Genomic DNA, 72,089 nt, shown 5'->3' with positions numbered 1-72,089 from the left:
AAACTTTTCAGATTTTTAAACCTCCGATGTGTTAAATGTTTAAATTAGGAAGGATAGTCCATGTCTTCACTTATATCCAGTTTTGTATGTTAGTCATTTTTCCAAAAAAGTTGCAAACTTTTGCAAAGCAAATCTTTAATGTTAGAACATTTGGCTCTCGCAAAGGTTCTTATAGGCGTATTATACACCTGTGTATAAATTACTTTTGAAATTACTTTTGTTAAGAAAGCTAATACGTATACTTTAAACCGTAACCAGCGTAAAATTGGCTAATCTAATTTAAAGAAAACGAATATATTTTGTTCATTAAGTAATATGAGTAAAATAATTGAAACTTAAAAAGAAATTTTATGCACTTTGGTATAATTAAGACATTATTATTATTATTATTTTTTAATTATGAAATGTTTTGAGTTTAAATATTTGTCAATTTGCTGTAATCGTTTTAAATATATGTATACAGGTTTAATACAAACATTAATTCAAATTCGTAAAGCTTTTATTACAATTTCAAACAAATTTGAAGATTTTATATATTTTTACAGCGTAGCAATAACATTGTAAAACACCAAAAAGTTTGAATGTATATACATTATGCCTTTATAATTAGGAACATATGGGTTTTTTGTATGACCAAAAACATAGATTAAATCTTTAAATTGAAAAAAATCTTAAGATCCAACTGCGGTGAAACGATCTAGAGTTTTACCCCATAAATTCCAGGCCAATGATACGTTCACTTTTACTCTTTTATTGTTGGTCGTAGATTTAATAGATATCTCTCACTTTCAATTGAATCATAATTCAACTCTATAAGATATGATAATGCGCTTCTAACTACGTTTAAGTTTTTATTTTAAGTTCTATTCTTACTTCATGTTTAAGCGATGAAGTAAAAAGAAGGTTGTGATATTTTATTATTAATCAATAAACAATATAATTAAAGGAAAAGAAACATAACTTACTTTTGACTCTGCATAGCAATGTAGGTGATTTTTAAATTAATACAACAATAAAATATCTCTAGCTGAGTATCTAATTTTGGGCCATAGTTGGTAAATATTTAAAATGTTTTATATTCAAAGTTTTCCGTGCAGTGTTTTTCACATGGATAATACTATATGTTACCTTAAATGATTATAAATTGATCTCATTTCATAATCAAATTTGATTGGTAAGGCAATTGGTTGTTATTGGCCAGATTAGTACATTATATTGTTTCGATGTTTCATGGAAAGATTTTAATCAATATCAGAATCTTCAAAATCAATTCTATTATGATTGAATATATATATATATATATATATATATATATATATATATATATATGTATATATATAATATATATATAATATAATATATATATTATAATATATATTATATATAATAATATATAATATATATAATATATATTATATATATATATATATATATATATATATATATATATATATATATTCAATCATAATAGAATTGATTTTGAAGATTCTGATATTGATTAAAATCTTTCCATGAAACATATATATAAAATTCCAACCAATATATATATAAAATTGTATTGGACCCTTTCGACGCCGGACCGGGTCGCCAGTTTTCTTATAGACTGTTAGTAACACAACGGTAGTATTCAAAATCTACAAGTTCGATTCAGTTGTACTGTATAAATGACAAATACGAAGTTTTACACCAAGACCACCAACACTAACAGCTACCCATACAATGCGTAATCACGATAATAACAAACAATGTAATAGCAGTAAATCAGAACAACTATAAAAATGTGCACATTACCTTAATCTTATAGCAGATCTTTGGCTGATTGTTCAGACGCTAGTACGACGCTAGGCACGAGTACGATTTACGTTTAGTTAAATCAGTTATGGATTAGTATTTAGCTGTCCATTTATTTCTACGACAATATACAAGAGGCTACATCGTAAACGCGGTGGTACTTAATTTTGCTATTAATCCATTGTTTTTTAATGTTATTGTTCATATAAAAATAGAAAATTAAAGTATCATTATTGCCGTTGCTCTTGAACAATGCATGTAAGTTCTGATACATAATATTTAAAAATTTGAACTTCTACTTTCTGGTTTATAATTTTATTGCATGGAGTATTTTCTGTACAAATCCACTCCATTTTATACTTAGAAAATTATTTTCAAATTAATTAGCAAGTGCAATAAATTCAAATGTCTGATGGTTGGCGTATATTGAAACTCTTTGGGAATCTTTTTGATAAAAAGCATTATTTTTTTTAACAAATGAAAGTTTTTTTAATCCGTAATAATTAGGGAAATGTCAGTGTTTATATCTGTGTCTGTTTATTAATCTGTTTGTTTATTATATCAAATGTGTTTTTAATGTAGGCTATTTACTTCTAATGAAGCATTGACAATATATTTATCATTTATTTCAGTTAATTTTCTGCCCTTTAAACTTCTACTTTTTAAATATATTATTTAGGATATGCTGTGTACAATAATTTACATTTGCGTCAATTTATATTATACTTTGTGTTTCAAAATATTTTCTTCTAATCCAATATCATCAAGTTTTTATTATTTTTGTTATTAAAATATTATAATACTTAACGGGAAAGTATGAAATATGGTCTAAGATTCAGACCTTGGTCTGAGTTTTGACGAATCCTGTCTGTAACAGTAGCACTTTTAATTATCTTTAATATAAACTTTGTAGTGTATCAACTTTCCCTCTTATTCTGCCTGGTAAGATCCTCGCGCAGTCTATTGACTCATAAGGACGGACAGAATGGTATTAAATGGACGTCACTCTAAAAAGTTATAATATTATCATCAACGTTTTAAAGATTTCGTGGGGAAATGGTAGACGCCTCTCTGCAAAAGCGAGCATTGGATAAGTGATAGTGGAGGCATAAATGCATAGTATATGAATGCTGAGTTCTAACGGGTGACTCTTGCATTATTTATCTTCGTTTTCAATGTTTATCTATACTACAACAATTACGAGTCATTCATACTCATTTTAAAAACACAAGAAATAAATCTAACTATTTTGGCTCCAAATTACAGATTGGTGCTGTTTAAAACATAATTTCTACACAGGTCCAACAATGTTCAACTATTTTTTTCCAAATATTATGTTAGAAATTTGTCTATTCTGAAATGAAAATCAAATTTGCAACATTTTCTGATGAAAGTTACTTCTACCGTTTGAAAGTTGAACAATTTTCCATGTGTTCTACATAATCGTATGACATCATTTGTTATCAGTACATGTTATTTCATAAATATACGTGTACTTGGTCATATTATACTTTTATTTGTTCTTATGATTGTTTTATACTTATTATCCTAACCCTATGAAGTTAGCAGTATAGATATGATACACAAATTACAAGTTTAAACGGTACTTATACTCATTGTTAACGGCAGGAAGATGAATACTGCGATTGCATTTTAAAGCACGATAATCCTATAAAAATATATAACTCGAATAAAATATATAATACAATAAAAGTACTGTATCATAAAAATTAGTTGAGACACACCTATATTGTAATGTATTTTAAACGCTAAAGAAGGGATAGATTCCAATCATCAAAAAGTAAATACTCTATTTTTGTAAAACTTTAATAATGGAAAATGTCCGAAAACCTGTTATTCTTTTATAAACATAGTAATCCAGATTCTAGTATTACTACACCTAATGTATATAAAAATAAATATATAAACTGGTGGCCCTTTTAATCCAACAAGTGTGTTAACTAACATTATTTACATAAATAAATAAAACAGTAAGGAAACTTTTAAACCACATTGTTGCATTCAACTGAATACAAACAACCCTAGAAACCAGAGCATATCTCTTATTCTCGGAAAGAGAAAGCATTTTTCTGGCCTTAATTCAAAGGAGACCAGAGCCAGGTCAGAATGACTCGCCCGCGTCACGGCGGGTGACGACATGTATCTACCGGTCACTTCCTCATCTCGACTGCCGCGCAGTTTCGTCATTCGCAAATATTTGTGTTCTCGTTTTTTGCAGTCCGAATGAACTTTCTTCGCAAGCATTGAGAATATTCAGTCCCTAACATGTAGTGTATCATTGAAAGAGTGGAATGATGCAAAACAACATACATATAGAAGCGACGCTTTCTGGTGAAACCGTGTTTTGATGTTGCTCTCTTAGGTTTGCACTTGGGTTAGTTGGAAGAGTATCAATGTATTTTAGTTTTGAAAACTCATTTCAAAAGGTTACAAGGAACTGTTTAGAACATATGAGATGAACCTACATGGTGAATATTTTAGAAGATGACTTGGTGAGGAAGTGTTAAGAGAATTCAAAATAAACGTCAAATCACTATCCAGTAAAATATAGAAACTGTGAATCAAAAGACTTTGTACACCTACCTCTACAGACAAACCACACAGAAAAAAAAGAATCATTAATCGGTTTTTATGTAATGTATAGTACAAACTATCGCCAATATATACTAAAAGCGTCAGATAGATAAATAGATATGTTAACTTATTTTTATCCGTCAAGAGCTTCATATTTTAGCAAGAAAGTTGTATTTACACTACCTTGATCTCTCTAAACCCCTCTTTTCTAACCCCCCCCCCCCTTCATCCGACAAGTCAATCTCTATCCGGTCTTACGTGCTGTTGCAGGAGAGATGTCAAAAGTCATAATTTTGTCAGTGGCTTTTAGAACTGCCTCCGTGATGTACGGATAAGACCAACTCCCCTTCACTGTGCTACATTCCCCTCTGTAAGATAGTGTATATCCGTCTCCTGAAAGGTAATCTCTATACTCGTATTGTACGTGTTGCAGAAGAGATGTCACAAGGGCCAGCCATAGCCCTGGCGATGACTGTTGGCCTCTGTCACTGCGCTACATTCCTCTCTGTAAGATAGTGTATATCCGTCTCCTGAAAGGTAATCTCTATACTCGTATTGTACGTGTTGCAGAAGAGATGTCACGAGGGCCAGCCATAGTCCTGGCGATGACTGTTGGCCTCTGTCACTGCGCTACATTCCTCTCTGTAAGATAGTGTATATCCGTCTCCTGAAAGGTAATCTCTATACTCGTATTGTACGTGTAGCAGAAGAGATGTCACGAGGGCCAGCCATAGCCCTGGCGATGATTGTTGGCCTCTGTCACTGCGCTACATTCCTCTCTGTAAGATAGTGTATATCCGTCTCCTGAAAGGTAATCTCTATACTCGTATTGTACGTGTAGCAGAAGAGATGTCAGGAGGGCCAGCCATAGTCCTGGCGATGACTGTTGGCCTCTGTCACTGCGCTACATTCCTCTCTGTAAGATAGTGTATATCCGTCTCCTGAAAGGTAATCTCTATACTCGTATTGTACGTGTAGCAGAAGAGATGTCACGAGGGCCAGCCATAGCCCTGGCGATGACTGTTGGCCTCTGTCACTGCGCTACATTCCTCTCTGTAAGATAGTGTATATCCGTCTCCTGAAAGGTAATCTCTATACTCGTATTGTACGTGTTGCAGGAGAGATGTCACGAGGGCCAGCCATAGTCTTGGCGATGATTGTTGGCCTCTGTCACTGCGCTACATTCCTCTCTGTAAGATAGTGTATATCCGTCTCCTGAAAGGTAATCTCTATACTCGTATTGTACGTGTTGCAGGAGAGATGTCACGAGGGCCAGCCATAGTCTTGGCGATGACTGTTGGCCTCTGTCACTGCGTTGTACTGGACCTTGGCCGTAACAACCGATTGGAGGTCAACCTACCCTGGCTACCGTGTAAGTATCTAAGCATTCAATGTAACTTGCTAATCGAAGATAGTCAAGAAAGCCAACAAGAAAAGTGGAAGCGCTACATTCTAGTTTCCTTCTTAAATCTAGCTTTATCTCTTCCTGTTATCTAACTGCATTCAAGTTTCTTTTCCTTACCATTTTGTGCCCTTTTCTGAAGCAGAAATAGAATGCATTTTATCGCCATTCCGGAAGTACCGGAAGTTCCGGAAGTACCAGAATCACTTACGCTCGCAGCCAAAACACGCTGACCAGAAGTGGTAGGTTTTTCACTTACAAAATGTATCCTTTTTTTAATGAATTAAACTAAGAATTACCGGTACCATATTCAAACAACAATCACAGCCTACTCTCGTAAATGTATCTGTAAACGCTATACTCACGGATTGGCCAGTCATTGGAGTAGTTAGAATCACTGATCGTTACAGTGATTTATTTTACACAGTTCACAATCACAGTCTACTCTCATAAATTGATCTGTAAACGCTATACTCACGGATTGGCCAGTCATTGGAGTAGTTTAGAATCACTGATCGTTACAGTGATTTATTTTACACGGTTCACAATCACAGCCTACTCTCATAAATTGATCTGTAAACGCTATACTCACGGATTGGCCAGTCATTGGAGTAGTTAGAATCACTGATCGTTACAGTGATTTATTTTACACAGTTCACAATCACAGCCTGCTCTCATAAATTGATCTGTAAACGCTATACTCACGGATTGGCCAGTCATTGGAGTAGTTAGAATCATTGGTCGTTACAGTGATTTATTTTACACAGTTCACAATCACAGCCTGCTCTCATAAATTGATCTGTAAACGCTATACTCACGGATTGGCCAGTCATTGGAGTAGTTAGAATCACTGATCGTTACAGTGATTTATTTTACACAGTTCACAATCACAGCCTACTCTCATAAATTGATCTGTAAACGCTATACTCACGGATTGGCCAGTCATTGGAGTAGTTAGAATCACTGATCGTTACAGTGATTTATTTTACACAGTTCACAATCACAGCCTACTCTCATAAATTGATCTGTAAACGCTATACTCACGGATTGGCCAGTCATTGGAGTAGTTAGAATCACTGATCGTTACAGTGATTTATTTTACACAGTTCACAATCACAGCCTGCTCTCATAAATTGATCTGTAAACGCTATACTCACGGATTGGCCAGTCATTGGAGTAGTTAGAATCATTGGTCGTTACAGTGATTTATTTTACACAGTTCACAATCACAGCCTGCTCTCATAAATTGATCTGTAAACGCTATACTCACGGATTGGCCAGTCATTGGAGTAGTTAGAATCAGTGGTCGTTACAGTGATTTATTTTACACAGTTCACAATCTCAGAGACGTTCCGTCTCGACACTGGAATTAATGCTATTTTATGAATAGATACAAAATATTACGAATCGCAATGATCAAAAACGTATTATGGACGCAAAAGCCAGGTGCAACCACAAAATAAAAATCATTAACTAATCTAAGTTAAGTACATACACTGTTAAAATTAACGATATTTAATTTCTACTGAACTCTATGCATTTATACTGAACTCTTGTTTGAACCTTATACAATAACAAACACAATAGCAATACTCATTTATTCGCTTTTTCTGCTTTAAATAATATTTTTATATTATTTTATTGTTGTAACATAACAATTAGAAAATAAGTTATAACAATAAATAGTGCTGTAAATATTTAACATTTCTACAATTTCGCGTCATAACTTTATCAGCGCACAATTTCATTGTTGTATGTATTTCATAAAGTGGTCAAACATTTGTTCAGTGTTGAAACGCCACATGTGATTTTCAAACATTCAGAACATTATATTCGGAGTGTATTTATTTGTAATTTAAATTATTATGTTTATAAAACTAGTAAGTCCAGGATACGAACCCAAGTTTACATTTTGACCATGCAGCTCAATTTATTTTTTTGTAAATACGATACAGAAGTATCCCCTAAGAAAAAAATTGACAGTTAGTCAGACTAATTTTGGTGTGGTTGAAATGGTAGGATAACGAAGGGGATAACATACCAAATAATACATATTTTTACAGGTCTAGTATTTTTTGCTTGATCCACTTAAAAACCGTCCGCAAAACACGTAAAATAATACATATACATGTATAACCGTAAACCAACGAGAAAACCCACGATTAATCTCAACTTCCCACCAAAATAAATAATTGATTAAGTCAATATAATCAGTATAACGAGTTACATGGTAAGATTGCATAGTTATCTATCCTTGCTACTGGGTTAAACCTGTTGCCGATAAGATGGTAATAACACTGTCAGTAATTAAGGCAGCTAACTAGCGTTTATAAGAAAACAATCTTGTATCTGATGTGTTCCATAAATTAGTTCTGTACAGTTTAAAAGCAGTACCTCTCTTCTATCAGTACATTAATATTCTTGGTAGTAAAGTTGATGACTAATAAATTTTTATGGGGCCTTTCTCATATCCGCTCCTTTCTCCCTTCTCTCTCTATACTCTATGACTCGCAAGAGACACATGATGTGGCCTAATTCTTTCTTTGTTATCATTATGTATTCCCTCGCATTAATTTCAACATGTGTAAATGTAAATTAATTGCTCTGAGACAATAAAATTATATAACTCATTATACATAAATAGATTAGAACTGCACAATTACTGTTGACACACACACACACACACACACACACACACACACACACACACACACACACACACACACACACACACACACACAACACACACACACACACACACACACACACACACACACACACACACGCACGCACGCACGCACGCACGCACGCACGCACGCACGCACGCACACGCACGCACGCACACGCGCACACACACACACACACACACACACACACACACACACACACACGTATATATCGTGTCGGCTCCGTGTACGCTATATCTAAAACACACATGTACGAGTAATTACTAATAAGAATTATTACTATAAACTTTATTCACTGTATGGCTGCTTGCAACAATCTACCACAGAAAACAAACTTTAAACAGATAAAAGGGATACACGAAACGTCTGCTAAATATATTCAGTTTAGCTACTTAAAAGAAATTCAAACTAAAGCCAATATAGATTCTCCAAAATACTGTGATAGAGTGGAAACGATAAAAATACACTTTCTATACTGGATTCATCGAGTATTCGGAGTGAAGCCCCGCCCACAGCTGGGCGTACCTCTGCAGTTGTGACTATTGGGGAAGAAACCCGTGGGAAAATCCTGGACTATGCGAAGTCCCAAAGTTCGCCTTGCTCTTTCCATAAAAAAGAGTAACCTCTGAAATGGCGGAATGGGTTGACAGGTTTTCAGGGCTAATTACAAGCAATTCACCGGTCATGTCAGTGATGAAACGTTTACTAACAATATAAAGACTCGTCACAGCACTGGTGGGCGACGTACTCTCAACAGTAGGTGAATCAAGTGTACTGTAGTTTGTAAAGGGAATTCCTGTCATTTTTTTTTTACTACATATGTTACATTATAGTCACTGATCTATGGCGATTTACAATATGTACAGTCGAAGGAGAGACGAGGTGCTACGACGAACTGGGCTGTCTCAACATCACACGGGACTGGTACCATCTGATCTACCGACCGTTCAATGTGTTCCCTCTTCCAAGGGAGGTCATCGACACTAGGTTCGTCCTGTACACCCGCAAAAATCCTGTTGAGGTGAGTACTTCGCTCAATTTGAATAATCTTTAGTTCACTTCTAGGCACAAGCAGTTCTATATTTAAAATAGAAGTTTTTTTAGATATTGTTGTTAAGTTATAAGTTTATGCTCGTAATGCGAGAGTTGGGGGCGAAGTAGTCAAAAATACTAGGACACTCGTAATATTGCATGTTTGATTATACCATGGCAGTTTTTTTTTGTCATGCTAGGGTTGTAGCCATTTAAATAATGACAGTGCTATATGAACAGTATCTTTAACTCTGCTCGACTGTTTCATAAATTAAGGGGTCGCATAGGATTGACTTTTTTATTAAGTAGCCTGCCCTGTTGCCAAACAATGAAGGCATGCATTAGACAATAAATGGTCGAGTTTAAAAAATGCAATTTTACAAAAGTATTAATTTCTCAGGGACAGACGCTGAAAGCAGGTGTGGATAGGACTATCCAAAAGTCCAACTTTGATGCCAAGAAGCAGACAAAACTCATCGTACATGGTTTCATTGATACTCCACTCAGCAACTGGGTTAAGGTACGTTTTGCTGAATACGTTTTTTTCTGGTCACAAGCAGTTCTTTACTTTTGAGATGGCTTGAACATGACTTGATATCGTGTATCCTTTAAATACTACATGGGATTTCATGGTACTCCATGCAATCACAGTGAGTTTGCGTTCTTCGCTAGTCACAAGCAGTTCCTCAGTTTTTGAACTGGCTTGAACTTGATATTGTGTCTCCTTTACACCCCACCTATTTTATTAATCGTTCCTTGAATTGAAAAAAGAGTTTTATAATTACCGAATTTTTATTTGGTTCTAAATTTGGTATTCTGAAAATCATTTGGTTCTTTTTGAAGGTTTTGCTGATGTTTGTTCAGACCATACTATACTTTACGTTTAAGTCAAGGCAGATTGACTTCGTATACACGATAAGTCTTTATAAAAGCATTTTAATTCTGTAAATAGTTTAAAGAGGATTGAGCTAAGGAAAGACCTTATTATCAACATGTGTGTGCCTAATACTTTACATTTTCTAACTGAATGCAATCCACAACTCAGTCTTCTTTTCCTCAGTGTAGAATCTATTTCCCCTTCTATATTTTTATTCATACTTCTTAGGTGCTTTTTCAATGAACAGTGGACCAAGATATTTCAAGCAACTCAAACTCAGCTCTGTTCTAACCTACATTTCTTAAATAATAATTCAATTTCAATTGTTCTATTGGACAAATTATGTGAGCAATCTTTTTAATCTCGTTTTGTAAGTTTCCAAACATAAACTCAACTTTTGCAGAAAGTACTATAATTATCCAGAACGTTCTTTCATTATCACGTGGAATAGCAAAAAAACTGTTATATACTGAGCTTTCCATATCTAGATTTTTATTTTAAATGTTAGAACTAAGAGCGAGCTCTCTTCCTCTTGTAAACTCTACTAATTTTAAGCCGTGTCCACACTATGCCGCGGCTGGCTTTTGGCAATGCCGCGTTGGCAAAGCCAACGCGGCAAACCTAGATTTTGGCTTGTCGTCTACAACGTGAGTTGGCATTCAGTCGCAAAATGTCTGACGAGGAGGATGTACTAGTTGCTTTAGGCGCGTTTGTAATTATCAATCACGAAAAATTGCGTAAACGACGGTTTTGGGTGCGTCCAAGCCTTCAAAGTAGAAGAAAAATACGGAACTAGTGAGTTGATGAAGGATTTGGTATTGGATGATGAAGACGAATTAAATCTCGAGTACAGATGTGGATGTGGATGTGGTTTCAAAAAACTTTTTTCGAATGAAAAAGTAGTGACTTTGAAGATCTTCTAAATAAGATAGCTCGTATCATCCAGAAACGAGACACGTCCTTCAGAAGTGCTATTCCTCCACATGAACGCCTTGCAGTTACTCTGCGGTTTTTGGCAACGGGAGACTCTTACCACTCGTTAAGTTACACATTCAAGATTTCAAAGCAAATAATATCAAACCATCATCCGACTGTTTGTGAAAGCAATTGTCAGTGTATTACAGGATTACATTCAAGGTAAGAAAAAATTGTATATTAGAAAAAAACCTTTATTTGGTAGACATGCGTCTCAAGTTCCGAACAAAACACTCTCCATTACAAATGAAACCCTTATTTACTTAGTTAAAATGAGTATTAAGTTAATTACAATAACAAAAATGAACAAAAGTTCTTAACTCAAATTTGAATTTTGAAGAGATGAGGTGTAAAATTCTCTTTTATTTAAATTTGTAAAATTATTATTACAGGTGCATCAATATATTGTCGATAGAGTCATTGTCCGTATGGGTTGATAGCGAGGAGCTTATGACTGAATCTGGAGAGTTTGCCTGTGTGATTCCGTGAAAAGACAGCTGCTCACTACATGGGTTTGGATTGGGACAAGCTGGTGGCATCGGGACAGAAATCGGGTTGTTGTACGTAGTTCGGTGTTGGGTAGAATGGCTGTGAGTAACTTCCGCCGATTGGGTTGCCATAGTCGTACTTGCCCATTTCTGCTTCAAACAGAATATTACTAATAAGGTGTTTTGCAATTTTCTGAGCATTTGATGATGGGAGGTCTTTAATACGCAGTCATACTTGCTCTCCAAAAGATTTGAACTGATCCATACCTTTATGCCGACCTTGGATACTTCTCATAATTGACAGAGCTTCTTCTGTAGCTGTAGTCTTTTTTTTCTTTTGTGGGCCTCCGCCTGGCCGATCAGACTGTTCCTTTGGCAAACTTACACGTTTTCGAGGCGTTTCTCCACTTGGTCCAGCAACCTTGGTCCTGGTTGACAGTTTGCGATTGGTTTGCAGTATCTCCATCTTTATTTGTATGCTCGTCCTAAAAAAAAGGAAAAGATTAATGATTGGATAATGAATATTGCTATATTGTTGTCATTTTGTTTCAGATGCCAAAAACAGAAGCAGAGTGGAAAGTTATTTCAAAAGAGTTCAATGATAAGTGGAATTTCCCAAACTGTGTGGGGGCCTTTGATGGGAAGCATATTGAGTTGCAAGCACCATATCCATAGTGGCACAGAATATTTCAACTACAAGGGGTTTTTCAGTATAGTTCTATTTGCGGTGGTAGATGCGCACTACAACTTTATCTACGCAAGTGTTGGTTGTCAAGGAAGAATATCAGACGGAGGTGTGTTTAGTCACACAACATTCAGAGATTGTCTGAGGAACAACACAATGCATCTTCCTCCTCCTACTCCTCTTCCTGGAAAGAACAGATAAAACACCGTATGTTTTTGTGGCCGATGATGCTTTTCCTTTATCGAAGCACATCATGAAAACCATATCCAGGTATTCAAAAAAAAGGACTCTAAAGAAAGAGTGTTCAACTATCGGTTAAGTAGAGCACGTAGAGTTTCTGAGAATGCATTCGGCATAATATCCTCTGTGTACCGCATACTACAAAGACCTATGCTATTAAAACCAGAATGGGCTACGCTGGTGGTGTTGGCAGTACTTTATCTGCACAACTACTTGAGGAAAAGTAATTCCAAATCAGTGTACAACCCCGTGGGAACATTCGACTCTGAGTGCTCAACTACAGGTGAGATCAATCAGGACATTGGAGACAATCCCCTTCAAATCAAGCTTTGGTCAACATTCCTCGAACTTCAAGAAGAAGCACTGATGAGGGCACAAGCCACTAGAAAAGAATTTGCAGACTTCTTCGCTTCCCCGGCTGGAAAATTATCCTTTCAACAAGACAAATAATTAGCCTAACTATGTAATATGTGTTTGATATGAACGTAAAATATAATTACTAATACTTACTGTGTCAATATATATTTACCTGCGTGATTGTGTCCGTCGTTTCGTTAGGTGTATTTCGATCCTGGAGAAATAGCATGTTGTTATAGCAAAACCATTTACTCTTGTACACATCAGAATTTCCCGCACCAGACTTACTTGAGTCTCTCTCCTTTTTTATTTCACGTAAAAAATGGCACACACTAGGTTTTTAATTTTCTTTTCCACTACTGCTTTGTCAACACCAAAAACATCTGCTATTTTCTTGAAGAGCATCTTGTTTCTTGTTTCTGTCTTTGTACCCTTTCAAGCGACAGTCCCACAGAAACAGGTTTATCACGGTAGAGCTCAATAAGTTGACACACTTTATCGTTCGTCCACTCCATGGACTGTACTCGGCACTGTCTCAGCCACAACTGAACCACGTGCATGCCGCGTGAAGCCAACGGTTGGCTCGTCCCCACTACCGGGCTCTCACCGGCTTCCTTTGATGGAGACCGACACTAGAGCGATTTTCGTTGGCAAACATTGGCTCAGCGGCATATGCCAACGGCCACGTCTACATTGCATTGGCTTTGCCAACGCGGCATTGCCAAAAGCCAACCGCGGCATAGTGTGGACACGGCTTTATACTTTACTGCTAGTCCAAGTAAGATGGCCAAAGAAATAGCCATACTCTTTCTCACGTTAAATAAAATTTAGAAACTCACGACAGTTTTACACCGTGCCCAAAACTATCACATAACCCAATGGCTGGTTTATGGCTGTGTTTTTACTGTTATTCAGAAATCTTGTTACTCAGAGAAGCTAAAGAAAGGGCATTTTACTACACTGGAGTAACACATTTATGCAAAGCTTACTTTGATCTTAAATGTTAGCTATAGTGCCCCAGAGGTCATTACCCTCACTCGCGAACCTCTTCCTCTCAGTCTTAAGGAATATTAAAAAAATATTAGCCCAGATATGAAGTAGCATAGGAGTAATTTAATATTATCCTATATTAGGCCTACTCGATTATAAAAGTTTATTTGTGTGCTTTCACGTGATATAATGTTAGGCATAGTACAATATTTTCGGTAAAAGTTCTCAATTACTCAATTACAGGAGAACGTTTTGTACCATATTCAAACAGCACAGATCCTAAACAGAATACCATAAATCTGAAGAATGAGGTGTACTGTTTGTAATTATTAACCATGAAACTATAGTTTTAAGTAAATCGACAAAGTAAGTACTTTAAGTATAATTAAGTAAGTAAATTGACAAACTAAGTTTTACATAGATTACACCAAGTTTCCAACAATATTTCCATAAAAACATTCGTTCATGACCTCCCAGTCATCCACCCAACTGCCTCCAGTTATCCATCCAACTCTTTCAGTTTTCCCTCCAGCTGCTTCCAGATGTCCCAATGCTTGGTTCGTCATTTGTTCTGTTTCGTCAAAAATGGACTTGTCGCCTTTAATTCATGTCTTTAACCTAAATATCTGAAGTTATCATATCTAATGATTTTTTCCTTACTAAAAATGTGTGATGTGTACAGGAAATGAGACGGGAGCTGCTGAAGCACTCGGACTGGAATGTAGTGGTGGTGGACTGGGCGGGGGGCTCGCTGCCTCTCTACACTCAGGCCACCGCCAACACACGACTGGTGGGCCTCGAAATTGCCTACTTCATCAACTACCTCAGCGTAAGTATGAATACAAAGATATTACTATACTCTGTCCTGAGGAATGTGACCCCTTGTCTACTAAACGCTCTCGCACGCGCACACAAGTCGGACTGCCCTGTCAATCACCAAACTGTACAGTGATCGGTTTATTAATTCAGTTAGTTTAATTACAGAAGGAATTTTCACAACTAAACAAATAAAATGCGCCCAAATACGATGTACTTATGAAATATATAAGGATGACATTTAAATGTTTCGGGCTATATTATAGGCATTATATTGTGATAACTTATCACATTTGTATCGTGTTTAAAGTTACTTTCTTTATTTTTTTTTACAAAGACACACATTTTATAAAATTATTTCAATATGCTAAAACAGTTTTAAAATGTAATTTTTGTACACCATGATATAATTTGATGGATATAGTAAGGATTGCGGTGCCTATGACCAACTGTGAAAGTACATCATGGGCGACAGCTCACCGGACTGAGTATCTCTATATTCAAATCTCTATGTGAGTCCCTGGGTTAGTTTGACAAGGTATCGAACTCTTCCCTAGTACCTACTCTTGTTCCAGGCATTGAGTAATATAAATAATATATAATATGTTACTCTATGTTCCAGCCATAAGTGTAATTTGTCTTGGCTAAATCGTTCATTTGAAGCTGACAATAGGAGTGTGAGACAAAAACGGTGCCAATTAGCATTTTCCCTAATCAAATGCTGCAATTCACGATCAGTTGGAAAGAGGAGAAAAACTGTTGGAATATTAAATAAATCAAAGTAGGCCACGTTATCGCTTTTTGTAAGTAAAAGCCGTTTAAACTCCTTTTATACTTTTCGGACAATTTACAATTTGTTTCAATATTGCTCAGTGGAAAGTCTCATTATCAGTGAGCCTAAATTACCGTACCACATTTATTTTCAATTTTGGACATGCTATACATGTTTCTCCTTATTTCCATCAACTATCTCTTCCAAACTTCAACAGCTTATCATCAAGTTAAAGACCTCTAGTTATCTGTCCGATTAATTTGTCATCATATCTGAGTGATATCAGTGGACGATCTGTTTGCTATTCCTCTCCACAGTTCGTCAGTTTTCAATAGGTTGTTCACTGTTCAAGCTTGCCGATTATGTAACTCGCTCCCTGACAATATCAAAATTGTCGAGGACCGTTGCTCCCTTTGGAGCGATGGTCAAGGACTTGTTGCGGGCTGTGTAGGGATGGTGCGTCTGGGCGGGTGGATTGAAGGGTTGTCTGAATGAGGTTTTATTTACATAGTTATGTAGTGTAATAACTAGTTTTATTAATTTGATTGTTTAACTGATTTATTTAATTTTTTAATGTACTTTATTTTGCGTTAATGTTGTTTCAATACTTATAGTTTAATTGTAATATTTTCCTATTTGTTTATTACGTTCTGTACCTGTTTATTATATTCAGGTTGAGTTGTACTGTAGGGCTAAAACAGCCCTTCTCCTCGAATAAAAACTTTTTTCATTTCATTATGTGGCGAAACAAGGAATATGCCACACCATGTGACGAGTAAATGGCTTCGCTGAGGTTGCATGCAAAATTTCAAGTCTATAGCTCATTTTAATCTTGAGACGTCCTGCGGACTGATAGATACACAGACAATTATACAGAAAAGAATTTTGTATACCTCCCTGACAGAGAAATTTGAAATTGTGTCTTTTACAAACCTACTGAGTTTGTAACCAAGAAATGTGCTTCAATGATGCTCATACAAATTCCATGAATGGATATCCACTATTTTGCCTGTGTAGAAATGGAGTTTTGTGTACGATTTAATGCCTACAGCTGAAATCTTTCTCGAGATATTTATGTCACTCGTATCATAAATACATGATGCATTCTTTAGTTCGATAAATTGGGTTACATAACAGTGTTTAAATAATATAAATCTACACACCAAATCACCAAAAGATGATGTACAGGGGGTATATGTTGGGGGTAGTTAGGACTATGTATGTTAATATCACATATTACGGTCTCATATGGTTTTACTCAGTTTGTCTACAAATTTATTTATTCCATTCTATTGTTGTCATCGTGTGTACACATAAGACCAATGTAAAAATATTCATCAATACCTAGCTAATTCTCATGGATTGACATGCACCATTACAGAGCTCGGTGTTGCCTATGTAGAAACGAAGCTTCATGCTAAATTTTAAGTTAAGATCAGTTCATTTTTGAGACATCATGTAGACAGACAGACAAAGTGCATGTTTCGCTGACACTTAGCCCATTATAAAGATAATGGGTGGGGGGGGGGGGGGGTGGGGGGGGGGGGGGGTGGGGGGGGGGGGGGGTGGGGGGGGGGGGGGGTGGGGGGGGGGGGGGGTGGGGGGGGGGGGGGGTAAATTGTGTCAATTCAAAAATATATAGTCAGGTTTCAATACTAGAAATAATGATCAGTTCTGGTACAATAAGCGGCATGAGTGTGAAGGCACGTAGTGGTCAGAGGGAGCTGTGGAGGATAGCAAAAGACATTGACTGGATTCCCAGTTTCTGCGGTAGGCGCGAGAAGTTTCCGCCGCGCGTTGTCAGACGTCATTATGTCTGTAACGTTGAAAACCCTTTGCTGTTTGAAACTGGCATAATAGTATTTTAAGATTGAAATTTTAAAACTACTTTAGTATAATAATTTTTAAGACATTTGTTATCATCCAAATAAAATGATGGTCGTTTATAAGTAAAAAGTGGACAGGTGGTTCACATTGATATTATATCAGAATATAGTAGTAATTTTAAATTCACAAATGTTTTTTCAAGGAATTTAAAAATTACATGCTGCTTAGGCTGGTATGTCATATTGACATGGGGCATGCATTTTCTTAACCTGTCAATCCCAATCAAACCAAACACCCCAGCATAAAAAAAGTTCAAACCAGAAATTGTTCATCTATTTATCTCATAAGTTTCTATTATTAAATCTTGATAGCTTTATTTATTGTAAGATCGTTTGAAAATAACAAAAGTAACAAGATGAAAATATTAAAGTAGTTATGTGTACAGGTATATTGTATGAACTGTATACGCTCTGTTTGAACACTGTTGAAGCTTCTAACTGGTCAAACCTTTCCTCCACTGATATGCGGGTAGTGTCGATTAGTGGCAAAATATTTCAATCTGAATCGTTCTTGAGGATCAGTAGGAGATTAACTATTACCGTCTTAATCGAAGTTTGTCTTCTTCCTTCTAATTTTTGAGGTTTAGAATTTGGCTTCAACCGCCCATTCTTCAGCCACTACTTCTTTGTTTTTCTTACACGGGTTTTAATCCGTTTAGGAAAGTCCTAAACACTCGCCAATGAGAGCTTTAAGACGTTTACAGGCTACAGCCTGTGGGAAATGTATTCCCTTGGGACTGTAATATCTGAATTGCGATCTTAATATAGAAAGCCGTCGGACTAAGTGATTAGAGGAACCAGAAATTATAAACTGCATTAAAAATATACAGAGCTAAAACTATTGAGAATATTTAACAAACAAAATTTAAACTTGAAAAATACGCCGTTTTCATCATTAATACAATTTTTTTCTGCAAGCCATAATGCTTTCTCTAAATGTTGGATCGATTATTGTATCCTTAGCCTCTGAAGTTTCTAATGTCAAACATAGTCGTCATTCATACTCTACTTTACTCAGTCACTCTATTCTATTCTACACAGTGACCTTGCTCTTGCCTTCAATAGAGCCAGTGTGAATACAAGAGGAGGTATCAAGTGTGCGTTACTTGTGCTTCTTTAAATCCAATTAAAATGTCATTAAAAACTAAAATGTCTTTCAACATTTTACTGCTTTAGAAACCTCCGCTTTCAATTTATACTTTTTTGGAAAATTGACTGATTTATGCCTTTTTGTCTTAGAGCTTGCATATATAGTTGCACACTGCTTATCACCCCCGATGTGGAGAAGAGTCGGCACACTCAGAGGTTGTCAGTACTGATAGTCTAATGCCACATACAATATTTAATCCTACACATTTCTAACTCAGATTCTGCATTGCGTGGTTTAGATTATACTGAAAATCAGACAATTTATTTGAGATGTCTACATATTCGTGTAAGTTTCCTCGCCTTTTATATATTCTAATTGTCCTTAATTCGATTCATTATTGCATTGCTTGCCAATGGCATCCACAATTTGAGTTTGGAGATTCCTAAATCCATCGTTTCATAATTCATGTGGACGGGGACACATCCTCTATACGTACATCTTTTGAAAGTGGCAGTCCTTTCTGGAAATACCACCTTATGCCTCAAAATCAGCTTCGACTCTAGTAAACATGATGAATATTAATTTCACGCAGATGTAATGAATGCGTAATCTACAAAAAGTTACAAATACATAATCTATTTATTTATTTTTATCCAAACATTGTGTAAACAGTTGGAGATTTCTTAGAGTAATATTTATTTGCGAAGGTCGCTACCAGAAGTTAGGGATTTGTCAATTTTGATAGGGAATTTCGTCAACATGATATTGGCAACACTGGTTCTAACAGTATTGCTGTGTTGTTGCTGCCATCTGACGCATGTTACGAGTACGAGTACGACACAGGCAACTGAATCGAGTTAGTCCGAGAGACGGCCGTCTATGTAGTGCAGTGATTGTTGTTACCTACGCAAACTTTTTGATAAACCACTGATATTTTAAAAATTGATATTATGTTATTTATTTAGACTTTTAGTTACATCTTCAAGATGCTTGCAAACGATTACACATTAGAACTAAGCAACATATTCCACACTGGTCAGGCAAGTATGAATAAGAATAAATAAATTAGAATATACATACGTAAATTGCTGTACTTCTAAATGTATATAATTATTATTCTCATTATTGCATATAATTTCGTAGGAAACGTTACAACATATTTATGCGCCTTCTACAGAAGGTGGATGCAAAAATCCAAACACAGGAGCTTTCTCATGACCGTAACCAGAAATCGGGAGGCCCCAGTTAACAGATTTCGGGCATCTCTCATCCCGACAGTTTCCTTTTTATATTCAAATACATGATACAGTCAAAGTTTCGAAGTCGGAAATTCAAAGAAATATTGAAATATTGGTGATTTATTTCTAAACAAAAAAATCTTTACAAATCACTTTCAACAAACCTTTCTCCAAAAACTTTTTTTTATGGACTTTAACAAAATTCACTTTTCATGGTTACTGAAAACTTAAATACTCTTGCCAACATTAAAATATTGCTGAATTGAAATGAAATAAAATATTTGATTCATTTCTACTCTTTCCTACCCCCTTTGTTCCTTGACCTATCTTTGGTTTTCTGCCCTTTATCTCACACTCTAGGACCATGCACTGCATGTCATGTTAAACGTTATTGTCTGTAGTTACAACTAAATTAGTTATAGAATTAATAAAAACACAATGTAATAAGTTTTTTAATATGTACCATCCTTATTTTTTACTTCCTGTATTTTTATATTCTTATCTAGATCCAATTTAATATTCATTTTGTTAATTTCCTACTTAATATTAAAATGAAGAAGAATATGTTAGACAAATAATAACATTTTAAATTTCAACATTAAGTACGGAAAATATAATGATACTATAAACTGAATGAAGTAATATTTTTGTAAAGTTAATGATAAATAATGAAGAATGTTTTTACAGATGGTAGTCCCATTTGATTACATAAATACATTTATTAGCAATGCCCAGGATATTAATTAGTAATAAACTGACAGAGTTTAAAAAATAATGTAGACATTATTATATAATTAGTATGTAGATGATTAAATTGTACTAAATTATTTGATTAACGTAGACATTTAGAACTAGCATTATTTATGAAGACTAAGTTATTTTTACAATTATAATAGAAGAATACTTCTAGAAATTCACTTTAGCATGATTGCACATTGTGGGCCTACACAAACATGTCTGCTCTTTTAAAATTTATAATAATGTGCATTTGGTAGTTCATGCAATATTTAAAGATTGTGTCGTTCTTGGTATTTAGGTTGAGCCAGGCTCCTGCTTCCAGAGATTATGTGGCAGTGTCCAGACAGGACTCATTTTGAAGGACATCTCCCTGGAAGTGAGAGCTGGAGAGGTACTTGCAGTCCTTGGTTCAAAAGGTAGAGTTAATCATACTTAAGTTAACTGGATTATATTTCAATCATAGTTGTCATATTCTCACTCTAATATTATATTAATACTTTAGCATACAAATTGTTGAATTTGGATTAAAACTAACGAATTAAATAGACTAACATAAAATAGTATGAATCTTTAAACCAGCTACAAGTTGTAATACAGATTAATCAATTTGTTAGTAAGATGTCAGGTCATTCGATGCACATGCCCATCTGCCATTGAACAGTTTCCATTCATATCTGGGATTTTCGACCTTGTCTTAGGAGGATTGAAGTATAACAAATGTAGATCTATAACTTCTTTCTCAATAACTTTGTTTCTATTTGAGTTTTTGAAACTGAAATGAAATGAAATAAAATATTTGATTCATTTCTACTCTTTCCTACCCCCTTTGTTCCTTGACCTATCTTTGGTTTTCTGCCCTTTATTTAACACTCTAGGACCATGCACTGCATTCCCCCCATCTCCCCTTTCCATTTGCCATTTTTATTTTGTACATTTCATTATCACATCTATTGATAATAAACTCTCCTTGATTGGCATATTCTGTGATCTTAGGAAGACGTTTCATTGTCACTTGTGTGGAAAAGTGACTGAATAAACTCCAAGACTATGCTAAGAGATCATACTAGAGGCTATACTTCATATATTAAGGTTCTAAATATCTTCAATATTAATAAAAATCTTTAAATTAAAAAAATACTCTCCTAAATAATATTTTATTCATTATAGAATTAGTTTTATTCTGACATTGCTAAACAGTAAACGTAAGACAAAGAAAAGGTAAAAACTGCAACAATTTATTTTTTTATGTTTTTCTAAAATGTTGGTTTGTAGTGCACTGCATCACATTCTCTGCAAATTTGACAATCACTATGGTGATTTGATTTCTATCTGTTGTATAGGGAGTGGCAAGAGAGCATTGTTGGAGGTTATATCCCGCCGCAGCCGTGGGCCCACACGGGGCCAGATTCTGTTAGATGGAGCCCCGATGACTCTGAGCCTCTACCAGCGATGTTGTGGCTACGTCAGCCATCGTACTGACTTACTACCGAGCCTCTCCGTGGAACAAACCCTCCACTATAGTGCTAACCTCTCCATCGGATCACAGGTAATATTAACCATTTCAGTCATATATTTTTTGGTGGGAATCTATATTGTGAGAAAGCTGGTAGTTGGTTAATTAAGTTTCCTTGAAGAAGATTTCAGGGTTACTGTCAGAGTTATCAAGGATGGCAGTTCCAAGAAACTATCCTATCCAGTAAAAATCAGGGGAGCACTGTGCAAAATTCTTCTAGAACTATCATAATTTATTAATAGATATATTACTGTGTGCTACTCTAATATTTTTTTCTTTAGAAAGTCGTGTTCTAAGAAAGACAAAAAATATGACTTTGTCACTAAAGGTAATTTTCTCAAAGGGTGACAATGAACTTTTCTCAATACATGTACACAGTAATTACTTCCACATATAGAGTTTTAATGTTAATGATATATTAAGCTTATATTCTGAAAATAATAGTAAATAGTCTAACAATGGTATTCTTTAAAGTAACTCTGCAGCAATGGTACATCCTCAATATGTGTCAAGAATATCCTATTAGTATATAAATAAAATCCTATCATGTAATGAGGATATTCATAAGAAACCTTCAAATGTGTTAAGTATTTGATTATCCTGGATATTCCATCCAATATCTTTATCGTGGAATATCCCTGAGGGAAATCCTTATTGGTATTCCTTAGTTCTCTATTTGAATATCCCCTTGCAGGTTGTATTGAGAGATATTTATGGGACATTTTGTCCCATCTAAGAAATATCATTAAGATTTTCCCATGCTCAACAAATAACTTCCAAGAACATTAGATACAGTTTGCAATCATGAGGAGAATAAATTTTCCTCCATAACCTCTTCAGGAATTTCTATGAATCAGTACTGTGAATATCCTGAATTAAAATAGATGTTCTGAAGTGTTTCCTGAAATATTATAAAACGTGAATTGATTCATTTTATTGAATAAAGAATAAATGCTAAAGTTTTGAGTTATTAACTTATAGGATTGCTCTATATACATTTTAAATTAGTATGTATATTATTTCAAAGTTCTTTGCTATTGAGTTAATGATAGACAGACCTTTTATGAAATTAAAGCGTTAACATACCTAGAAAGAATATGGGTTGAGGGGACGAATTCCCCTCAAAATTATGAAATTGATCTACATTTTTCCTAAATATTGTATCCCATGATATAACTGTATTTTTAGTATTCAATAATGATTTGTGTTAACTTTATCTTAATAATAACAACGTTATACAGGTTATTTTATACAATAGTGATCATGGAGATATTTGATATAAAGTTATTTCCCAAAGAAGAAACTTTGGGTATGCCTTTGGTGAAGCCACACATCTGTAATCAATAAAATATCTCTCGTTTGGAGGTATCTGGATATGTGCGCAGTTCCCGAGTGCGGCAGGTGTTGGCAGACCTGGCCCTGAGTCAGGTGGTGGCACGACGCAGTGTTGCCAACCTTACGGTCAGTGAACACCGCAGGCTTGTTGTAGGCATGCAGCTCATCAAAGATCCAGGTAAGGCAGTGCTGGTTTGTCTTGGCTAAAACATGCTTTTTACTCATGGTAAGTTGTATAGATTGTACATTTATTTTCTATAAGTACATTTAATGAAAGATTATAAAGGAAGTATTTTAACCAGCAGTATATCCAAGATTTGAGATTGCAGAGTCCAAGTCGGTCAGTTTATGAGGTGGAGGATGGAGGTGTTAAATTGGCATCTAATTTTGACTCACACAGTTCTTTATGGTTTGGGGATCTATCTCCATTAAAATCTTAAAAAAAGATTAAATTAATGGCATAATTACCTGTACAGTTTTGTTAGAACCCAGCATAAACTGTTTCTAGGAAGCTTTATGAAACAATGGATGAAGTGAATAAAAAGTAGTAATAACTACCACCTAGTTATGGTTTACATTTATAAAGGGGTAGATACAACTTAAAATTGAAGGGAATAAAAAGTAATTCCTAGTTCTTCAGCCTAGTTGTAACTTGTATAAATATTAAGCCTGCAATTGAGCAATTAGCCAATCAACTTTTGTTGGCATTTGTTAGCTTGTACCAGATTATCTGTTTACGCACATCAGATATGAACACTCCACCATATTTAAAGAGTGTGACTAACAGTTTAATTATTGCTCCTGATATTCTGCAATCTAACTGAAAGTCAAAACTAGGAGCTTAAGATAAGTATATTCAATTTTTTATTCACATTACTCAATCAATAATAGCTTTTATATTTAACTTTCTGTATAAATGGCTTTATAAGATATACAGTTTACAGAAATACTATTTAATCTGCTTTAATTAGGACTAATTAATGAACTTTATTAATTAACTAGCTGTTTCCCGCCGCGGCTTCGCACGCTTTTCGTAAGTTTTGCCCGCGTATGAGCATTTCTGGTTGAAGTAAATTATATTTCCAACCCCGATGTAGATTTTACCTTGATGTCACGATCAAGAAAATATGTCAAAAATGTATTGTACATGCATAATGTATTTTATTACAAAGTGGTCTACCACTCAACTTTAAGTTCAACTAAAAATTTAGTTTAGACAATTATACATCATAACTTAGCGCCTTCAAATAGTGTTTCACTGTTTAATATACGTATCTATCTCGTAATTGCAGGTTATAATGTGCAGGCGCTTTGAAAACTTTTCTTCATTTTATTCGTTTATATTCACGACATAAGCGAATAATTCAGATAATAACTATCCTATCTTCTAAGTTAGACTAAATTACGGATACATGTGAAATTTGATTGAAATTGGTTCAGTCGTTTTTGGAGTTTATTGGCAACATACATCGTGACTCAAGATTTTTATATATATAAGATTATCCTTTAATATCAATTGTTGTTTACAAGTTTTGGACTATAATTTAAAAAAGTTTCATATTATGTCTTATATTTAAAATCTGCACTATCAAATTTAAAATGTTCAGCTGATCAGAATGTTTGTTTACTTAAGCTTTGTTGTTTGGTTAAATTATGAAAAGTAGTTAATTTATTTCTTCAATGGTTCTTGTAATATTAATGTTGTTCATAATTTTGCTCACCTTATATACTGACATTTCATATTTGTCCTTTCTGTGCACAAATAAATAAGTATTGATATGTATGAATTTACTTCCTTTAGTGTTCAGTGTAATTTTTGGTGTGCCCAGGTAATTATAAAAGTACAACAATAATTTATATTTATACTATGTAACATTAATTTTTAAATTTTTGTTCTAAAGAAAATGTTCCAAAGAGAGTTTTGTTAAGAGAATTGTAACATTAATTTTTAGATTTTTTTCTCTAAAGAAAACGTTTCAAGGAGAGTTTTGCTAAGAGTATTATATGGTATTTTATTCTTACTTTTTATTTTATTTATTTAAAATTTTATAAGCTAGATAAATTTTGAACTCTGGAGCTAGCAACTACATTTATTACTCTTTGTCAGTAAGTCAAATTTTAGAGTTTTGTGATTTTTTATATTTAAGTTATAAGAAATCCAAGACTTTTCCTTATTATATTCTATTTTGTAATATTCTTTTTGTTTGAAAATGTAGTAAAAAAATTATATTATTGACAATATTAAAAAGTTTATTAGTAATTCATATTTTTAAGACACTAAAATTTACATTCAAAATATAATATAACAATTAGCCTATTACATGTTAAATATAATAACAACAATTAGCCTATTACATGTTGGCTTATTTCAGAACTGTACTCTGACTTGTCTGGGTGTTTTGTGCCAAATATCCTCATATACTAGCTAATTTAAAATTAATTAACAAATTTTAACTTATAATTGAGACATTACATAATTATACAACTGTCTTAAAATTATAAAATTTAATACTTGAAGGGGTGGAATGGTGATGGGAATGGTTTGGAGGGAGATAACTTTAGAAAGTTTAATATTTTTGTTGAAAAAACTATGTTGGAAGATTTAAGATTGTTTTAAGATAACAATTATAGCATATAGTAAACAATATTGTGGTGGGCTTGCAGAAACACAATATAAACAAAAAATATTTCCAAGAATAATGTTTTTCGGATTTTGTCAAAGTTCAAAATGAGCTTGACAAAGAAAGCACTATTTTTACATTGTTATTATATATTTTTCAATCTTTAATACAGTCATTATCTTAAAACTTTTTTAGATTTAACAAATATTTAAGAATAATCACTGTTAAGAATTACCTGAGAACTTTAAAATTTTTCCATTTTGGTGTATGATATGTAATAACTGAGATATATAATCAATCCTTCTCCAAACTTCAAACAGCTCCCATCTTGAAATCTTTCAAGATATGAAAAATGTGTAATAATAACATTTGTTTGAAATTGCTCTCAAACTATCTCCCTTGATCCTTAGATTGAGGGGAGTTGCATACCGCCAACCCTCAGCATTAGGAGCCACACGATAACGTATTACCCAGGGTCCTCCATCTCTTGAACTGTCACTGTTAACAGCCTAAACAGATGATTTAAAATTTAAAAACCCTTTGGCCATGAAGAAGGCGCTTCTTGTTTAACAGCCTTTAGAGAACTAAATATGATGACATTAACTTGTCTGTACGTATATTTCAGTCTTGTAAATGTTAAAAGAACGTCTACAAAATTATAGACGATGTTCATGTATATAAGACTAGAATTACGTATATGTTAGATTATGTAAGGTTATTCTTGAAAAAAACTAAAAACAGCCATAGTTAAATGAAAGTTAAGCTTTTTAATATACTGCCAGAAAGTGTGTGGTATTTCAGCCTGTATAAATTTAAAATAGTACTTAGCAAATTGTCAAAAGATAAAATATCAAACATTCTGTACAGTTGACAATTATTTAGCAACCATTGTTGATCATCTAAAATGTTAAGTTCTATGTTATCTACTTATTAGATATATTATTGTGTTAGTCCAGATTAATTTTTATTGACATATTTTGAAATAAATAGAAAAATTTATTGTTTTTATTTATTTATTGTTATTATTTATGTATTGTTATTATTATAATTTATTTATTGCTATTGTTTATTTGCTTATTTTTACTACTCATTGCTTTATTAATATTGTTATTTTATTAGACCAAGTAATGTTATTCTTTGATAGTCACAGTGTATATAAGAGTCCCTTGTTTCATTATATGGAAATATTCTTATTATTCATATTTCTTTCTTATTAATAGTTTTAAATATTGCGCACATAAAAGAAATTTCAATCATTCTTTTGAATACTGTAGACTGATTATGTATTTTCTGTTTTGCTTTATAGTATAGGAGCTAGCAACGTTTTTCGAGAGAGAATTTCAGGTCAGCTGAAATTTTGATATGCTGTCTTTCTTGCTCTTTCGGTTGAAGTCCGGGCTATCTGGCTGGCGGTAGTGGTTGCGTTTATTAATGCGCATCTTACCTGCACAGGTAAAAATCCTGGAGCGCTTCGGCAAATGGACAACATGGCGTCAGTCTAAAGTCACATGTTTGTTTTGTGTTTGTGTTATTTGTGATGTTTATTTATTAATTTCGCTACAATCGCCAGTGGTAAAATGAAACGTGTTTCTGTAAAGGACATAAAGATAAAATCATTCTTTTCGTGGTTGATAAACTGAAAAAGTGCCAGGAAGTTTTGAATATACGTTTAAAATATAAATTAAAGTACCGTGACATTGAACTGCCTATTGAAATAAATAAGACAGGTGGTTTGAGAGAGACAGTTTGAAGTGCTTTTTTTTTAATTACAGAAACACATGTGACTTTAGACTGACGCCATGTTGTCCATTTGCCGAAGCGCTCCAGGATTTTTTACCTGTTCAGGTAAGATGCGCATTAATAAACGCAACCACTACCCGCCAGCCAGATAGCCCGGACTCCAACCGAAAGAGCAAGAAAGACAGCATATCAAAATTTCAGCTGACCTGAAATTCTTGTTTTAGAAACGTTGCTAGCTCCCGTGCTATTAGCAGTACAAAACTATATTAGAACATGTAATTGTATCTTATTTTGTAAAACCTTTACTATTATTTTAATGCTATTTAATTTTATTTATTTTCATTATACTACTTGTATTGTTACTGTTATTATATTGATGAAGTCTGTTCTAACAAAATTATTATCTAATGACAAATAAATAATCTTGAATCTAAAAAAGTGGCTGAGAGACAAAGCTTCTACACCATAACACTAAATGTAAAAGTCACAACAACGAATAGTTAAAACTTTTTATTTTGAGTCTGTTCAACATATTTAGGTTCAACAGCAAGGGTGTCTTAAAATCAAATCAAATCATTAATTACCCAACAACTTTTCAGTATAGGCATCCGTCATTGTTTTTATTATAGATAGTTACAGTTATTGTACTAAAACTATCTTTTTTACACTGAATACTAATAGTAAAACTGAAGTTTTTACACATGAACCCATTTTCAGTAATATGGAAAAATGAATATTTATTGCAATAGCATTGGTAAAAGAAAAATAACAAACAAAAATAACAATTAACCAATAAAAATCAACAAATAACAATTAAAAACAGCGTAAAAAAGTCTCCTGTGGAGTATAAACAGTTTTCCATTAGTTTATTTTTAATATATGTTTAAAATGAATGAAGAGAGAGTTCTTTTATTTATTTAGGCAAAAAGTCAACAAATCTAATACTGCTGCCATAAAAACATGAGTACGAATTGCTATATGAACAAATATTGTTAATTAATTTGAAACAATTTCTGGTTTCATGGCTGTGTTCTTTGGAATAATCCTTAATTTTGTGTCTATTCTCCTTCACAAATGTCAAACACTGCAAGATATATGTATAAATCTATGCTTTAAAAAAAGTGGTGAACAATGTTTATCATGCCTGGCTCCAGACATGATTCACAAAGCTCTTTTCTGCAACAGAAATAAGTGTGAGACTGATGAGTGGTGCCCCCCTACAATAGTGCAGTAAGAAAGATGGCTATGAACATGGACATAATACGAGAAACTCTTAAAAATATTAATTTTGATTCACCCACTTTAATTGCTGAAGCATAAAAATCTCTTTGAAAACTCTTGTTGCAACTAACTCTATATAATTATCCCAATTCAATTTGACTGTATTGTAACCCCCAAAAAAATTTACTCATGGCTATGTTTACAGAAAAATTGTATGTTTCAAGATTTGTAGTATTTTGTTTTAGTTTGTTGGTTGTGCATAAATTTTCCACAATTTCATTTTTTAATTTTGTAAAATACCTAATTCAAATAAATTGTTATGGTTTGAATTCAAAGCGATGTCATCTGCAAAAAGGTAGCAGGAGTGTTCGGACAATTAAGATAGCATAGTATTTATATAAACTATTGATCAAAACTTAATTTTACCTACACTGTTAAAATGTAATCAGTATGGTCTTTTCTGTTGAATGTACATACTGTCATCAATAACACGTTATCATTATGTTTAGAAAGTTATGAAATACACGTTTTTCAATTTATTACAGTTCACAATATCTTTGTTCGGCATAGGTTTAGCATAACAAATGGAAGGCTTGGAATAATAATATCAGAGTTATCAACAATTGGTAAAACACTTCGTATATTAAAATCCCTGATACAGTGGCCAATACCATTACTTCATCCCATAATGATAACAAAGTCTTACAATAAAGCTCTCTGTAAGGCTGACTATATTCTCAACCACAGCATCAAAACTGGCTCTAGGCTTGAATATAGTAGAGATTTCAAACTAGTCTCCAAGCTGGTCCTACACTAGAGTTGCACATCCACGACCATGGATGTCAGCGAACATCAATACTCTAACTCCATGTTGTTTGTTTTTCTTCTTTGTAGGTTTTAATCCCTCCATCAAATTATTGTTGCTGATTTTTGAACTTGTTTGTAGATTTATTAAGGTTTGAAGCATACAGGCATTGTGTATCTGCCAGCATACATTGTGGTTCAGTTTCAGAGAAGCCTGACATTATAAGTGTTACCTATTTCAACTGAATGATAATTGTTTAAATGAGAACTCTTCTTGATTTAATAAATAATCTTCTGTGTTTATTCAATTTATATAATATGATGCCTATGCATTTAAATATCTTTGTGTGTCCAGTGTTGCTGCTTCTCGATGAACCCACTGCAGACTTGGACCCCCTGGCTACGTACCTGGTAGTGTCAATGTTATCATCACATGCACGCCGGCGTGGACGTATTGTCATCCTCACAATGGAGAAACCTCGCTCAGATGTATTCCCATTCCTGGACGCCGAGCAGCGTACCTCTGTCTCGGAGACTTGGTGTACGCAGGACCCACCCGACTGATGCTTGAGTACTTCCGCACGATTGGCTTCCCTTGTCCACAGTTGGAGAATCCCCTCATGTATTACCGTAAGTGTCAGTCTCTTCATTTACAGTATTATAGTTGTTTGCAGTGGTTTTCAAGATCTGTTCATGAAAGTATTCATGTTCGTACAGATATTTTCAGCAGCTCTCTGGATTCCCTAACTTGAATGGGCTCCACAAAATTCTGCTTTCTCTCTCTGTAACCAGCTGTTCAGTTGGAAGAGCTATGAGTAAGACCAAAACAGTTAAAGCCTGTCTCAGAACAAGCATGAGTGACACTTGGTTGAATAGTTTATTAGTTTTAAGTAGCGAGGCTGATATTTTGAACCAGTTATTGTATGATGAAATCATCGATCAGTTAGTATGATGTGATGTTGTAGTATGCCTCTCGACAGTGGACCGACGGTCACGAGAGCGTTTCATAGAGTCCAACACGCAGATCATCGCACTTGTGGAGAAGTTTAAGCTGGAGGGGGCTCCGTATCGTAAGTCCTCTGCAGGGGGAGCCAGCCATGTGGTGGTGGGGGGTGGGGGGGACTCAGGGGCAGGACACAAACTGCCGTTCTCCTCCCTCGGCAAGCCCTCAGGACTGCAGGTTGGCTTCACCCTATACCAGTGAGTCGCTTTGAAATTTGCAATTAATTGTGTACAGACTCAGTCACTCACTGAGTACTTAGTGGCACGATTAACCCCCTAGCTGGCTGGCATGTCTTACTAACTAAACACAGACTTTAACCCTTTTAGGGCCAGGAGCAAATATGAGATGTTGCAAAATTTTTTCACATCTCATATCCCCTTGTGACTAATCAAAAGTGCCAGGCTAAAATTGGTGATTTTGCAGTCTCTTAGATTAAAATTTATAAGTTTTCATACAAATTAGATAATGACCTAAAAGTTGCACCAAATTACTCGTATAGATATATACTATCAATAAAAAATATATAGATGTAGTTTTAAGTAATTTAAAATTTAAAAAAATGTTTTAATAGATTACATTAAAAAAATTATTTTTTTATTTTTTTTGCAAATAAGTAAAAAAGGAAAAATAATTTTTGTGGGAAGCTACTTTATTATGTTATACATTTAGAAAGGAACAACCGTACAAAAATTGTGTGTTATTTCTCTCATAAATAATTTTTTTGTGACACATTTTGTATAAATACACATAATTGTACTTCGCAACATTTTATAAGTGTTAAAGCAACTGACTCTTACATTACAAGAAACTTAAAATAAATATTCACATTATGGATGTACCGGTAAACAGATGATTGTAGGATCCATAAACAGTTTCAATACAGTTAAAAAACATTATTTACTAAAAAATATTTTCACAATTTTATTTGAAATTTATTTACACTTTTTCTATTTACAAATGTGCTATTTACAATTTCACTCCTGTGAGATTGCAAATTGTCTGTTTATTGTAACTACTACACACAATAGCTGAGCACATAACAACTAAAACTACTAATATTTACAACCACAAAATAAAATAATGAAGAAGAATCCAGCATACAATAATACGATTACACTAAAGCATAAAGAATTAACAACGAAAGATCGAGTCAGCTGATAATGTCACGTAACAATTACAAAATAAAAATGCATAGACCTCCAAAATAAAAATGATATTCATATTAATTATTTACAAATATACTAGGGAATAAAAAAAACATAAAACTTTAATCATTTGACGTCGTATTTATTTAAGAAAACGTCGAATATCAAGGAGGCAATATATTGCCGCTTGGCGCTTTTCGCATATGTCACCGACAGCAATATTTTGCTGTCTGACACTTTTTAGACACAATCTATGGCGGCAATATATTGCCGCCTGGCCCGGAAAGGAAAGGGTTTAAAAATACAAATTGAACATCTGTTTTACTAAGAATTATAACAACAAAGTATTATGCATCATGTTAATTTAATCATATATTATACAAAAAGAGTAATAAACTTTTATTCATATGTAGAATGAGTGATGTATGGTGTTAAAAAATTAGTAATAAAGTTTCTAAAAATATTTTAAAACTAATATTGTTAAACAATATAAAGTATTCACATGCACCCCCATAATCACAGGTGCAGACAGAGCGGTTTTCTGTCCCAGGGTGTTCAGTAACGTCTTAGACTCTTGACTAAGCAATACTCTGTGGCAATTTGAGTGTACGAGTATTATATATTGTTTGGTATAATTTTTCTTGTTATGATGTTTAAAATATAAAAATAGAAATCTTTTTAAGATAAAATTACTAATAACATAAATCTGGGTTTGATTAGGGAAGTACACTATGTAAATAATAAAGTGAAAATGCAGCCAGTCCTAATCCTCTGCACTTGCATGTGTGGGGTCTGCTTGTGTGTTGGTGTAAAACTAACTGGGCTCCAGCCAGTCACTATTTTATAATACTTTAGATTAACACCATTCACAAAACTTTCTAAATAAGAAAATGTCTTTATAAACATTTGTTTACAGAGGAAATCAAAATTAACCCTAGAACTGGCAATGGTGTGTCACTCTGTACTGGCGGCTCTATTTTAACATCCTCGCAGATGTTTCTTATGATGTATCTATCACATTTCATAGCTGTTAGTCCAAATATAAACTATTATATGTCAATGTATTCACAACTATATGGAAAGCATTACAATAACAATATCTTATTGTTTCCATGGAAACATATTTTTATTTTTTTTACAAAATATAAGAAAAATGTTTTTTTTAAGAAATATGTAACTGCTTAGCAATAAGCTTTACATCAAAACTGTAAATGTATAACTTATTCGAAATGTTGTCCTGATTCCAAAAATATATAATTATAGTAACTTTTACCTCAAAACGTATGTATTACAGAGCTTTGTATGAAAAAGCACCCATATTTACATATTTTCAAAAATGTGTACATTTCTAAATAAATATTATTGTTCGTGGGTAAACATAATCTCTTGACTGCATTTATACTTACTGTATATAACTATGACAGATAAAACAAAAATAAAAATAAAATAATAAATTTTAATCTTACCTTATTTACATATGACGTACAATATATACAAAGTTTCGTTTTTCACTCAGCGTCCCTAGATCCCGCCCTGCGAGCTCTCTAAGATCATTTGATCGGTCTCTAAAGTTTTCACCCATACTGAACAACTAAAACTATAACCTAAGAAAGCTAAAAAAAGAATAATAACAACACCAAATACTAATGGCTTCTTAACCTCAAACACAAAACCCGGTACTTGTTTACAGTTTCACAACAATGTGGTTGACCCGTACTACGTTCACGTCAGCTGTCCAAAAATACGATGTTTTTCGGTAAACAAAGAATACAATAATCGAAGTAAGAACAGTAAATCGGTACTATAGTTATTGCTCATTCAGAATATATCAAATAAAAATCATTTATATGACCTTAATTGCCTAAAATTTCAATAACGGTACATGTCTACTTTGGCGACAAATATTCGTCGTTGCCAAAATCGGACGGACATTTGGTGACGAAAATTTGTTTCATACCAGCTGGAGGGTTAAAAGAAGACCGAACTAAGTCACAACTTTGTATCAATCATAAGAAATTCGTGTAAAACTAAACATAACAATACCCAGCTGACTGAAATAGCAGCTAATCTTGATTGGTGGGATTTGGTTTTAACTCTTGTAATATCATTAAAAGAAAAATTATATTGTTAATGTGCATACTGAAAAAGTAAGCAAATATTTTTTGCTGATATAAATAATATTACTTTCAACAGGATTTAAACATAAGTAGGCTAGTTCAGAATATAATTTAATATGAAAGAATATGAATGAGTAGATAAAACTCAGTTATGTAATAAGAGATTACTTATAATGTATTTGTATTGTCATTAGTAGACCTATTTAATATTTTATGTAATGTAAAATTATTAGGAATTATATTAATTTGAAGTTTACTCTGATTTATTTTGACTAATAAACATGTTGATATAAAAAAGGTAGAACTTTGTAGAAATAAAATTATACATTAATTTGGATATGGCTTAAACATTGCATACTTGTAAATAAAGTTTGGGAACTGGTATGATGGCTGAAAACCGGATTTCAGATGTTTAGTTTTTTTTTTTTTTTTTTTTTTTTTAACAAAGGACTATTATTAGTGTTAAGACAATGAAAATAAAATACTTTTCATAGTATTCATTGTAATATAGTAAGGAGATTATTAGGAATATTAATATAGTATAAGAAACTTGATTATGTAAATAAATCTATTTAACCTATTCTTAAAGTTTTGGCTTTAATAAAAAATTAGAGGCCAATTAATCCACACAGGAAGGGTTAGGTAAAAATTTTGTTCCTTTGGCATATAATATTACAAACAAGGAACAGATTTTTCAACAACCAATAAAATATGGGATAATGGGTTGGGCCCACTAAATTCAAATCCTGGATATGAGTTTATATTCATAGTTTTGTTCTTTTTAAAAAGTTTATTAGCACTGGTACGTAGATCACTATGAAATTACTATCTTAACATGTTGTGAACAGGAGATATGCTTGCATCTGTGTTCAACGCCTCCTCTGTGGCTGCCACTCATCTGCTACTGAGGCTGCTGCTGCTCCCTTGTTGCTATGGCCTACTGTGGCTATTCTACAAGAACATTAAGGTTTGTAAAATATATACAGGGTTGTACATAAAGTCCTAGGCACAGGTATAATATTTTCTGAACGATAACAAGATAAACTTCAACAAGATTTCGGTACATCAATACTACACCTAAAAACCTACTTTTTTGAAGGAAAACTATCAGTTTTCGTGGTAATATCATGGGGGACGTTGTCGCCCCGTAAAGGTGGTCAGAAGGATAAATCTTAAATAGGAGCATAGGTCAATATACACATCATTTTTAAAAGGCTTATCTATGGCAGAGTTTAATGCCGCAAACCCGCACTTCAAAAAGATTTGATCCAGTACAAAAATGGCGGCTGTTCAAATGTTTTACTTGGTTACATTATATTAGTAAGCCCAATAACCCCAAGTAAAAAGGCAAAACTGCAAACCAAACGAATACTGCAGCTAACTACTACATTATTCTTGTCAGTTGTACAGAAGTGAATTATGAACTTAGTTATCCTCAAGGGATACAAATTTGGTCCTAATATATTGATAACGGGGAAAATCTGATAACAGTAACAATTAGAAATCTCTTATCTTTGGGTCGCACGTTAGAGGACCATTCCTATTAGCCAGTCAATTCATAGTAGGCTCTTCCTAGTTTTCTTGTTTTAGTACGCAGTCCATCCCCGCTTAGGTCAATATAGACATCATTTTAAAGGGCTTGTCCTAGCAGAGTTTAATTGCCGCAAACCAGCACTCAAAAAAGATTGATCCAGTACGAAATGGCGGCTGTTTTCAAATATTTTATTTAAAAAGAATGTTTACTTACCACTATGTTTTCAGAGTAAATGTTCGAAATGTTTCTACCTCCGTTTATTTTGATAGTTATAAAAGACGCACATAATAACTATTAACAGAATTTTGCAGATCAAAATTGAGGAATCGTCATACATTTCTTGGGGAAGTATTCTTTGTCTCAGTTTCATTTAAATATAAATGAGGCTTATGTTATTGTAGGCGTTGTCCTTACGGAAACCCTAAAAAATATTACCCCAAAACAAGATAGTCTAAAGGAGACAGATCAGGTGAACGTGCTGGCCATTCTTACGGCGCCCCGCCTTCCGATCCACCTTTGCCAAAAACAGTGTTTAAATAGGCTCTTAACGACGATGCCGGTAGTGTGTGTGGTGGCTCCGTCCTGTTGAAACCCGAGAAATTCTGGAAAAGTTCCTCCAAACAAGTTTCAAAGTGATGGTGTAATTTCATTTCCAAGCAAAACGTTGGTAATGCATATTGCATTTAAATTTCCTTCAATAATGAAAGGACCCCACCAACTGGTTTACGCAACACACCAAGCCATACATTCACCTTTAGTGGATACTGCGTATGTGCCTCCCGTATCCAGTGAGGATTTTCGCTACTAACCAGTAACGGCAATTGTGCCTGATTACGCTTCCATTTCAGCATAAATGAACACTCGTCCCGAAAACACAATATTGATTACATCAAATTCGTGTGCGATCTATTTTGGCCATCATAGTTTCACAAAATTTTAAACCTCGATCGAAATCACCTTCGTTGAAGTACGAGCACCAAATGAAACTTTTTAAGGCTTAAAATAAATTAGACCCTTTCAGAAGATTTTTAACCAGACGTTAACAGAGATGTCATGATTTTTGTGCCGCTGAGCGTAAGGACTCTTGCGGATTCTCAATAAATGACTGCAATACATCTAAATAGTTTTCTTCGGTTGTCCGCAGTAGTCATCCCTGAACCTAATGACGATCGTAAACACTTAGACCCTTCCTGTTTCCCGATAAAGGTTTGAACAGTTCCTCCCTACAGTTGTTATAGAAATTGGCTGCCTCTCGAGAAAGTAGTCAATTAAATAAATGGCATGCTTCCTCGTGTATTCGTCATTTATTTCCCCAACCAACCATCATACGAAGTGTTATACGTTCACGTTCGTCAAGCGACATAGTGTAGTTGAAAGAACTACAAGCAAAACGACAAACTCTTTTGTACTAAAGCGCACTGATACCAAGGATGGACAGCACAACTAAAACAAGAAAACTAGAAATACGCCTAGTATGAATAGACAGGCTAAATAGGAAAGTCCTAACTGCGACCGGCTAAGATAAGAGATTTCTAATTGTTACTGTTATCAGATTTTCCCCGTTATCAATATATTAGGACCAAATTTGTAACCCTTGAGGATAACTAACGTCATAATTCACTTCTGTACAACTGACAAGCATAATGTAGTAGTTAGCTGCAGTATTCGTTTGGTTGCAGTTTTGCTTTACTGGGGTTATGGCTACTAATAAAATGTAACCAAGTAAAACCTTTGAACAGCCGCCATTTTGTACTGGATCAATCTTTTTGAGTGCGGTTTGCGGCATTAAACTCTGCTAGATAAGCCCTTTAAAATGATGTGTATATTGACCTATGCTCCTATTTAAGATTTCCTTCTGACTCCTTACGGGACGTCCCCATGATATTACAGAAAACTGATAGTTCCTTCAAAAAGTAGGTTTTTAGGTGTAGTATTGATGTACCAAATCTTGTTGATTTATCTGTTATCGTTCAGAAAATATTATACCCGTGCAGGACTTTATGTACACCCTGTATAACCCTTTGAGTGGTGTCTTTCCATTTCATCTAACCAGCCCAAAAAGTGTGCTTTAAAAACATTATAAATCACATTTTTCATTATTATTCATATGTTATTTTTTTTTTTCAAAATTGTCATTTAACCACTTTGTTTTTAAAACACGCTTAAAAAACTTCAATTTTGGTAGTAATTAATAAGAAAAATAGAGAAAGCCCTTATATACAATGATTATACTTAGTTTTATTCTAATCGTAATAATATTATAAATGCAGAAGTGCCCTTTTTTTGTTTGTTTTGTATTCACGCATAAACTACTGAACCAATCGTCAGTAAATATATATATATATATATTACTATAAACTTACAGCAGTACAGTACGCGCGCTGAAGGTTCGGCCCTGTCGTTGCCCTACTAACCAAATAAAAACATTGACTCTCCAATGATCCGTTACGGACGGCAGTGTTTAATTCTCGCTCGACAATCAACTTATGGTTAGACCAACTTCCTGTACAAATAAAATTCTGAAACTTCGCAGATCTATTTTCCTGTTTATGCCAATGCTAATGGATGTATTAAGTTTCAATGTTTTATTACTTTTCTTTAATAAAATATATTTTAAAATTAACTGTGCCAAAATCGTGATACAAAAAAGTTTGTATGCGAGGATTTTTTTTATTATTTGGTCAGGAAACTTTCACCAGCGGGAAAGTTTTTCTGAAAGAACTGAAGTTAATTTTAGATTTAACTTTTTTCAGATACATATTTTAGGTTAGCCGTAACTTAGTCTGAAGTGGAATGTATCACCGACACCGCTGCCCTACAGTTTATGGCCAATTCACGTAAATGCAACACGGCAATACCATTTGTAAGTTTAACATTGAATCACTTTGCAATAGTTTATTTCTGAAAAAAAAAAAAAAAACACTTTAGGCCATAGTGGTGATCTGTGATAAACTAAAAGTTTAAACTTTAATGAAATTATGTTGACTTTCATTGTATTATATTCGAATAGAAAGTGTTTCGGGGTGTATTTTTTTATACACTAATTTTATGACAGATGAATCAATACGAAACACTGATGTATAAAGAATCCTGAGAACAGGGACAATAAATATTCAGACTGCAGCGGGCCAAACATTGGCGGATGTCTGCAGAACAGTTGTTATATCGGGCAATCCACCCGTCCCCCGCCGTAGTCTGCTCGGTTGACTCGGAGCCGAACCTTCAGCGCGCGTACTGTACTTGTCTTCATTATCTGTTTACATGTTTTTAATTCAAAACAATTTAATTTTTTGGGGTGGGGGGGGGGGGGGGTGGGGGGGGGGGGGGGTGGGGGGGGGGGGGGGTGGGGGGGGGGGGGGGTGGGGGGGGGGGGGGGTGGGGGGGGGGGGGGAAATTGTGCCAGGTACATCCAAGAGTTTAAACATTCAGTTGGATAGTTGGTGGCATCATCTTCATTTGTTACACAGTCAACAGATTTGAAAGAATGCAGTGTACCAATGATCTCATTCTGAATATGTAGTTTAAGTCATCTACATCTTTATTCTTAGCTGCCAAAATTGCTCGCTCACTCAACCATTCATTATTTTTGAGGTTAGTAATGATGTTTGGGAATACTTTGTTGATGAGTTCGTTTTTTCGATGAGACAAAGTTACAGATATTCCGAGGAAATGAAATCAATCCGCTCGATTCGTCGACAGGTACTCGACCATTACCGATAGTCAACAATTACTTAGAGGAATCTTCAGCAGATGTATCGTTCAGCAATGCAACTCTCATGTTTGTTGTCAGCTGAAGTTTCCTAACATAGCGCCATAGATTCGATGATTTGAGGCAAGCGTTTATTCTGTCGGCAGCAGTCGATCTGGGAATTACTGGCAATGTTTGCGGAAATCGCCAGACAGTAAAATAGTTGCGCCTCCAAAACATTTTGAGTCATTACTATATTTTGCAATGTTAGGTTAACCGCTTCCAATGCACGTTTATGCGCTATTGTGCATTCGTCCCAGATGATGATCTTCGATTCTGATAAAACTTTCGCCATAGCGGAGCGCTTTGTAATGTTGCACGTTGGTTCTTCAATATATTGAAGATTTAACGGCAATTTTAATGCAGAATGTGCCGTACGACATCCTTCTAGCAATGGGGCTGCTATTCCAGAAGAAGCAACTGAAACTGCAATGTTGGATCTTGCACGAACAGTGGCTAAAACTACTGACATGAGAAATGTCTTACCAGTTCCACCATGTAAATATAAACCACCGTTTCCATCATCAATTGCCTTCATTAATGTATCATAAACTTCCTTTGTTGGGGGTTCATCAGGGGCACATTTGTTTGAACTACTAAATCTAATTCCTGGTGATCATATTCACGTTCCCATTCCAATTCTCGATTAAATGCGTCATTCATTTTACGATTTAGCGCTGGCATTCCTAACCTGACTAATAAACTACCACACTTTGAGATAACTCATGTCTTCGATCAAGAGCAAGGCCCGTATCTCCTCATTCATTTCAAGATCGTAATTTATTGAACTGACACGAATTTGATGTAAAATATCTTCTGCCATATTATCCTTGTATTTGTGCCACAGGTTAGATGGTTCGATGGAAAGCATGTCGAAATGATGATAGCAAATAATGTACGTATCTGACTTGAAGATGCAGAGATAACTGCTTTGAATTGTAAAAAATTAAAAATTTGATTTGTATTATCTGGATAGTAAAAGTATATGCTTAACAGTGATTGCAGAAACAGTTGAAACAAAATTTGCTGTTTCTCTTAAGCTTACTCTATGCTTTAAAACTATAAATGTAAAGAAATTTAAAATGGTAATTAAATGATATAAACGTATATTTCTTTTGTTGCATTATATATGTTTAAAAAGAACAGCTGATTCAATTTGAACAGCCCTTTCACTTAATAACATATGTTTGCTGTAATGCATTTCTTACGGGTTTTTTCCGTAACTTTTAGAGACCAGTGGGGCGGAATCCTGAATCGGGAACGGGATAAAAAGTATCCTATGTGTTTCTCCCAGTTCTTAGCTACCTCCCTACCAATTTTCAGCCAAATCGGATCAGCTGTTCTTGACTTATAAATAGTGTAACTAACACGACTTTCTTTTATATATATAGATTATGCAGTAGTTGCAATAAAAAGAATGCAAATCATTCTTGCAATCAAAAAAATTTTAATAGTTTTTCAAAATAAGTTTCATGGCTTAAAAAAGGCTGTCCTAAAAACTTTTAAAAAGGTATAAAGATTTTTCGATGTTAGATAAAAATAAACTATTATAAAAAATAATATTTATCGAAATTATTATCAATTAATTATACTATTTTAATTTACTTCAAATATTTTAGTATTGTGCTGAATTTTAAAGAGGGAGTCCTATATTGTGTGTTAATATTTTTCCACAAAGATCGGTTCTTGAAATCAGGGGATGTTTTTATCCCACTGATATTTAAGGCCACGATAGAGTGTTCTCTAGCGCTATCTAAAAGACATCGCGTATATTTGATGATAAATTTTGCTAGTTCTCTAAGTTAGAGGATGCAATACTTATTGCTACGAAAACTTACAATCAAGAAACCATTACAAGAGTGGCGGACATAAAATTAATTCCAAAATCTCACAGTATTTAAGGGAATTGCACAATTTGTTCTTGTGTTTGGGCTTGTGGAAGTTGTGTTCTCGTGGCAGTCAATCCACCAAAGTCTAACGGCAGTCGAGCTATCTACTGGATTTTCTGTGGACTTTGGAAAAAGCTTATTTTTATAAATTAAACTCCACCCTTCTTACTCTGTGGAGCTTATAATTCTCCACACACTCCTACAAATTCAAACTTCGTGAATCGCTTCGTATTGAGCTTGGGCGCAGACCCAATCCAATTAGTTAGTTACCTTAACCTACCTTAAGAGGCAAGCTAACTGACTTAATCCTGGCCCGGAGTAAGAGTCTTCTCCACACACTCCTACAAATTTCAAACTTCGTGAATCGCTTCGTATGAAGCTTGTGCGCAGAAACCAATCCACCACGTTAGTTACCTTAACCTACCTTAAGCAGTCGAGCTATCTGACTGGATTTTCTGGTCCGGAGTAAGAGTCTTCTCCACACACTCCTACAAATTCAAACTTCGTGAATCGCTTCGTATTGGGACTTGTGCGCAGAAAGCAATCCAATTATTTAGTTACCTTAATTAACTTAAGAGGCCACCTAACTTTCTTACTCCTGGTCCGGAGATATAGTCTTCTCCACACACTCCTACAAATTCTAACTTCGTGAAATCGCTTCGTATTGAGCTTGTGCGCAGAGAAACCAATCCACTAAGTTAGTTACGTTAACCTAACCTTAAGCAGTCGAGCTATCTACTGGATTTAATCTGTGGACCTTTGAAAGGTTATTTTTATAGACTCCTACAAATTCAAACTCCGTGAACCCTTCCATTGAGCTTGTGCGCAGAAACCAATCCCCAAATTTGTTAGTTACCTTAACCTACCTTAAGAGGCAAGCTAACTGACTTAATCCTGGTCCGGAGTAAGAGTCTTCTCCACACACTCCTACAAATTCAAACTTCGTGAATCGCTTCGTATTGAGCTTGTGCGCAGAAACCAATCCAATTAGTTAGTTACCTTAACCTACCTTAAGAGCAAGCTAACTGACTTAATCCTGGTCCGGAGCATTAGTCTTCTCCACACCACTCCTACAAATTCAAACTTCGTGGAATCGCTTCGTATTGAGCTTGTGCGCAGAAAACAATACAATTAGTTAGTTACCTTAACCTACCTTAAGAGGCAAAGCTAACTGAGCTTAATCCTGGCCCGGAGTAAGAGTCCTTCTCAATATCTTCTGCAAAATGAATCTCGTGTTCAGATAGTCAGGCGTGGACGATGTGCCTAGAGTACTGCTTGATCTGTGAATTTTTTTAATCTTTCAGAACCAAGTATTGTATGTACCTGTTAAGAATAACGGTAGTTATTGTGTTCAAAATATTCCTACAATGTTGTTATACTTACTTTATTATGGCGTATACGCCGGCTATCTGGAAAATATTACGAGACATGAAAAACCCGTACGAACAAACACGATTGTAAATTATCTGACAATTCTAAGCAAAATATTTGTTTTGGCGCTATAATACACATTAACTGAAAAAAAACAATTGCATTCCTTTTTCAAAACTTTAAATGTCACCCATCTTGAAACCTTAAGTGGACATAGAAAAATGGTAATAAAAGTTTTTTATAATTACGAAGTATATAAGTACCAAAATGTATGTTTAGACATATTATTGGTGGAAATTAGTTGAGTTAAAATTGTTGCTTGAATGTGAATGGCCGCCATCTTGAAAATTTTTATTGGGTAAAAACTGGCTAATAAACACATCTAAGCTAAAGTACAAATAATTTCAATGTACCAAGATTTGATCTGAATCTATTAAGATATACAGTAGTTATCATGTTCACAATTATTCCGCAATTTGTATACTAGTTAAAAACTGTGTACGCCACACTATCTGAAAAACCAATCGTAATATCGAAACACACAGTATATCCATACTTTTAACTCACACTAATCTAATATAATCATTCCTGTTCCAAGTTTTGAATGATCGATTATCTTGAAACCTTAAGAGTTAATTGAAAAAGTGAAAGAATAAAAGATTTTTTATAATTAAACGTACTATATAAGAAATGTATCTGTTCGGGTCTATATTGTGAATTTGTTAAGGGGGCCATTTACCCAAAAAATTTAAAAATAATCAACTTTTTATTTTTTTGCTTTAATTTGTTGCTTGGTTACCCTAGAATACTGTACAATCATTTATTTTTTCATAAACACATTAGAAATATAAAATTTTTATTATTTACTTCATTAGGTACAGAGCGTTACAAAACGCCAAATTTCCGAGGTTTTGGTTTCCCACTTTACTTATGTATTATAAACACAGACAAGGCATTTGAGGTGAATTATTGCTTTATATGTGGTAATTTATTTTGTTATCTGTTGGCAGCCCTGTCAAGAAACAGCAGACTATAATTTTGTTTTATGTTTACGTTTGTAAAGGCAGAAAAGTATCTAATTTGATATCAACATCTTTAGATCCGTGTTATATAGTAGCCTACTGTGTTCTATTAGTTATTCTATATTACTTTTAGTGTACTTATATACAAATAAACAGTGTTGTTCAATAAATATGAAGCAGTCGACTAAAAAGCAACATCTTAGAACTAAAGTAAGTAAAAGACTCAAAGCATCTTTGGCAATAAACAAACGGTGGCAAAATGTCAAACTTATTGAGTCCCTGCAGGCTGATTCAAATGATTCTGTATCTAATACTAGTGACAATCCTAACAGTTCTGCTAAAGTACATGTTAGAAAATGCAATTATGGATCACTTTGAGGTTATGCCTAGTACAAGTACTGCAAATGTAAATGAGCCTAGGCCTCTAAGTGGAAGCCAAAACGACACTAGGCCTATAGTGTTATCTAGTGAACTAAATATAAATGCAAATCAGTGTCCCTCTATTGGTTTGAAGCCAATATCACCAAGAATAAGCGATCTTTATCAACGCCTAAATGTGGTGGTTTGATAATGAGGAAATTTTTACTGGGTCTGAGTATAAATTAGTCGATATGGTTTGCGTGAAAGATGTTAGTACAAACCTAGTGTGCCCTATATGTTTGCATCCAAACAGCTTGAGTATTACTGAAACAGAACGTAATGGCTTTGCGTGCAAATTGAATGTTGAGTGTGAGAACTGCCCTGATCTAGAAATATTTAGTTACACTTCCAAAAAAATTGATGGTTTCGAAGTCATTCGACGTAAACCGCAGGATCGTGAAATCATTCATGACTATTGGTGAAGGTTATGGGTCCTTAGAAAAGTTTAGCTTGGTTATGAACCTAAAACAGTATGAGCAGCAAAACATATTCATCTCATTCTGCGGAAGTTTCAAAGTCATCTGTATTTATGGGCGGGGATAATCTGAAAAAAGCTAGGGCTCGAGTGCGTGAATCGTATAAGGATATGGATGCCACAATCACGGATGACACAGTTGTTGACATTGGTGTCAGCTTCGACGGTTCATGGCACAAAAGAGGCCACACATCCAACTATGGGGTTGGTGTTGTAATAGAACTTCAAACTGGTCTCGTCATCGACTACTGTGTCCCCATCGAAGTATTGCCAAGTGTGTGTGAATACAGCCACTGAACTCGGCGCAGAGTCACCTGAATTCGATATTTGGTATGAGGGCCATAAAGAAGATTGTTACAAAAATTACAGTGGCTCTTCCCCTGCGATGGAAACCAAGGCCGCAGAAATATTATGGAAACGATCATTAGACTATAAACTGAGATATCGCACTATCGTTTTCTGATGGGGATGCCGCAGTTTTTTTCCCACCTACAAAATCTGAAAAGTGTACGGTGAAGATGTACCCATCGTAAAAGAAGAATGTGTCAACCATATTGCCAAGCGACTTGGACTGGCTTACGAAATGTTGTAAAAACATGTAAAGCACAAGGAAATCACACTAGGTGGAAGGCGGTTCGGTAGCCTAAAACAATCGACAATAGTAAAGTTGACAAAATATTACCAGAACTCAATTCTTCGGAATCAAGATAGTGTTGAAAACATGAGGCAAGACATATTAGCAACTTTACACCACTGTGTGTCTTCTGACAGTGAAAACAGGCACACTAAATGTCCTAAAGGGTGACAATAGCTGGTGTTTCTACAATCGTGCTCTCGCAAAAGGCGAAACTCCAGGGCCCCATGCAAGAAATCTGGGTACTGCAATATCACCATTGGTACTGAAACACATATTTCCTGTAACCAAAGACTCATATCAAGAGAACTGTTAGAAAGATGCCAGAAGGGACGAACTCAAAATGCGAATGAGAGTCTCCATAGTTGTAATTTGGAAAAAGTGTCCTAAGACAAGGAACGTTTCGAAGCGAATCGTGGACTGTGCAGTTGCTGAAGCTGTATCTGAATACAATTATGGAAAACACAATACAAAGTACCTTGATGGGAGCTGCTGGTGTGTCTCCAGGAAGACTTTCAATGAAAATAATAAGGGCAAAGACAAAAGAAGGTATTGCAGGCGAAGAAGAGACTGAGTGCAAAGAAACATAAAACACCGCCGACAGCTAAAGGTGAAAAAAATTGAAAAATGAAGAAACCCTAAAGGAAAAAGAAGGTGTAACTTATGGAGCTGGACTGTTTTAGGAGTACAAAGCATCAAAAGGTATAAAATTACCTGTTTCTTGTTATTGTTTACAGTATTTATATGACAAAAAGCTACATACTATGTTTTTTGCTGTTTTCCGGATATAATATTTTACCTGTTTTATCAAATAGTTTACAGCATAACTTTTTTATTTTTTAACTTACAGAGTTCAAACTTTGCACAATTGTTCTTAGATACAATATGCACAAACTGTATATGTGAAATAAATTTTGTTAATATATGTGCCATTTATGATATATTTACTTTTGTTACAGAAAAATAAAATCGAAAATAAAACTATTTATTTTAAAATATGTTACTATGATTTAATCCTATTACTGATACTACAGTTTATAGGGATCATATTAAGCTTTCATTAAAAAAAATAATTTTTAAAATATCTCTACTAGAAGAAACATTATCCTGCAAACTAAAATTATATGTTTTTTTATTCCGCAACCCCCCCTTAGGGGTGGGGGGTGGTGTGGGGGGTTATGTGACTTTTCTTGTATAAATTAGTTATAGACTAACTTTTAAAAGTCCAATCATGTATAAAAACCAAGTATTAACATATTTTATTTTTTGGGTAAATGGCCCCCTTAAGTTAAAAAACTTTGCTCCAAATGTGAATGGTTCACCATTTTAAATCTTTTCGTTGTTTAAGACTGGACTATCGAACAAGCTATGTGCAAATACTGCCTTGTAACCAAGTTAAAGTCTAAATGTTTTTTAAAAGTTGTATCAATTTTAAAATGCACATACAAATATAGCATGATCGGAAAAAATACACCCAAAAACTCCAGGAAGTTCTATTGTTGTCAGATTTATATTAATATACTTAAAAATCTACAGTGGACACAATTTTCAGGAGTTAATTACACTTTGAAAGGTCTTAAGTCAGGACTCACAGTGTTATAATGAAGATACAAAAACTACCTATTAGTAGTGTTTCTAAAATCATTTGTGGAGTTTTATTCAATAGAAAGTAAGAAGAATTTTAAATATTAAACACTTTTATATACAACAGCTTCAACTAAGATATGGAAACTGTTTCTCGACCTGTGCCAACCTTTCCCTATGCCAGAGGATAAGTTTCTCCTACCTCTATAACACTTTCCTTCAGTTAAATTGGAATAAATAAATTAATATGCTGGAAAGGTCTGAAAAATCAGCTTCCAATATTATATATATATATATATATATATCTATGTGTGTGTGTGTGTGTGTGTGTGTGTGGTGTGTGTGTGTTAGTGTGTGTGTCTTGTGTGTGTGTGTCGTGTGTGTGTGTGTGTGTGTGTGTCGTGTGTTTGGCCTGGACGATATTATTTAAATCTGCATAGAAAATTTCATTCTTCAGATAATAGACTATTTTCTTTTCAACAATTGTAAGGAAATTTTTTGAAGGGACGACCAGCACAACAAATGTTTGTTGTGTATATACATTTGTATAATTTCTATTGTGATTTAAATCAAGTTTATAAACTACAGACCCGGATAACACTACTCAGATAGTTTAGAACAAATAAGGTAGCAGGTTCCAATCGCTTCTTAGGGTTGCTTATATTTATTATTAATATTATTATTGAGTAGTTGTTATTTGTTGCTTTTTCTAAAACCTGAATGTTATACGATTATGTTATTTTAGGTAATTTAAGTTTAATAGTCTTTTAGTTTGCTAATTTTAACTTATAATAATAAGTTAAGAAGCCTGATATGTATCTTAAACTTACGCCAAAAACTTAATGTTTTAACTGTCTATTGAGATTCAAAAGATTCAATTTCTATTCTATAATTCAAAGTACTTTAAAGTCAAGTTGTCCTTTAGATAACATTAAAATAATCGTATTTTCGTTGCAATACGGTTTTTTCATAGGCAACGTTTTACTGTTACAACATTTCCCTTAGTCTGTTTTGTAAAAATAACACTTCTTTTCCAAAAAAAACAAGTAAATAGTGTATATGTGTGTTTCCATAAAAGCATTTGATTATAATGAGCCACGTATTTTTAATAGGCAAACTGCAGTGCTTAATAGAATTTAATTCACTTATTAAGCCGCACCAACCTTACGAGTGCCGCCAAGGATCACACTCGGATCGTTTATCTCCAATGTTTTTCAAAATTAATATCCTCAAGGCCCATTTCAATAAAAGATTCATTTTTCACTATAACCATTGAAAATGTTTGCCAGCATTTGTTTAGAATAGGAAATATCTTTATCTTCAAAAAACATCTGAGAAATGTCAGATTTGGTGGTCGGGCAAAATTAAGGACATGAAATAAGCAGGCTGTTATGTCATCCACTTGGATTAAAGTTTCGCGGGGACACAAAACAAGTCCTGAGCCTCACACTGATTGAGGTTCATCTAGGTGTGGTTTGGTTGAGCTAACATTTATCTCATGAAGTTGTCAGCATTGACTAATCTGCAATATAAAATGTTTTCATGACACAATGCTTTGGGGGGGTTTTTTAATCCAGGTTATTGAATACACGTTAAGTGTATTTAATAATAACTTGAATTCAGAAACTCAACACTTAAAATTCTTGACCACAATAAGTTTTTAGAAATTTACGTCAGTAAATTATTATAACTGTATACCAAATCTTTTTTCTGGTTTGAGTCCCGTCAGACGCTAAAAATATATCGTTTAACACAATAGCGGGTCTTTTCCTACAAAAACCAGCACGCACATTTCCACTATCGGACTTATCAAGTGCACTATTATTCATAGCATTTTATGACCAGTAACAAATGAACTTTTAAATGTGGCTTACGTCAATTTACAATTACAAAGCCTTTTAGGAACTATAAGATAGCTATGGATTTATATCTCATACTGCAAATATACCCTTTATACCTTTCTTGGGTCATGATTACGCACAGTAGAAGACACGCCACACTTAATCTAAATTTATGGAGCCAAAACGTTATAATTTCATAAATAACCAAGGTCAGCAAAAAATATTTTTATAATTTATCAGCATGTAACAATGTTTGCAACGATTGTAAAAAGTTCATTGGGTTCTTGCCAAAATGTAATTACTGTTTACAACTTCTTTCTTCCGTGTTTAGGTAGATTCTTAATTATACTATTGCAGTGGTGTGTAAATTTAAAAATTAAAGCTGTGTGTGTGTGTGTGTCGTATTTCAACTTATTTGAATGGCCAAAAACAATGCACAAAAAAACCTTCTACATTTCGTGGGATTTTTACATCCACATCATCAGGGAAAGCATAAAAAATATAAACATAAAAAAATAAACACAACCAAATAGAAAAATAACCACAAAATGTAACTACCACCTCGATTACGGTTGTAATTCTTAACGAATTGCGGGAGGCGGGGAAGATTCTCGATATAAAAGTGTTTCCATAAGCCTAAAAGCCCAGAGTCACAACCTAACAGCGCTCTGGGGATGACGAGGTCTAGTTTCTGCATTAGGCTTGTAGATTCTACAGATTTATAGCTCCTTAATGCCCGATATATTCTAATGGTCTACCCTACATATTTTTTAACATTCTAGTTACATATTACCATCAATAGGTCTGTTATGTTTAATAGATTCTTCTAGATCTCCAAAAATACCTTTACCACTGTTTTTATTACCTTGGTGTAGTTTTGTTTATAGATGTTTTTAACATATCATTTACGATAACAATATTCTTTTACTATCAATGAGCTTTTAGATTCTCTAATATTAAATGCATTCACAGGCTCTGGTTCACTCACTACTCCTACCTTAAGGCCTGCCAGAAAGCCTGGGGCTGCTAGAGTCCAGGAGCCTTCTAGAAGCCAAGACCTATCAGTCACTCTAGCCAGTTAGTAGCTGGATCATGTTACAGACCGGGGCTCGCTAGAGGCTGAGACCTGCGAAAATGCCGAAGCCTGTCAGATACCTATGTAGGAGTTCTTTAGGCAATGAAGTGACAGAAGCCAGAAGGTTAGAAGAGCTTAGAGTGTTTCAGAGTTATTTTATATATACATTCTTGTGGGCTTTTACAGAACCAGATGGTTCAGTGACGTAAGTTTCACTGTAAACCTTAGGGGAATGCAACTAAATCTTGTGAGCGGTGACCCGTCTGAGTTTGATGGTATAATAATGTTTTTTAGGACTTGAAGTACTCTGTGACTAATCAAAAAATAATTTTTAAATAATCAATACTTAAACATTTTTAGTTATAAATATTGGGTCCAGTATGTTTTAGTAAACTACTGTAGGAAGCAAACTCTCCATTTCTATTTATATAAAAGAAAAAGTCGTGTTAGTTACACTATTTATAAACTCGAAGAACGGCTGAACCGATTTGGCTGAAATGAAAATTGGATAGGGATGTAGCTAAGGACTGGGAAAGAAGGGACATAGGATTACTTTTTATCCAGTTCCCGATTCAGGATTCCGCCCCACTTGGTCTCTAAAAGGTACAGAAATACCCGTAAGAAATGCATTTGCAACAAAACAGATGTTATTAGGAGTGAAAAAGCCTTTTCAATATTTAATTCAGCTGTTCTTTGTAAACATGAAGAAATGCGACAAAAGAAGATATATGTTTTTATAATTTTAATTATTATTTTAAAATTCTTTACACTTATAGTTTGAAAGCCATAGAGTAAGCTTAAGAGAAACAGCAAATTTTGTCTTCAACTGTTTCTGGCAATCACTGTTTTAAACATACGACTTTACTATTCAGATTATACCAATTTCAAATTTGACGTAAAAGTTCACCTTTAACTGCAATATTTATCTTAATATAAACCATGCTCATGCTTGATCAGAAAAGAGGCAATGCAAATATCAAAATTACTATCTTTAGTTGGCTACAAATATAAAGTATGTTATAAAACCAACCTTAGTTGTTTTTTTTTTGACAGAAGTATGTGTTCTCGAAACTCCGTATGAACATATTGTCTCGATCGAGACATACAAAGCAAGCTCAATTCATGGCCATCGGAGATATAACTAATTTTGATCCAGAAGTGATACATGCGCGCAAAGCCTAAAATAAAAAACCATACGCAATTTGCGCTTAACATCTGAAGGTTCATAATCATTAGACTGTAATAATATGTACCTAAAAATATGCCTATTTTCGTTTCAAAATTACATTGGGCGCCCATCATTTTATTAAATTGTATGTGCGAGATCATGAATTCCAACTTTTTGACTCCTGTCCACGATGGTCTAATATAGTTCAATTGTATAAAAAAAATATAGAATATTGGGAGAAAAATTCCAGTTATTTCACAGGTGCATATTGAGACTGTTTTAACATTTAAATCTTAAAATAGATTCATGAGCTTGGAGTATCTTTCAGTGACTATAATTTATCTCAGGAAGGGTAATAACGACGTTCAAATAGAAATATGCCCTCCTTACGTCCCAATTTTTCTATAGGAAATCGTGTGCGAAGTGGGGGGGGGGGTGGGGGGGGGGGGGGGTGGGGGGGGGGGGGGGTGGGGGGGGGGGGGGGTGGGGGGGGGGGGGGGTGGGGGGGGGGGGGGGTGGGGGGGACACCCCCTAAATTCAAAAAACCGATCTTCGTGGAAAAAAATATTAAACACATCCCTCTTTATAAATCAGCACAATACTAAAATATTTGAGTAAATTAAAATAGTATAATTAATTGATAATAATTTCGATAAATAATATTTTTTATAATAGTTTATTTTTATCTACCAGCGAAATCTGTATACCTTTAAAGGTTTTAGGACAGCCTTTTTTAAGCCATGAAACTTATTTTGAAAAACTATTAAAATTTTTTGATTGCAAGAATGTTTGCATTCTTTTTATTGCAACTACTGCATAATAAAAAAATATAATAAAAGTGAAAGCAGTGTAAGGACTACAAATCTCTTAGTCAAACATTTTCAATCCAAGAAAGACTGTGAAAATGTGGAGATAGTGAAATAAACGTAGAACGTGCGTTTACATTTATTCGTTAAGACGCTAACACAAACACTTCCAAAACACCTTTCTTTTTATCTTAGAGCTGATTTAAATCACTTCCTGGTCGTTGCAGCTATAACAGCAGCCGGTTATCTCCGATGGTAGGCTTAGTCGCAGTGAGTCGGCTCATGAATGAATGTATATAGAGTCTCGTGTAATGGCGGGAATGATTTACGACAGGTTGTGAGGCCAGGTTGACATCTAGTCGTCACGCAGCGGCCATTTTGGAATTGCCGCGCGCTGCGCCGTTCACCTGCAACACTACAGTTATCCCGTGATCCATTATATTGAGCATAACGCACTTGCCGTAGCATTTTGAACTGGAATATAACGGAACAGGTTAAACGACCACACATCATTTTTATAGGATTTGAAAAAATTAATAAAACAGGAAATACCTTCTCACGAATCGTGTATAGGATTTTGGCACGAATACCTAGAAATGTTGAAACTATATTATGATATAGCTGTACTACTAATGTTTGTCATTTAGAATCAACGAGTGCTATAAAATATTCCGTTTGCGTGACTCCAATTTTTAAAGGGTAAACTGTAAATAAATACCATAACATTTGGCGTTAAACACCCAGCAACAGGATAGTTTCTCTTCACAATCCATCTAGCTCAAAAGACTTCCGAGAAGTCTCAGGTCTTTGGACAAGTGCAGTACACTTGGTTCGTTTGAAGTTCCAAGTGTACTGGCTAAGGACTTGTCCATGACCTTAGAAGAGTTCTATAACAAAGCATAAACAGTTCTTGTCTTCAAAACAGTTTCTAGGATCTAACACCTAAAAGTGCTATTAATGTGACGCTGTCTATCCGTTGTCCAGGACAAGGAAGAAGGTTTAAAACGAGGATTTTATAAAAGTATCTGCATCGAGTGATATTAATCATCGTAACTTGAAGCTCTATTCGGAAATAAAGCAGAATACCAAAGCAGGGGCACCGGCTTAACCATCATATAAGAATGGCTTCACAAACATTTCAACGAGTAAGAGCTGTAACTAAGTGTTTTATAATCTACACCAAAATCGCATTAAGAATTCCAACTGTACATAAATATATTGATACATAAGTGTACGATGTTATTGTATTAACCGAAAGTAGTTAAGATATCACTTTATCTGACACTAGTTTTTCAAACTTAAGTTTTTAAAGTGGATTTTCTCGATTTTGAATAATACTAAGTTCTGCGGAAGTGTTATCCTACATCCCAAACGCTTAACAGCAGTCGAGATATTTACTAGATTCATTGATTTTTAAAGCATTTTAAACTCCATTCTTTATGCTTTCTACTGCTTTTTGTGGAACATATGTATCCTGCTCTACAGAAACCATTCATGGACGCCTGGCATTCATGATTCATGTACAGAAACCCAATCATCACTGTTGGTGTCTACCTGCTTCATATCAACTGGCTGGACACAGTCTTCTCAATATCTTCTGGAAATGGATATTAATTCCCGTATATAATATCAGGTAATCAGTATGTCCTTAGATTCCTGCTTGATCTTTAATCCTTTTGTTCACTTACTCTCCTCTCTGGGAGCTTCACAGCCTAACTTGTATTTTTAATTGTATTTGCAGGCATAGCAGTATGTATATAATACAAGTATATGTTACAGTTGAAAAATAAAGAAAACACTGCCAATTCTTGTTTTAAATTCATAAAGTTCGCTTATAGTCCTGAAGCTGAAGATGATGGAAGCGCTTAAGAAAGGTCGTAAAAAGGAGAGCGTACTGGATATTAAGTACATACGTATAAAACTAATTTATTAATAAACACTATTTTGTGAATCAATGTAGTTTGAAATAAAAGTACACTACACATGCTTTAATAAAGCGTCGGATTTACTGGCGGTTGTTTTGATTTAGTTTCGTAAAAACTATTTTAAACTTTTACGCTCTCATTTTCAATCAAATAATTATGGAAGGCATCTAAAACTTTCAAATTATGATTAATAAGCATTCACGCGTATCGAATTCTTTTTAGAATGTTCCAAATTTTGTATTTATTACCCATAAGTATCAAACCTTCTTTCCTTAACTATTATATATAAAGTATGCAATTTTCTAGAAAATACGTATTCGATTGGATGCGCATTGATTCTATCTTTACAACGAGACAACTACCATAACTCTAAGAACAGACCGTAACTATAAGGGCTTAACAGTGTTTAACATTGTTCGTATGAGGGAAAAATTAGGTTCGTTTTACTAGAGACATCTCTTAAATTGGTAGTATTAAGGTCTTGAAGTTACAAGACTACTAAGTAATGAGAAACTGATAGCGCCATAGTATTTTGTCGTTATTCATCCAACATAACGCAACATTGTCAGAGCGTAGAAGTACAGTCCGTAAAATGCATGAGTTGTCGTGAGGGAAATGTATAATGGAGGTGGGAGGAGGGCGAAGTGCGTGCAGAAGAGAATTAGCACGCACTGCATTTCGCATCGGTCGCTATTAACTCTCTGTTTAAAGCTTGACCTAAAAAGAGAGAAGTTGTAGTAAAACGTCATGTAATGAAATAATAACGCACTTTTCAAACCATTTTGAGGATTACATCGAGCACGTAAAATGTTCAATTATTTTAATTAACCGCAGTTATATAATATAGCTCGAGGTTCATTTCATATTTCATATTTGAGGATCTGTACACTTACTGAGGATATACCCCACATATCCTTCAATTTTGATTTATTGTCGGTCCATGTTATTACTCTTAATAAAAAAGTCCTAGAGTCATGAAACTTGGTATATACCGCGTTTTATCATATAACTCGAGATTCACTTCATATTTTACGTTTGAGGATCAGTACACCGTCATTAAGGTTTCCATAGCAAAGTCGTAGAGGCTTGAAACTTAGTAGGCAAGGAGGATCCTTCTTTGGGTCAAAGATGAACTCTTGATATTGGGTTATAATGGTCATAAAAGGTTAAACTTTAACTATTTTACACCGGTCTTATGAAGTGGGAACGAAGACAATGCAGACTAAACAAATTTGTATACAAACTGAGTACAATCATGATTATAACATTTTAGTAAGTTTTTCAGTAAGTTACTAGTATTGTATTTTATCGTATTACTTTGTTGGATTTACTTGGTCCTTTGATACTGCATTGTACATTTACTCCGGTGAAGGGAGGTAGACGTTTTTAAATAAATTAGAAACATTTTATTTTAAGATTAAATAAATACATTTAATTTAATGTTTTTGGCAATCACAAATTACTTAAAGGCAAAAAACATTAGCGTGAGTACATGTTACTCATTCGATCTGATACTCCAAAATCATTTGTTTGAAAGTTTACTGTTGAAACATAGTAATACTTCTACGTCATCTTCTTGGCATATAATGCGCTCTAGAAATGCATGCCTCAAGAGACCTAACCTACATCTGCTCTAGTTCTTTTGTTCCTATTTAGCATTTTGCGCATCGTTTCAGGAGTTTGCGTGTCTTATAATTTCTGATGCTCAAACAATGTTTGTAATAAGTTAAAAGTAGCTTAAGGGCCTTGGGTAATTATGCAAATTTAGGATAGGTTCTAAATTTCACTACAAATAATATATATAGATGCACGTGGTTTTATTATGTTGTTATATTTGGTTGTTATTATTAGACATATGGGAAAATTGTAAACAATAATTAAAACGTATGGTTTACGTATGGTCTAGAAGCCGAAAGCAAATTTGCGTTGTATAATCTCACAATTTGGTTTTTCTTGAAACTGATATACGAATTTCTTCTGGGGAAGAAATCGATCGTCAGCTGCGCTAGTTTTTGGTGAAAGGTCAAAATTGTAAACAATAATTGAAACGTATGGTTTACAGTCTAGAAGCCGAAAGCAAATTTGCGTTGTATAATCACACAATTTGGTTTTTCTTGAAACTGATATACGAATTTCTTCTGGGGAAGAAATCTATCGTCAGCTGCGCTAGTTTTTGGTGAAAGGTCAAAATTGTAAACAATAATTGAAACGTATGGTTTACAGTCTAGAAGCCGAAAGCAAATTTGCGTTGTATAATCTCACAATTTGGTTTTTCTTGAAACTGATATACGAATTTCTTCTGGGGAAGAAATCTATCGTCAGCTGCGCTAGTTTTTGGTGAAAGGTCAAAATTGTAAACAATAATTGAAACGTATGGTTTACAGTCTAGAAGCCGAAAGCAAATTTGCGTTGTATAATCACACAATTTGGTTTTTCTTGAAACTGATATACGAATTTCTTCTGGGGAAGAAATCTATCGTCAGCTGCGCTAGTTTTTGGTGAAAGGTCAAAATTGTAAACAATAATTGAAACGTATGGTTTACAGTCTAGAAGCCGAAAGCAAATTTGCGTTGTATAATCACACAATTTGGTTTTTCTTGAAACTGATATACGAATTTCTTCTGGGGAAGAAATCTATCGTCAGCTGCGCTAGTTTTTGGTGAAAGGTCAAAATTGTAAACAATAATTGAAACGTATGGTTTACAGTCTAGAAGCCGAAAGCAAATTTGCGTTGTATAATCTCACAATTTGGTTTTTCTTGAAACTGATATACGAATTTCTTCTGGGGAAGAAATCTATCGTCAGCTGCGCTAGTTTTTGGTGAAAGGTCAAAATTGTAAACAATAATTGAAACGTATGGTTTACAGTCTAGAAGCCGAAAGCAAATTTGCGTTGTATAATCTCACAATTTGGTTTTTCTTGGAACTGATATAAGAATTTCTTCTGGGGAAGAAATCTATCGTCAGCTGCGCTAGTTTTTGGTGAAAGGTCAAAATTGTAAACAATAATTGAAACGTATGGTTTACAGTCTAGAAGCCGAAAGCAAATTTGCGTTGTATAATCACACAATTTGGTTTTTCTTGAAACTGATATACGAATTTCTTCTGGGGAAGAAATCTATCGTCAGCTGCGCTAGTTTTTGGTGAAAGGTCAAAATTGTAAACAATAATTAAAACGTATGGTTTACAGTCTAGAAGCCGAAAGCAAATTTGCGTTGTATAATCTCACAATTTGGTTTTTCTTGAAACTGATATACGAATTTCTTCTGGGGAAGAAATCTATCGTCAGCTGCGCTAGTTTTTGGTGAAAGGTCAAAATTGTAAACAATAATTGAAACGTATGGTTTACAGTCTAGAAGCCGAAAGCAAATTTGCGTTGTATAATCTCACAATTTGGTTTTTCTTGAAACTGATATACGAATTTCTTCTGGGGAAGAAATCTATCGTCAGCTGCGCTAGTTTTTGGTGAAAGGTCAAAATTGTAAACAATAATTGAAAACGTATGGTTTACAGTCTAGAAGCCGAAAGCAAATTTGCGTTGTATAATCTCACAATTTGGTTTTTCTTGGAACTGATATAAGAATTTCTTCTGGGGAAGAAATCTATCGTCAGCTGCGCTAGTTTTTGGTGAAAGGTCAAAATTGTAAACAATAATTGAAACGTATGGTTTACAGTCTAGAAGCCGAAAGCAAATTTGCGTTGTATAATCACACAATTTGGTTTTTCTTGAAACTGATATACGAATTTCTTCTGGGGAAGAAATCTATCGTCAGCTGCGCTAGTTTTTGGTGAAAGGTCAAAATTGTAAACAATAATTAAAACGTATGGTTTACAGTCTAGAAGCCGAAAGCAAATTTGCGTTGTATAATCTCACAATTTGGTTTTTCTTGAAACTGATATACGAATTTCTTCTGGGGAAGAAATCTATCGTCAGCTGCGCTAGTTTTTGGTGAAAGGTCAAAATTGTAAACAATAATTGAAACGTATGGTTTACAGTCTAGAAGCCGAAAGCAAATTTGCGTTGTATAATCTCACAATTTGGTTTTTCTTGAAACTGATATACGAATTTCTTCTGGGGAAGAAATCTATCGTCAGCTGCGCTAGTTTTTGGTGAAAGGTCAAAAATGTAAACAATAATTGAAACGTATGGTTTACAGTCTAGAAGCCGAAAGCAAATTTGCGTTGTATAATCACACAATTTGGTTTTTCTTGAAACTGATATACGAATTTCTTCTGGGGAAGAAATCTATCGTCAGCTGCGCTAGTTTTTGGTGAAAGGTCAAAATTGTAAACAATAATTGAAACGTATGGTTTACAGTGTAGAAGCCGAAAGCAAATTTGCGTTGTATAATCACACAATTTGGTTTTTCTTGAAACTGATATACGAATTTCTTCTGGGGAAGAAATCTATCGTCAGCTGCGCTAGTTTTTGGTGAAAGGTCAAAATTGTAAACAATAATTAAAACGTATGGTTTACAGTCTAGAAGCCGAAAGCAAATTTGCGTTGTATAATCACACAATTTGGTTTTTCTTGAAACTGATATACGAATTTCTTCTGGGGAAGAAATCTATCGTCAGCTGCGCTAGTTTTTGGTGAAAGGTCAAAATTGTAAACAATAATTGAAACGTATGGTTTACAGTCTAGAAGCCGAAAGCAAATTTGCGTTGTATAATCTCACAATTTGGTTTTTCTTGAAACTGATATACGAATTTCTTCTGGGGAAGAAATCTATCGTCAGCTGCGCTAGGTTTTGGTGAAAGGTCAAAATTGTAAACAATAATTGAAACGTATGGTTTACAGTCTAGAAGCCGAAAGCAAATTTGCGTTGTATAATCACACAATTTGGTTTTTCTTGAAACTGATATACGAATTTCTTCTGGGGAAGAAATCTATCGTCAGCTGCGCTAGTTTTTGGTGAAAGGTCAAAATTGTAAACAATAATTGAAACGTATGGTTTTACAGTCTAGAAGCCGAAAGCAAATTTGCGTTGTATAATCTCACAATTTGGTTTTTTCTTGAAACTGATATACGAATTTCTTCTGGGGAAGAAATCTATCGTCAGCTGCGCTAGGTTTTGGTGAAAGGTCAAAATTGTAAACAATAATTGAAACGTATGGTTTACAGTCTAGAAGCCGAAAGCAAATTTGCGTTGTATAATCACACAATTTGGTTTTTCTTGAAACTGATATACGAATTTCTTCTGGGGAAGAAATCTATCGTCAGCTGCGCTAGTTTTTGGTGAAAGGTCAAAATTGTAAACAATAATTGAAACGTATGGTTTACAGTCTAGAAGCCGAAAGCAAATTTGCGTTGTATAATCTCACAATTTGGTTTTTCTTGAAACTGATATACGAATTTCTTCTGGGGAAGAAATCTATCGTCAGCTGCGCTAGTTTTTGGTGAAAGGTCAAAATTGTAAACAATAATTGAAACGTATGGTTTACAGTCTAGAAGCCGAAAGCAAATTTGCGTTGTATAATCTCACAATTTGGTTTTTCTTGAAACTGATATACGAATTTCTTCTGGGGAAGAAATCTATCGTCAGCTGCGCTAGTTTTTGGTGAAAGGTCAAAATTGTAAACAATAATTGAAACGTATGGTTTACAGTCTAGAAGCCGAAAGCAAATTTGCGTTGTATAATCACACAATTTGGTTTTTCTTGAAACTGATATACGAATTTCTTCTGGGGAAGAAATCTATCGTCAGCTGCGCTAGTTTTTGGTGAAAGGTCAAAATTGGATTAATATTAACAAGAGTCACAAAAATAATGGGTATATTACCTTCAGGCACCTAGATGAAGCCACTGACAGTCACCACTTTTATCCAAATAGTCAGTAAGTATACGGATTTTTTAATTTGATTGCCTCTACAATACTTACATTAGTGTAAAATATTTAAAGAATACTTTTATACTTTGTGTGAAAATAATAATATGATTGATAATAACAAATAACTCTTAAATAAGAATATACTATATTTTTAAGAGTATACTTAAAACAGCACATTGTCTTTGGTTTTGCACTTATAGTGTGTAGTAGAATAGGTTAATTCCAAGACAGACGAGAATAACAAGTTATTTTATGCGTATAAAATGTATTTGCTTAAGAAATATTTCGTTGAAAAGGTGTAATTTCTTAAATTACGTTGAATTAAACATGCAATTTCAATAATTTAATAAACACACATGCACGGCCCTGGTTACAAAATTGTACAACGTTACTAGTTGTTATTAATTTTTCATTATATAATCAGAATTTATTTTCCTTGGTATCTTACTATTCAAACAATTTAACTATTTAAACACATGTAGATGTATGTATGAAATTCATTACCTACACTATAAGATTCATTATAGTAATTATTATACATTTATTATGATGTTATATTTATAGTGGATACTGAACCGCGATTGATGCAATGCGTTTAAAACAAATAATAAGTTTAAAGAATGTTATGGCAATTATGCATTATTATCATCATTCGCATTAATGTATAAACAATCAGTTTCCGTCTTCCAATGGTTACTTAACAGTTACTGAAATTGCCAAACAAATACATGACTCTTTACAATTTCTCCTCGTAAAAGGCAATAGTAGAAGATAAGGGAAGAAAGTCAACTTGAACTATTGTTGTTTGTGACAATCGGTCGAGACAAACTCTGGGAGATTGTTCACGATGATCGTCAAAACTGACTTTACAATGCCGGCATCTTTGACACCCATATTGTTTTCGGCTAAAACAACATTTAAGAATTATTAAATTTACTATAAAACACTCTTCTGTCAGAGGTACGTTTTATGACTAGAAGTAACATAGTTTGTTTTATTTCTTATTTTTTTAAATTTTAAATGGTGAGTAAAACAAAATGGAAAATTGAAAAATATGAGGGAAAGAAATAGATTCATAAAAAGGCTACTTATTTTCACAATCCCATACATACTATGTAAATTAATAAGACATACCACTATTTGATCTCTCTAATACACTGTACTAATATCTGTCCTCTATTTCATCCAGTATAATGTTCAATATGGGGTGCACCATAGAATCATCACAGGGCTCAAAACTTACTACTGCAGGTACTCATGCTTTGAGTCGCAGTATTCAACCACTATTTGATCCATCTAATACACTGTACTAATATCTGTCCTCTATTTCATCCAGTATAATGTTCAATATGGGGTGCACCATAGAATCATCACAGGGCTCAAAACTTACTACTGCAGGTACTCATGCTTTGAGGCGCAGTATTCAATATTTGATCCATCTAATACACTGTACTAATATCTGTCCTCTATTTCATCCAGTATAATGTTCAATATGGGGTGCACCATAGAATCATCACAGGGCTCAAAACTTACTACTGCAGGTACTCATGCTTTGAGGCGCAGTATTCAATATTTGGGTTTCAGTGTCTAAAAAATTATTTTTTAAAATTTAAACTAGATTAGCCTTATAATGAATCTGAAACATAAGATATAAAACATAAGACACTCTGCCTTTTAGGACCAAAAAAATTGTTTAGTTAAATCTCCAAGGCTTACAATTGCTTAATTCCTAGTCAGTAATACACTAAAACACCTCTCTAAATGGTCTCTAAATTCTATAGTGACACAGTACTAGGATATAGAATCGGCAAAATGCTCATCAATCTAATTTAAACGAATTCAAGAATTTTATTTATGTAAATTTGAATTTAAGGTTTACTTCAGTTTCAATGGTCTTTACACGCAAATAAATGTATTAATAAGGTTTGTATGAAAGGGGAGACACCTGAATTATTAACGTAAAAATGTTATGAATAAGTTTGAACGGACATAATAAAACTAAAGAGCGTGCTAAGGTGGCTAACGAAATTAGTCAAGATATTTATAAGATCAACTTCATACGAGATCTACATATAATCGATATCTATAAATAGTTTGAGATGGAAAAATGTGGTGCAAAAGGTTTTTTAAATGTTATGAGGATTCAAGAAATCTTTTTTTCTTGGTTTAACGTAGTAGTGAATATTTTTGCAGCTTGAATGGCCGACATATTAAAACAATGGTACAAATAATGGTACAAATAAAGCTGGCCAAAGAATTAGCCCCAGATATTTATAAGATTTTTTTACAAATTATTTATAAATATTCATCTTTATTAAATTGTGTCAATTTATTTATTACAAAGTATGATATGAGAATAATTTACCTTGTTTGTATTCAATTCTTGTACTGTGAATATTGTAATATGAAGTTTGATGGTAGATAGAGCTAGATTAGGCCTGTATCAACTCTATTTTCATCACACATTGATAGTAGATATCATATTCGTAATATTAAAATTTCGCACGTATCATAAAATTGAAATTAGGGACGCTTGTTATTTCTGTATTTCTGATTGTTGAAATTAGAAAACTCGCCTCGTTGCACAAAAGTGCGAACACAGTTGGAGTAAACAATAAGTTTAACAAATATTAAACATGAACACGATACACATGAATACAAAACCATATTGACTAAACCACGTCTAACTTATTCTGGTATGTTGACGAAGAGCAGCTGTTAAAAAACGATAAATTACGAGTGACACCTAATTGTGTTTGTATACGGAAAAAGAAGTAATGAGGAAGAGATGAGTAAAGCAATTTGGTGCATTGATTTCAAAAATGGCCGTTCACAATGAGGACCTAGTAGTAGGTTTAGCCTTGTTGCTGATGAACTGGTGATGGAAATCAACGACAAGACTCGTCAATACTTACGGAAGTCATCGTGATCGTGTATAAAAGTGGAATAAAATGAATAATTATTTCTTGTATCAGGCATAGTTAGGGCCGCATATGGCTCTTTCATACGCTTAATCTACATTATAATGAAAAAAATTAACATTTAACAATGTTGAATGAATAACATTTGTTTGTGTGGTGGACCTTTTGGAACATTGTCCCCAAAATTTCATGGCGTTAGATGCATCAAATTGTGGTGTAAAACGTGACTATCACAAATATTTTGCTGTTGGTATACTGTGGCACTGATGATAGTAACACTTATTTATTTTAAATAGAGTGATCTATTAAATAATAGGTTAATTGTTAAAATTTTGATGATGTCTTAACTGACACTAAAATTGCATATATGGTTATTGCGAATAGGATTGATGTGAACTATACTAAATTTAGAACGCCAATTGGATGGACACTATTAGATGAAGCTAACGTAGAGATTTTTACCTCTCGCCATTCTTTTGAGAAAATCTTTAAAATGTTCATACAATAGAGTTGCTGTTAATTCTAAAAATACCCACCTTTGAAGAAGAGATAACATATTTTTGACAGTAACCATGTGACGAAACTCTTACCAACTCCATTAACAATGGTGTTTATTTATGACTGTTGCATATCACTTTAGTTTTTTGTGGTGTCCATAATATATCGCAGTTTAAAAAGTAAAATACTAAAATTGTATAAGTGAAGATATGATAAATATGTCTGTCTGGTGTTATAAATGGAATGATAGCATAAACTAATAAATTTCAATGTCAAAGCGTGTTGGTAAAACTCAGCTTAGTTTATGCTGGTGCGTGAGTTTAAGATTAGAGTAGCATGTGTTACGTACATTTCCACGGCTAAAGAAAGTAAAAACTGAACATTCCCAACTTGAGTCCCATATCCGTGGCCGTCATTCAACCTTAGCTGTGTAGTCGACTTGGGTTTCATTTAAAAGTCCATTTATTACCTCACATTGCTTTGAATAGTGCACTTGATAACCCTGGCAATAGCCATGTGCGTGTTCGCATTGCAGAATTAACTTGCAAATTTACTAGATTTATTTTGCATTACAATTTTATCACCGCGGCAGTTATGGTGGCATGAATTAGGTTGCCTTTGGTTAAACCACGTTTCGTTGATGAAAAAGATAATGAATGTCGTAATTTAAGAAAGGTCTGAATGGGAGAAAACCAGGCTCTGCTTATTTTTGTATTCTCTTAGTGTTTTTTTCAACGTGGGAAGAGTTTTAAGAACGTGTACAAGGGGTTGAAAATAGTTAAGGGAACTGGTGCTTTATTTTCAATTTCTCCTAAATCGGTACATTAAAAAACTGTGAGGTAAGAAATTCAAAAATTAAATGTATATATGAAATTCCAATACTTAATTGTATTGTTTATTTTTACTATTTTCGGTTAAAAGTTTACTAATTAGTACTGGTTTCCGAAACGTACTCTTCAACGTTAAAAAAGTGTGTAAATTGAAAAGCAAACTTTTTGAGGTAGTAAACTTGCTTAAGGCATTAATCGAGTTTAGTAATTGTAAAATTATTTTTAGTTTTTTAAACTAAATTTCCCTAAAAAATGGTACAAATATTACCAAGCTGGCGAAAGAATTAGCCTCAGATATTTATAAGATTCTTACAAATTATTTATAAATATTCATCTTTATAAGAAGTTCAATAATAGTTTTGTAAACGATATGTCTGTAATCTTAGATTATTTCTGATTGAAGGTGCCCATGACCAATCAGGAAGATGGCAATTATTAATAAACTAAAATTTGTAATCTAGAAGAACACAACTAATTTTTTTCATCGAAAAGTGAGTTATTACTCACGTTTATACATTATATCATCTCCGAGGATACAGGATCTTTAAATAACTTAGTTTTATACTATGTATTTCCATTGAATGCCTGTTTACGTACCTGATTTACTATGCCGAGTTCACTGCTTTGAACCGCGTGATATATTTATCACGTTTATATATTTGAAAAAAAGCAAGAAACTATTCAATAATTACAAGAACTTTTGTTATCTTAAATAGGAAATTCTGTTGAACAGCTTAGAATAGATTTGGTCGTTTGGAGAAATTTATCGTATCTCTGCATTGTATCCTGTCCCGCTGCTCAAGGACATTACATATTACACAACAATTCTAAACACGAGAGCAATCTCCTATTGTAAAACGTACAGGGTGTTTGAAAAGTAAGGGTACGGCTTAATATTTTAAAAAACCATAGGAGATAACATCTATAAACTTTGCACAGTGTCATATGGCTATGTAAACTATTTTTCCTTGCTATTACCATGACATGCCAACTATGGGGGGACGGCCCACAGAGGAAAACATGGAAATCTTAAATTGAAGCATGGGTCGAGTGATACCTCATTTGAAAGAGCTCACTTAGTAGAGTTGAATGCCGCAAACCGCATCTCAAAAGGTTTATCCAATCAGAAATGGCGGGTTGTTTTAGGTACACATTGTGAAGTACATTATGCGCTGCCATTTCTGACTGGATCGTCGTATTCTGATCCGGTAGGCGGCGTTTCACTCTACTACCCAATGTGTTTTCACTGACTTTTATTAATTAGCAAATTATGTCATAAATTTATAACACAATAAATAAAACACAATAAATACCGATATGTTTTTAGTTAAAACGCTAGAATAGACATTGAAAACATGACACCCATAAGGGCAGTCATGTAAAAACACAAAAGTTAATTTATTTTTAAAATAATCTTAAATTAAAATCCACGATTAAAATTACTCAACCAATAACTATAACTTCAGATTAAATAGATGGAGATCGATACTAAAAAATCGCATGTGGTCTATTTACTGCAGTTGTAGGTTCTATTAAATGTCACATGGCCACGCAACCCTCCCCTTCCCCCCCAAACGAACACGGTCTTATCATCGGTGTTATCTATTGATACCTGGCTGGACAAGGCCATTTCTGCTAATATTTACAGACATTTTGCATGTGCTCACTCGTTAATTAACGCGTTGATATGTTTTCAGCGTTATTTATTTATAACCACCAAAATAATTAAAACCTTTTACCGTTTTAAGCATAAATTTATTATATATAAAAAATTAGTCTAGAACATTGCATGTGTTTCGTGATACGATAATTACAGTAGTTGTTATACTTATTTTATGCAACACCAAAGTTTGACTTATTTTTATCTTCAGTAAATTACACTGTTATAATAAAACTCAGAACCACGCACAGGGTTCGTCCCATGTGGCTCTTTATTCTTATTGTAATATGTTATTGCAAGAAACGTAGATTTTCTGATTCTGACATAAAATATACTACCTACATTGTTTAGCATAATCATAAACCCTGTTACTGCACAAAATAAAACATACACACGCGCGCGTTGAGAGGTACACACATTTATTTCAGAGACTGGGTAAAATAAACATCGGCCATCAGTACTTCCGTTAATAAAAAAAAGAAAAAAAAGAAATTCTCAATACATTTGAGATGTATCAAGACCGTATTTACTAGCATCGTAAACCAAAACTCAAAACTTCCAATCAATAAAGTTTGAATTTGTGAGTTTTACAGAAGAGCGTTTACAATTTTGAAAGAATGATAGTGTATGTAGAGTAAAATTATGACTGGACACAAATTTGAAGAATTTTTAATAGGTTATAATCAAGTGAACACACCGTTACGTTTGCTTAGCACACATATTTTTTTAATTTGTAAAACCGTCAGAGTCAATGTAATATCCAAGCATGTTAATCTACAAGCTTCCTTACAACAGTGCTGCAACTGAGACTTCCCAATTTGTGAAAATATTATTTTCTTCTTCACAATATTTCATACTAATTCGTCCTAAAAGTTCACATTTTTTTGTACTTAGAATAAAAGTTTTCATAGTCACAAACACAGATGATAGATAAATTTCCTTTTATCAAAGTTACAAGCGGAAATCAAACTAAAGAATGACAAGGTAATGTTTTTAATACACTTGCTCAATGCAACTTTTCTGTTTCAATTTTAAGAACGTTGTTCATTCACAGCGCTGACTTGTATTTAGTGGAAGCATATTGCTGATGTAATAAGCTAAACAAAAGAAGCTACACATCCCATCCCCTGACACAAAGTTCACATGAAGGAACAATGGTGTAGTCAGACTCGACTCTCTTAGACTTCTCTAATCTTGGGAATTAATCTGAGACAACTTTATAGTGAAGTCTTAGTCGTTTCCAACTCCACAGTTCTATTCTCTACAATACTTATTACTCTGTTCATTTATTGGGAACGTCTGGAACACGTTACTACGTTACGTTGATTTATTATTAATAAACTAGTAAAGTTTGTATTTCTAATAAGTAATTTTAGAATGTAGTCTATTGCAGTATTGGAAGGTTTCTAAGTTCTAATATTAACAAATGTAAATAAAGGTTATACTTACTTGAAAGTATGGTATATTTTGAAGTTTTGTGTTCTGTAACATTTGGTGCGTATATAAAAGTAGTGGAGAATATTTAGCTATAGTTTAGGAGCTGATAACCAATGTTTATTGTTTAAGCACAAAACGTAGTCTTTCGTGAAATACTTATAGGAACGTTACACACACACACACACACACACACACACACACACACACACACATATATATATATATATATATATATATATATATATATATATATATATATATATATATATATATAATTTATGAAATTAAACTTCAGTTCAGTCACATTAATTGGGAGTGAAAACTATGTGATATCAGAATGTTTTTAAATATTAAAATTTTTGTCGTAGAATATTTTTAGTTTTATATGCTTCAAAATAATAGTCAATCTCCGAAACTAAAAGACCAATCAGCGTCATATAACTATATAAAAAGCGACTATTTATCTCAATGAAGACGATGTGCAGCCTCTTTATCTCGTTGGCTGACAACGGTATAACCATTGTCTACATGTGTAATAGTTTTAGGTCTTTAACGTTTAAAAATAAAATTATCATCACAATTATTATTTGATAGTTTTCAATTGTTTGGGTGTCCTCATATTTTGATCCCTGACAAAACTCGTGTGACTGATTATTTGAGTTCTTTCCCAGGAGAAAATCTCCAATCGATTTCTTAAATTAGCTCTCTGTTCATAAACATTTCATGGAGGAAATCTATATTACATTGGTTGATTATAACAGTGGGAGGGGGCATTGTTGGAGCACGCCTTGGAGCGTGGTTTGGAAGTCGTAGTCGTTGCCCCGTTTTAGTAGTCGACACCTTACATTGTCTACACCACGCCAACATCACTGTGACAAAATTGTTCCCGCACATTTCATTTTGTCTTCTACTGATCAATCCTCTTCTTAGGAATATTTTAGTATAATTTCAAACTGTTTACTAATTAATTTAGGCCCATTCTTAAAAATCGGCGTATTTCTCTTTTATTTATTTACACATGTGTTTACAGCAGCCATTACAAACTACTGACATAACTGGCTGAGCGTAAGAAAAGTTACACATTTGCTTTCTGGGGAACCGTATATAACTTATTAATAAAACCTGGTTTGCAGAAATGTGGTAAATACATTTGTTACATAATTATGGTATTAAGACTGTCCTTGATTTGGTAAAACATAGATTTTAAATGTTTTTTAACACAATTAAATTTGGGTAACAGTTGAAAATGAATGATATTTATTTTACAGATTATAAGACATATGTTCTGATTTAGTTTACCATCACACAAGAATGTCAAGAAGCTAGTAAGCTTATATGAAATACAATTCCAAATTGATATTAAATTTATGCTAATAGAAAAATAATAGGGATAAGATTTTAAAAAATTGACAATTCTTGAAGTTATAACCCCAATACATACTGTACGACATCAAATTTTATCTTTATCCTTTTTTAGTCGGGCTTGATTAAAAAGGTGCAGCACTTTAAATATCCATATTTACATATAGTATTTATCGATCACTCATGTGATGTGATCGAACCCCTTCTCTTTATAATCAAGGAAGTGATATTAAATTAAATATCACTTGCAACGTTAAATTAAATTAGATGTTTGTAAATTAAATATTAATAAAATTAACCCAACAAAACCCTCAGTATTATTGGAAGGATAAAATGTGGTGATTGTGATCACACACACCCATAGCGTTTTACAGAGACACAATTTTAATAGGTGGATTAAAAAATAGAAAATAAAAACACATGTTTTGAGTGGAAATTTAATAAAAGACTAGAAATACAATCATATTTAAATATAATAAACGAAGGTTGGAAAATAAGCTAACTTTTCTGGACATAACACACTTCAGTGCACTGACATGTTCCTGCTTCCAATCAAGAATGTTTGTGTGCTGTGCAGAGTTATACCCATGTTTCTGCACTGAATAAGCATCACCAGGACAAAATGACAATGGAGGTTACGAACTAAAGGAGAAGAAAACTCTCCTAAAAAGGAAATGGTTGTGCGATGTGGTTTATAGAACTCAGAATGCAATGAAGTACTAGACCAAATGCTCAGACTACTCTCATCCAATGGAAGAGATTATTTGTTGATTAATACAGTTAGTACGTAAAATAAATTAATTGTTTAGTAATTACTAGACAACAAATCAATAATCAGCCTAAAGGATACCAGAGCATTTGGATTATGATAGCAATTTTAGTCAACTTTCTTTAAAAAAAACTCATTTCGACTTCAGGGAACAAATGCAACACTGAGTAACATTTTATAAGTATATAACAATATCTAAGATATGGAGGCATTTTTGTTTATGAACGCTAAACCGAAAATCCGAGGTCAGATAAAATTAAATTTCCAACAAGAAAGGTCCAGTCACTTTTTCTCTAATGATTAAGCTACAAAACGCCCTCAAAGTTCATAGTTTTGTTGAATCCGGAATGAATCAATAAAATAGGTCTAATTTAAACTTCCAGATCCCTAATTCGGCTCGGACTTAACCTGTCTCCGAATGACGCTTATCCTCGCATTTAGCGAAACCCCATAATTAGGGGCCTGGGGGCGTAGCCCCCAGCGAGCCGAAGGCGGGTCTTATTAATTACTACGAGTAGCTCGCTTTGCGTTCATATTGAAAAATACTAATCATATGATAATCCAAGTATAGCAAAAAACATGACAAAATCTAACTGATGACAGAAAAATTTGTATGCTAGGAAAAATTACATACAAATATTTAACCCAGATTGGTCAGCATAATGACAAACCGTATGAGTGCCTAAATATCTAATACATACACATGTTGCACGCGCGAAGAAGGTAAGAGTCTGAGTAAAATACAAAATCGGTTATTGGCACTTCCCTGGGCATTCTAATTAACACAAAAACGCCATGGCGTTAGCTAGTAAGGAATAATTCTACCATGAATACGTTCCTTCCATTTTATGAATAATTTCCTCAATTCAGGCAAGAGAAGCTACTTTCATATCAGTGTGTTTTTATAGATAATTGTTTTAAAAAATGCAGTCAGTAATAGAAAATACCCTTTAGAAGGTCAAAATGTTAAGCAAAATGTTGGATATATTTCAGCGAAAGGGAAAGTGTACAAATAGTTTTTATTATCTTTTTAATGCCCCATTCGTATAATGCTAAGTAAAAACGTTTAAATAATTTAAACATACGCTTGTTATATTTATGTTTAACCTCATACGAAAATACATGTAAAATATTGGTTCAGGGATGTACATGTTTGGAAGAAATACAAATACTCAATCAAATCAGGGAAACTGGGTTAACGTACAAAAATTTTAATTTTCTTCATGCGAATATATACAAGTTTTCTAAATGAAGTATGAGACAGCAAACTAAGAAAATATGTTTTCAGTTACAACCAAGCTTACGATTGGGTGAAAGTAAGGACGGAGGGCGAGAACATCAGGCTTCATTACCCAGTCATAGAGTGATGCCTGTAAGGAACCTCTCGGCCACTCTGAGCCCTTCCACATAATATGGCTGGCTGCGATACTTTGAGTCGTTGTGTCAACCTTTTACTCATACGCGTCCATCACAACTGGGAGCTGTAAGAGCCTCTCGGCCACTCTAAGCCCTTCCACATAATATGGCTGGCTGCGATACTGAGAGTCGTTGTGTCAACCTCTTTACTCATATGCGTCCATCACGACTGGGAGCTCTAAGAGCCTCTCGGCCACTCCAAGCCCTTCCACATAATATGGCTGGCTGCACCTCTTTACTAACATGTCCAGTGCTGCACTTGGGGGATGTAAGGATCTCACTCCATGTCGGCTGCTTACAGGACTCTTGATTGGAATGGAGTAGCAGAGGAATAATAGTGAAGAAAACTCGGTTCCAGACATTACAATGTGGTCATCTCTTGAGATAAATTGTTATTTGAAGGTGGTTGATACAAAAGTGAACGAACAGTACTCCCGAATCGAGGTTTGTAGAGAAGAAGTGTTCAATAATGCAAGTTGATACCATCAAAATCGGATTCTCTCTAAGTGGTATTAGTGATAGATTTTCGACCAATATTTTGAAAATAACTATCTCATGAATGTTTGGGTGTTAGTTAATGGGGTTTTTAGAATACATCTGTTATGATGCTTGGAAAGGCGTAAAACACCATATGTAAGAGTTTGTTAATAGTGGTGGCAATATTTTTGGTCGTAATTTTGTTCCTAAATTGAGTTTTAATGTTCTAAGTAATATTTTACTTTTTACATTTTACGTTTTTCTCTTTGTTTCTGAATATAAAAGAATATATTATTGGGTAACTTTACAAGACCAAATAAGTAATATTAATAATAGCAAACTACATCTAACATCCACCTTTTTGGATTGGATGTATGTTTTATATTTCTAGGGTGAAGTTTTGATTGAAGCCACGACTTGTAGACTCTAAGATAATCACGTCTGAACACCCACTGCCAGCGACAGACTTGCGTGTCGGGTTAACACGCGTTCTAGAGCACTAATGGCCGCCACAACCATACATTAGTATAATTATTTCTGAAACACTTTTTGATAATAAAAGATAATTAAAGGGTTCCATGATTTCTATAGTCACTTTCAATAGCATAACCATAACTTTTTGTAAACGTTTAGTGGCTGGTGCAAAAGCAAAGTGCTTAAAATGCAGGCCTATATAACGTTAAAGAACTACCTTAACAGGATTTAAGGGTTTCAATAATATAGCACTGATCTAAATAATTTTTAAAGATAACTGATTACCAGGGAGTGCTATTCAATAGTGCCAAATATGGCAAAAACAAATAATTTTAGAAATTAAAACTTTTTCTTGGTTTTAATATTTTGTTCTTAATGTCTAACTTGAGACATTACATTTTTGTAGGAAACTAATATTTAAAGAATAATTTTGATATAATATGATTAAATACCAATTTTAATCACATTTTAATATGTTATTCTCGTTGAAAACTTAAACAATTTAAGAGCGTTAGACATTAAAAAACCTTTAATGGCTTTATAGCCATACACAGTTAATAAATCTTCATCATAAAGTATTAAAAAACTATGCATTAATTTCTAATAAAGGTACAAATATATTGTCAGTTTTACAGTGGGAGTACCACATTTAAAATAATTAATATCATTTTTAGTCTTACTGGTCGTACTTATTGATCATTATACCAACTATACCATCAATGACAATTTGGCTACCTTTTTGACAATTTGGTTTCATCCTAGTACTA

General features: G+C 33.9%; 2 protein-coding genes across 2 annotated transcripts in view; both read left to right on the top strand.

Moving 5' to 3' along the window:
• The window catches only part of LOC124367873 (pancreatic lipase-related protein 2-like), a 15,252-nt gene extending 181 nt beyond the window's left edge, over positions 1-15,071 (top strand). The window contains exons 2-5 of the mRNA XM_046825091.1: positions 5,642-5,758; positions 9,342-9,496; positions 9,908-10,027; positions 14,802-15,071. Of these exons, the coding sequence (XP_046681047.1) occupies positions 5,647-5,758; positions 9,342-9,496; positions 9,908-10,027; positions 14,802-15,071 (657 nt within the window). The 5' untranslated portion in view covers positions 5,642-5,646. The remainder of the gene's footprint in view (positions 1-5,641; positions 5,759-9,341; positions 9,497-9,907; positions 10,028-14,801) is intronic.
• A 4,416-nt stretch (positions 15,072-19,487) lies between these two features.
• Positions 19,488-35,124, top strand: LOC124367802 (ATP-binding cassette sub-family G member 5-like). Its single transcript, XM_046824965.1, is given in 8 exon segments — positions 19,488-19,723; positions 20,958-21,075; positions 22,000-22,205; positions 23,538-23,685; positions 30,249-30,400; positions 30,403-30,523; positions 30,859-31,093; positions 35,007-35,124. Coding segments are annotated over 8 exon segments (1,152 nt in total). The 5' UTR covers positions 19,488-19,669.
• Positions 35,125-72,089: the final 36,965 nt, after the last annotated feature.

This window comes from Homalodisca vitripennis, chromosome 1 (assembly GCF_021130785.1).
Source record: "Homalodisca vitripennis isolate AUS2020 chromosome 1, UT_GWSS_2.1, whole genome shotgun sequence".
In the NCBI taxonomy this organism is placed as follows: Eukaryota; Metazoa; Arthropoda; class Insecta; order Hemiptera; family Cicadellidae; genus Homalodisca; species Homalodisca vitripennis.
Note: the sequence above shows the minus strand (reverse complement) of the source record. Positions and strands in the feature narration are given on the sequence as shown.